This window comes from Taurulus bubalis, assembly GCF_910589615.1.
Source record: "Taurulus bubalis genome assembly, chromosome: 13".
Taxonomy (NCBI): domain Eukaryota; kingdom Metazoa; phylum Chordata; class Actinopteri; order Perciformes; family Cottidae; genus Taurulus; species Taurulus bubalis.
In genome coordinates this window covers 13,132,153-13,193,100 of record NC_136601.1, presented here as the reverse complement: position 1 = coordinate 13,193,100, position 60,948 = coordinate 13,132,153, and the positions used below count along the sequence as shown (strand labels likewise).

At 41.0% G+C, this 60,948-nt stretch overlaps 5 protein-coding genes across 5 annotated transcripts; 4 read left to right on the top strand and 1 right to left on the bottom strand.

Annotated features, from left to right (window-relative positions):
- Positions 1 to 346: 346 nt before the first annotated feature.
- kdm2ab (lysine (K)-specific demethylase 2Ab) lies at positions 347 to 13,276 on the top strand (the record flags this gene model as incomplete). Its single annotated transcript, XM_079229122.1, is given in 24 exon segments — positions 347 to 382; positions 1,757 to 1,895; positions 2,170 to 2,248; positions 2,417 to 2,463; positions 2,932 to 3,110; positions 3,407 to 3,513; positions 3,683 to 3,776; positions 4,044 to 4,197; positions 4,292 to 4,407; positions 5,880 to 6,006; positions 6,102 to 6,373; positions 6,500 to 6,577; positions 7,130 to 7,390; positions 7,787 to 7,915; positions 8,051 to 8,131; positions 8,296 to 8,520; positions 8,970 to 8,999; positions 9,154 to 9,471; positions 9,474 to 9,502; positions 9,504 to 10,232; positions 10,630 to 10,793; positions 11,030 to 11,176; positions 11,337 to 11,552; positions 11,667 to 13,276. Coding segments are annotated over 24 exon segments (3,939 nt in total). The 3' UTR covers positions 11,849 to 13,276.
- A 923-nt stretch (positions 13,277 to 14,199) lies between these two features.
- On the top strand, positions 14,200 to 21,385 carry ankrd13d (ankyrin repeat domain 13 family, member D). Its single transcript, XM_079229216.1, has 16 exons — positions 14,200 to 14,300; positions 14,420 to 14,558; positions 14,659 to 14,783; positions 15,053 to 15,098; positions 15,729 to 15,872; positions 16,035 to 16,224; positions 16,427 to 16,493; positions 16,983 to 17,064; positions 17,369 to 17,430; positions 17,534 to 17,664; positions 17,766 to 17,923; positions 18,257 to 18,370; positions 18,707 to 18,879; positions 18,986 to 19,065; positions 19,682 to 19,921; positions 20,890 to 21,385. The coding sequence occupies exons 1-16, from the start codon at positions 14,217 to 14,219 to the stop codon at positions 20,951 to 20,953; spliced, it is 1,899 nt and encodes a 632-aa protein (XP_079085342.1). The 5' UTR covers positions 14,200 to 14,216; the 3' UTR covers positions 20,954 to 21,385.
- Positions 21,386 to 22,660: 1,275 nt separating this feature from the next.
- On the bottom strand, positions 22,661 to 25,910 carry LOC306745921 (signal-transducing adaptor protein 1-like; the record flags this gene model as incomplete). Its single annotated transcript, XM_079228785.1, has 10 exons — positions 22,661 to 22,815; positions 22,906 to 23,088; positions 23,165 to 23,267; positions 23,344 to 23,413; positions 23,883 to 24,014; positions 24,270 to 24,466; positions 24,773 to 24,829; positions 24,959 to 25,075; positions 25,556 to 25,627; positions 25,809 to 25,910. The coding sequence occupies 10 exons, from the start codon at positions 25,908 to 25,910 to the stop codon at positions 22,661 to 22,663; spliced, it is 1,188 nt and encodes a 395-aa protein (XP_079084911.1).
- Positions 25,911 to 34,768: 8,858 nt separating this feature from the next.
- zcchc7 (zinc finger, CCHC domain containing 7) lies at positions 34,769 to 40,384 on the top strand. The gene is given in 9 exon segments (XM_079229114.1): positions 34,769 to 35,157; positions 36,225 to 36,277; positions 36,632 to 36,730; positions 37,190 to 37,357; positions 38,113 to 38,148; positions 38,357 to 38,461; positions 38,698 to 38,815; positions 39,575 to 39,965; positions 39,967 to 40,384. Coding segments are annotated over 9 exon segments (1,449 nt in total). The 5' UTR covers positions 34,769 to 34,775; the 3' UTR covers positions 40,064 to 40,384.
- A 1,486-nt stretch (positions 40,385 to 41,870) lies between these two features.
- LOC306746212 (E3 ubiquitin-protein ligase RNF38-like) lies at positions 41,871 to 53,731 on the top strand. Its single transcript, XM_079229090.1, has 12 exons — positions 41,871 to 42,269; positions 46,371 to 46,423; positions 46,588 to 46,769; positions 47,122 to 47,614; positions 48,464 to 48,601; positions 48,734 to 48,922; positions 49,638 to 49,799; positions 49,899 to 50,002; positions 51,321 to 51,402; positions 51,530 to 51,651; positions 51,899 to 51,998; positions 52,657 to 53,731. Exons 1-12 carry the CDS (start codon positions 41,981 to 41,983, stop codon positions 52,717 to 52,719), a joined length of 1,977 nt encoding a protein of 658 aa, XP_079085216.1. The 5' UTR covers positions 41,871 to 41,980; the 3' UTR covers positions 52,720 to 53,731.
- The last annotated feature ends 7,217 nt before the right edge of the window (positions 53,732 to 60,948 follow it).

Genomic DNA, 60,948 nt, shown 5'->3' with positions numbered 1-60,948 from the left:
AAGCTAATTCACGTTTGCAGACAACTACAGCCTCTAAATGGACCCGCTGGTCCTAGTAAATTAATTGTTAAAGGTCGTCGCGTCTGTCGGCACTTGTCTTCACTCGGCGACGCAAGTTCGACGTTAACGGTTAAATGTTTTGTGTCGCGTCGCGAACCTCCGGCGTCAATGTTTGCTAACGTTAGCGAGGCTTTCTAGCTAACGGTAGGCTCTACTCTGAGAGAGGTGTGTTTGTGTCCCGACAGAATGTAAAGAAACGCACTACCAGGACGTTTTGACACCGGTCGACTGTTTAATCGGTGTAATTTAACGTCGCTGCCGATACTTTGTTTGTCTTCTAGAGATTATGGAGGACCCTCATACGCGGTACAGCAAGCGCCTGGTGAGTACCGTAACTGGACACAACTGCTCCCCGGAACAGTTGTGTTGTGTTTCACTGTTACCATGTTTTGTGGTGTGTTTGGTGTTTCTCAACCAAGATGTGTGTGTGTGTGTGTGATGTTTAGCCCTTTTTAAATACACGGCGCAGTCCAGTAAATGAAAATCATAGTATAGTTGGTTGGAATGGCCCACTTTTTGTGTGGCACATTGTGTCTCGGCAGTGATGCTTTCTGTTTTCTGTGCCACAATAACACCGGTAAAGAACCTGTCTATGGAGACTCTGGGTTCAAGAGACGGTCAAGTTCACTGTCCAACCTGACAGCATTTGTGCTGTGACCTTGCTTCACCTCCTAACAATCGTATCCCCTGGTTGTTAATTAATGTACTTCATACTTCTCAGTGTGGACTTAAATATTTATGATTAATACTAGTGGTTGGTGCGATTAAAATATGCATTTCTGAATATATATTTAATAAATCCTTGTTGATTTACTTTTGGAAAGCTTGTCTAAGCTTATTTGTGGAAGACACAAAAGCTTAATAAAAGCACCCAATAAAGTGTTGCTTAATTATAATTAATTTATTCCCTTTATCATTTTTATTACTCTTTTTATGAAAACAACCATACAGGGTTCCTTCATAGTATTACATTGATTTCAGTTGTAAAGTAATAGCTCCTGTGCAGTGCTCAGTTATGAAAGTGAGGAGTATCAGAGTTTAGATAATGCCACATTTATTGTATGGGGGTGGGGAGATCTCAGAGCGTGGGTGTTGTGCTTTATCCATCTGTTTAGCCAAGCAGTGCTGCATAGGGTGAATGGTAGGATGGGGGAAAAGGGGGGGCAGATTAACCCCTGCTATTGTAACGCTGTATTGTTTGGTTCTCACGTGAACTTTAGTATTTGGTATCTGGCTGACTGATCTGCTTGGATTGATTTATTGTGATAGGTGAAAGTGTGAATTTTACCACTAATTTAGTCACTTTTTAGCACTGAGATATTAGGGACAACTCCCTTGGGTGTCCACTCATATTTTAGCAATTCATTCCAGTGAGAATATTTGAAAAATACATGAAGCAATGTTGCAAACATTTCTTGTTATTTTGCTTCTCAGTCAGTTTTGAAATGTGCTTGCTTTTTGGTTGTGTAGTTTTTTTTCATGCCATGGGTAGTTTGGTGAAAACATATTGATGTGATACTAGTTCTGCTGCTTCATGGTTTAATTTTAGTATTGCTGTCAGATAGCTTTGTCATGGCACTAAAATATATTTTGTACCATAAGACATCCCATCATTCATCATGATCATCAGCTCACTACAAAACATATTTTGTCATACTTGACGTAGATGTTAAAATAAATCATCTTCTGTCCTCAGCGTACAGGGACGCGACGCCGCTACCAGGACGATGGAATCTCAGATGATGAAATTGAAGGGAAACGGATGTTCGACCTGGACGAGAAGTTGCAGTGTGTCAGGTTTACGTCTGACTTGGTCAAACACATGGAGGGTAAAGGTGAGTGGTTTCAACAACTCCAGGAGATATTTGGAATATAATTTCAATGAAATCATACCTGAACATATCTGATGCCACAAAAAGACAACTAAGGCTAATGGTTTCTTCTACACACTGTATTGTTTGATACTGCGATTTTTTTTTTTAAGACTGTGTTGATTGGATAACCGTGTCTGTGCAAGTTCATAGTGTCTATTATAAGTGTTGTTTTCGTGATGTTATGTTATCTCCCCAATGCAAGTATGTGTTGTTTGACTTTGTGTCGCCTTTCTAGATTTCACATTTGAGTACATCCAGAGGGAAGGACTCAGGGACCCCATTATCTTTGACCGAGCTGACGGCCTTGGCATACAGTCAGTCATATTATTTTACTCTTTTTAATGTAAACATGTACACTAATTGTTTCGATTCTCATATGGAGAGTTATAGCTTAGTTTCGTATCAAATGCTAATAAACTTGTTTTTGTCTGGAGATTAAAAAGAAATGTAAACCTTTACATGGACTTTCCTCTCTCTTACAGAATGCCAGACCCGGATTTCAGTGTGAGTGATGTCAAGTTGTTTGTTGGTAAGTTCCTGTTTTATAACCTTTCTGTGTAAATAGCGGCTTTACTTTTGTACACAAAATGCTAGTCTTATTGTCTTAGAGACAAACCATATTACCTTATTCCAAATAAGTTGGTGAATATTCTGGTTGATAAGTAACAAGAAATAACTTAAAGTAACTGAACTAGGTCTTTCAACTGTACAGTGTCCCGCTCAGTCTGTATCTCCGTATTTCTTTCATTAAAAAAAAGGTGTTGTTTGTTCATGTAAAACAAAATATATATATTTTTTTTTTAAACGGGTGATTATTTTAAAGCCCCCAAATATCAATATCGACCTCCTAAAACTAGTATCGGTCAGGCTATAGTTGCTGGGCATTTTAATTACAATTAATGGGTATTACACACAATGCCAATGAATTTTGAGTATAGTTTAGGACAATTTAATTGCAATGGGCACAGTAGTTGAACCACCTTCAATTCTCTAACAGGTAGTCGACGCATTGTAGACGTGATGGACGTGAACACCCAGAAGGGAATTGAGATGTCGATGGCTCAGTGGCGACGCTACTATGACACGCCACCATCTGAGAGAGAAAAACTTTACAACGTCATCAGCCTGGAGTTCAGCCACACGAGGCTGGAGAATCTGGTCAAACGTCCGGCTTCGGTGAGAATGCAAACAATATTACTTCTCAGGCTTTTACAACCAGTCAGATATGTTATTTTATAACTCTTATTCACACACACGTAAGTCACAAAAAATGGAGTACTCAGAAAATCACACTTTAGGCAGTTTAAGGAAGACAGGGTAGTTATCTGAATAAGACTTTGATGGCTATTGAGTTCTGGCTTGGACCCAGGGAAGTAACTATTTGTCTACTTGCAGAAAGTGTTGACAGTTATCAAAAACTGGGTTTGGAAAGACATTTTGAATGTATGTATTTTCTTCTCCTAATTGTCCAGGTGGACCTTATTGACTGGGTGGACAACATGTGGCCCCGTCATCTCAAGGAGAGACAGAGAGACTCCACTAATGCCATCATAGACATGCATTATCCCAAAGTACAGAAGTGAGTAAACCAGAGCCCTTTGCTATACTATAGAGAAGATGCAATCCTGATCACATCCACATCAGGGATATTCTTAATCCAATTCTATTCAAAGTCGCTTAATGCAGTTATCTTTTTTTAAATCTTAAATATGCTTTGTGTTTTATGTCCTTCCTTCACTTCTCAAAAGGTACTGTCTCATGAGTGTGCAGGGCTGCTTCACAGATTTCCACATTGACTTTGGAGGCACTTCAGTTTGGTACCACATCCTGCGAGGAGGAAAGGTTGGTCTGCGTGTCACGCCAAACGAGAATACTAGTTTTTGAAGTTTGGGCTACCTGTAGTGACCCTGTGGAAACTTTTAGTTTTAATGAGAGATTATTTTCACTCCTCTTAGAATACAACTAAATGTCAATGTTGACTAACACTGCATCTTGCTTTTCAACTTTCTCTTAACGTCCTGCAAATAGACATTTGTGCCATGGATGCATCTTTTAAGTATTTGGTGACCTCAGACCATCAACATGACCTTTCAGCTGTGATCCCTGCAGGTGTTCTGGCTGATTCCACCCACACCACCGAACCTGGAGATGTATGAGAACTGGGTTTTATCAGGAAAACAAGGGGACATCTTCTTGGGGGACAAGTGCTATGATTGTCAGAGGATCGAGCTCAAGCAAGGCAACACCTTCATAATCCCATCAGGTATGTTGCTGTAATAAGGCTGCGACACACAGCCCTTTAAAACTCACACTTGACCTCTCCATACATTCAGCATCCTGTGTTTTTTATGTTGTAGGGTGGATCCATGCCGTATACACACCAGAGGACACGTTGGTGTTTGGGGGAAATTTTCTCCACAGCTTCAACATCCCCATGCAGCTCAACATCTACAGCATTGAGGATCGCACAAGGGTGAGCTTGTTATTATTTAACTGTCCTCCTTACGCACATTGTTGATTGCTTTAGATTTTGTTATTATGCAGAGTCTTATTCTTTGGAAAAAATCATAATTGAAAAACACAGAATCATTTCTCAACAACATGACGTTAATGTGGGAATTAGTTTATTCCCAGTTTATTCCCAAGGGAGAATTAGTTTAACTGATAGTGAAAACACTACATTTCAGAATGACACTCGCATGTAAACTGTTTTTATTGTGGATTGATCATGTCATGGTTTATACTCAGTTAGAATGTAAGGCTGCACCCTTAATTCTGAGTAGTCATATAATGAGGTTTAAGGTATCTCTATACCAGGCATGTCTCCCACTTACATTATGACTTTTTCATATACCGTCGCACCGGTGCATGGCCGTAACAACTGTTCTCGCTTTTCGGCAGGTAGCAAAATATATTATTCACCACTACTCTGAGCTACTTGTCTTACGTGTCATGGTTATAACTTTAGTCATGGTTATAACTTTATAACAACAATTAATAACCCACAACTAACACTCTTTAACAGGTAAAACACCATGACACAACAGTTTGTGACACATAAACAATTTGTAACACTAATAATTGTACATTTATAAAATTACACCGCCGAACTGCATCCTGGGTACAGGGTAACTCCGTCGCTACAGAAAAAAAATGAAAAAGAGCTATGCAGGAGGATTAACGAGAGACTAGAGATGCACCAATACAACTTGGTTAGACACATGCAACGCTGATTACAGTGTGATATTTCTTATACAAGTACGTTGGTACATAGAGGGTGTTAAGAAGCTGAACATGGAGGAAATTAGGACCCAGGGGAATTTAGGTGAAGAAAACAGGAAGAGACCGAACTGAAGACAGCCCTCCACAAACAGCTGTTCACCGCTTGCTGGCCAGTTGTTGCAAGAGAGTTGGCCAGCGAGCGGTAAACAACTGTTCAGTTGGTCGGCGGTACCGTGATATACCATGAAACCGCCAGAATCGTACAAAATACCGTGATATGAATTTTTGGCCATACCGCTCAGCCCTACTCCCACTTCTTTGGTGCAAGGACAGGACACAAAATTCACAAATATCGCAGTCCTTTGGAGGATGACGCAAACATTTCTTCAGAATTTTGCTAAAACACAAGTTGGTTGTTTGATCAAACGCTGTGATTGCTCAGACAATCAGCTGGACAAAGAGAAGCAAACAAGTGTTTCCGGACTCAAGCCACATCATATTTCCCCCAACTTTTCCTAAGCAGAAATGCAAACCACAACAAAGTTATGACAAATGCTTCAGCTGCGTAAGATCAGTTTGAACAAGCAGAAATGATGTATTCATGTATCAATTTACTTGGAGCAACGTAGTATACATTTAATTTTCTCTCTGGTATTTAACAAAACTTAAAGATGCAAAAAATATGAACCAATGTTCTCTATTTTTCCTAATTCTGTCCTCTAGGTGCCAGCAAAGTTCCGCTACCCATTCTACTTTGAGATGTGCTGGTATGTCCTGGAGAGATACCTCTACTGTCAGACCAACATCTCCCACCTCACTCCTGAGTTCCAGAAATACTCTCTTGGCATAGGTAAGGACAAATAAACACAATAAAACATTGCTGTCCTCAATTGTAGTTGTCTCTCCTTTCCACAGACCTATAAATTAATCTGTCACTCTTTTCAGGACTGACACAGGCTGACCATGAAACCAATGATCACACCAAGAATGGCACCTCTAATGGAGTTGAAAGGGACACTGAAATCATGGAGATTGTAATCAAGGAGGAAGAAGTCAAAGAAGAGACAGCTGAAGTTGCCCCACCTCAACAGAAACTGACTCCCTTTGAGCTGGAGGGACTGCGGAACCTCTTAGGGAAGCTAGAGGAGCTGCCAGACCAGAAAAAGTGTGTACCTGAAGGCATCATGAATGCTGCAGCCCTGCTGGAAGACATGAGGGTGGGCCTAAGTTCCTTGTGCATTTCATCTAAATTAACTACTGCTTTTAGGTTTCTGTGCCATGGTTGAAGTCCAGATATGTTATTTTTGCCTTCCTACTTATTTTTCTCTTCTCCACTTGTCTAGACTCTTCTGAAAGAGCATTCTAATGATAACCCCAAGTTGTCCTACACTGGAAAGCCCATTGTCAAGTGGCCCGAAAGGGTGAGTAGAGAACACATTCTTACAGACGTCCAGCAAGCTTGGATATACACTTAACGACATCCATATCCAGGCATGCCATTTTTAATTTGAAAAAGGGGTCACCTGTGTGATTCGTGCAGATCTGACGTGTTGCTTCGGCGCCACCACTGTAGGCTCTGTGAATGGAAACCCATTCAATATGCTAACACATAATCGACAGCATCGCCCAGATCACCGGGATGAGGGAAATACAAACCCTAGACCAACTCCTGCTTTCAAGCAGCCTTTAAACGCAAAAGCAGATCAAGATAAAACAATTACAGAAGTAAATGACATCTACATTTCGTTACACCTCCTGTTCCATGCATCTTTGTCACCGTGTTTACCCCTGATGAGTTTGCAACCCTGTCTGTTTGTTATTAGATATGATGTATTACTGCTTCAGTTAGTTTTAATCTTCTTTACTTTCTGTATAATTATTGTTGAAATACATTGACATCAAACAAGTCCTCATACCGTACACCACTCTAACGGGGCTTTTCTTTAACTTTTCTGCTGATGTCCCTCATACAGCCGTCATGGTACCATCCCCCCACTCCCCCGCCCCCTGTCATTTACCGTCCTCGCGTGGGCCCCACCCTCCACAAGCCTCTGGGTCAGAGGCCCACCAAACGCTCGTCCATCTCTGCCCTGAGGCGCAGGCGGGTGAGGTGTAAGCGCTGTGGCGCCTGCTGCCGGAAGGAGTGCGGCACCTGCCAGTACTGCCACGACATGAGGAAGTTTGGTGGCCCTGGACGAATGAAGAAGGGCTGCCTCATGAGACGGTGTCTAGCGGTGCGTCTCATACCCTTCTTTGTCTTGTATTGTGTGGAAGAATGCTGCCCATCTGTCCTTGTAAGTGTACACTAGGAGAAAGTGTCGAGCCGGTGACTCATAATGTCGAGTCAGATTCTTTTACAGCTCCACAACTCTTCATTCTGAAATGGAGATTGTCAGAGAATAATCAAAAATACCAGTGTAACAATTGTATTGTTTTGCTTCGCCGTCTGCTTGGATATACAAAGAATGTCAAAACTATGGCTTAAAAATGTGCAATACTTAAGTTGCTTCTAGGTGTATATATAGTATATTGCTTTTTATGAATTGTAATTCACAATAATTATCATCATCAGATTAAAATTTACATATTATTTGACCTCTAGTGTAAATAACGTTTATTTCGTCCCCCAGCCTGCCTTACCGAACACAGCGCGATGTGCCATATGTGGAGAAGGGGAATTGGATGAATCAAATCCGAGCACTTACTCACTCATGGAGTGCTCGGTCTGCTCGCAGATTGTCCATCATCAATGCATTAAGGTAATCAAGTTCAGATATAGTGAAAGCTGTACGCTGAAAACATGAACCCATTATTGCATGGTTTGTTTTGTTGCCTTCGGAACTGCATGTGTTTGATAGTTGTTGTTTCAAACTTTTAACTGTTTGCTGTTTCAGGAACCCGGTGAAGGGAAGATCAATAAAGATTTGCCCAGCTGCTGGGAATGTCCGAAATGTTACCAAGGCAAAGACTTGGAGGTACATATCCTCTCACTCTCACTTGCCCCCTGTCTCTCTCTTTGTTCTCAATTCATGCAATCTCTGAAACACTTCTTCAATGACTTCCACCAGTTGCCATATGGTTGATGTTTACATTTAAAATGACACCCTCTCTTCTTCAACCCCATCTCTTCCCACACCAGTCTTCAAGCGATGAGGAAAGTGAGGAGTCGGAGGGCTCAACCTCCTTGCCACCGTCCAAACTCGCCTACCGGGAGGGCATTGGTGTAGGTGAAAGGGTGAGAGGAGGGAGACCTAGTAGATCCCCATCACGATCCACAGCACCACCACCGTCTCAGAAACTTCTACTGCAGCATCAACAGAATCGCAAAAGAGCAAATGCACTGGAGCTCAGACTTAAGAAAAGGGTAAAGGGAATTTAGATGTGTTTGTTGAACTTTCTAATGTATTCATGATCAAAAGCAAGTAGTGACATTTTTTTCTGCAACATGGAGGTGTTTATTTAAAGCATATGGATAATTCAGCATGTCTGCATTTCCAAATAAATATTTAAATGTCTTTGATTAGCGGTAGTCTAGTTCTGAAAGTTTCCTTTTTAGTTTTAGAAGCCTGAAAGTGTGTGATGCCCTTAAAATTCAGCTGGCCCAAGAGTAGGACACATTCAGAGAGCCCTAATTTGTTCTGTTTTGACATCTATTTCTGTCACTGAAGATCTTATAGAATCTAAAAAGATCTTTTCAAAGTGTTTCCATGATGAAACTTGGAGTCACCCTGAAACTGGCTCTGTGTGAGTGCTTGTTTTATTTTTTTATTTGACATGTATCTCATTGCTTCACCCCTTTTCTGTTTATTTCAGATAAAACTAGAGCGCAGCAAAATCCTAACGGTAAGCACTTAGTTCTGTAATGTTCTGTGTTGCATTTAAATACTATAATTCATATGTGGTATTATTCCAGGAGGTAGTTTCCTCCACACAACTTGGTTTGCCAAAGAGGCCTTTAACCACGAGCCATCCTTTTTTGTCCTTTCCCGCCCAACAGAGACAGTCATCTCTCGAGCGTTCTCCCAGGCTGCTGCGCTCCAGGGTGCTGTCCCGGCTGCGCTCTCCAACCAGCAGACTATCTCAGGGCAGAGGCCGGGGCTCCACCTGGGCGAGTGGCTCCTCTTACCACAGCTCTTCAGGAGGCACTGGTTCTTTGCAGCAACAGTCTTCCCTCGGTCTGGTACTTGACCCCAAGGGAGAGTCCCACAGAGGGAGGGGGAGAGGGGTGAGGCTGCGGGGAGGAGGAGCAGGAAGAGGAATCGGAGGTGGTAGAAGACATGAAGAGTTGAATGAGGAGGAGAGCGAGGACAGCAGCAGCAGCAGCAGCAGTACCAACAACAACAGCAGCAGCAGCAGCAGCACCAGCAGCAGCAGCAGCAGCGACGATGACGAGGAAGAGGAGAAAGGGCAGAACATTGGGAGAGGATTGGATAAAGAGAACCAGCCGCAGTCGAGGCGAGGAGGACGGGCAGCCAAAGAGAGAGAAGAGGAAGCGAGCGAGGTGGCCAACCAAAACGGTGCAGAGGAGGACGAGGAGAAGGAGATGGATCAGGACGGTGAATCGAGGAGCAAAGACGGCTCATATCTTAAAGTGACACTCCAAAGGCCAGCCAGAGCCAAACACGACCCTTCAGCCATTGTCCCCAAGTTGGAAGCCATCACCCCTCAAACTGCCACTTCCACAATACACAACCAGACCAGAGTCCTCGTCAGACCCCCCATTAGAAACCGTGCCCCCTGTCCTGATCAACACTCCAGTAGGCACACGCCTCCTTACACTCGTAGTGGACACACAGACACTCGCACCTCCCACCCAGAGAGGCTGGAGGACTCTAAAAAAACAAGGCTCAGCAGACCTGCTAAATTGAGCAATGGCGCCTCCTCTTCTTCAACCTCTGAACTTCCCCATCTCCGCATCCCTCTGTCCGCCCTGCAGGAAGGAGGGAGCGAGGCAGACAGGGAGAACAGTGGCAGTGGACCAGGCTGTGAGAGGGAGGTGTGGGTATCCGTCTTCCGTTACTTAAGTCGAGCTGATCTCTGCGTCTGCATGGCTGTCTGCAAGAACTGGTACAAATGGTAAGATCTTTTTGCGGATATGTTTTGAATAGTCTGTTCCATTTTGCATCTGGTTTCTGGTCCGCAAAATACCCGTATTCGTTAAGCTCTGATGCAAATAAATCCGGTTTTGAGCTTGTGTTTCTGCCTTCACCGTCAACACAGATTGACTAGACATCTTTATAATGCATATGTGGTATTATTCTTTTAGATAAAGGAGTTACTTTTGCCTTTTGGTTTCTTGCAGATGTTGAAAGGGATTCAAAAGGATTTACATTTTCTAAAACACAATTAAACTCCATCCCTAATTTTTCTATTGCAAACTAAATAGTGACGTGGGGTCAGTAGGTCATATCACTCTGCAAATAGATAAAACTTTGAATGGATGTGTCCTTCATCAATATGTGCTTGTTCGCAGGTGTTTAGACAAGCGGCTTTGGGCTCGGATTGACCTGAGCATTAAACGCACCGTTACTCCTCAGGCCCTAACAGGCATCATAAAGAGACAGCCGGTCACGCTGGATCTGTCATGGACCAACATCTCTAAAAAACAGCTCAACTGGCTTGTTGGCCGCCTGCCAGGTACAAAAACACACACTCACTCACTCTCTTCACTCAATTATTTATATATATATGTATGCAATTAAAAGTATGGATTTAGTTATTTCCATATACATTTTTTCTAATGTTTAATTTTAGAGTTTTATACATCCCAGGGTTTACAAATGAATTCTGAAAAAGTCATGTATCCACCAAACCGTTGTATGCTCTACCTACCGACATACATTAAACACTCAATTTAAATCTCTTTTTTGCAGGGCTCAAGGATCTGATGGTTGCAGGTTGTTCCTGGTTAACTATTTCAGCTCTCTGCTCCTCTGGTTGCCCTCTCCTCCGTTCTCTGGACCTGCGGTATGCAGATGGCGTCAAAGATGCTCAGATCAGGGATCTAGTCACCCCTCCAGGTGAGGAAAGAACAACCTCAGGATCTTATGTTTCCCTACTTTATAACCCCCGACTTTCTTGTCATTATACTCCCCTTTTGCCCGTTTCCTCATCAAACTCTTGCAAAAACTCAGCTTTTTTTTCTTCTTGTCTTCCTCCCAAATAACTCCTCTGTTCCAGGTTGTGACAATCGGAGTCATTTTCGGACCATGCAGTGTTTGCGACTAGCAGGCCTGGACATCAGCGACTCCACTCTGCGCCTGGTGATCCGCCACATGCCCCATTTAACAAAACTGGACCTCTCCCACTGCAACAGCCTCACCGACAACTCCATCAACCTGCTCACTGCAGTGGGCTCGTCCACACGAAACACGCTCACAGAACTCAATCTGGGAGGTGAGAGATTGATGGAGATCGCAAATTTTTTGAGAAGAATGGACATGCACACATGTTTCATTAGTTTAATGTCACTAATATTTATGGGTCTGTGTGTTTTGGTTTCTTTCCTAGGTTGCAGTAAACTGACGGACGCTAGTCTTAAGTATCTCCGCCGCCTCTCTTGCATCTCACTGCTCGACCTGCGAGGCTGTAAAGGTGTCTCCCGCGAGGCCTGTGAGGCCTTCATCTCTGAGCTGTCAGTCAACACACTCTACTGCCTGTCGGATGAAAAACTGATCCAGAGGATTTCCTAAGCATCTGCCTCTTCTGACTGCAGAGGGGATTTGAGGTGCAAAGGCAACAGTGAACTTGTGTCACACAAAGGACACAGGCAGTAAGGGAAGTTCACATGCACCCGTGTCACGTTAAAGGAGGGGTGGGGTCTAAACTGGGAGCGCTTACTCGCTTAGCTGGTGTTGGTGAAAGGGGTTGTCACAGCTGAAACAATATATATTTTTTAACATTATGTACATTTCTCCGTGTACCGTAAAATGACTCATTCTTCTTTTTCAGTTCTTTTGGGAAATAATGTGGAGTGGGAAAAGCAAAGTGTCTTTTATTTTTTTCCCAGGAGTTTGAGGTACATGGGCAATCAATTATCTGTATTAGACTGCACGTCCTTTGGATAACCAAGTGCTCAACTCTTTGACGTGACACCAATCTTGACCCATCACAAACTCCTGCCTTGAGCTAGACTTTTGAGTTTCATCTTTGGGGTGTAACTGCATTGTTATGTTTGGCTGATTCCCATAAAGTCTTATTTATCTTGTGATTTATCATTTTAACTCCTTTTAATATCAGCTACTTGTGGGTGCTCTGAATAGATGGTTATATTTTGTCAGATTCAAGAGAGCACACGTCTAGAAGTTCGACGTCTGCTTTATGCACAACAACTATGCGCTGAGATTTATTTTTTTGAAGACGACTAAAAGGTGACAGATCTTTGACATCATTGCTTAAAAAGTGAGGGTATGGAATGGCCTGTTTACCAGTTGTATGTTCAGCTTAATAAGGCATTTGGATGCAACAGTAGTCAAGTGGTATACCTGATAAGTGTACATGGACATTGGGTAGATGTGGTTATATAAAAGGGTAGAAAGACGGTGTGAGAAGGCAATCGGCAAAGCAACGCCTCAAACCAACAAAGGGCAGGTTGTATGAATTGTTCGGTGTAGGCCAAGGGTCAGGTGTCAGGTAAATGGTGCATTTTCAAACAACAGTTAGACTTCAGGTGCTATTATTTCCAAACTCTTATTGCTTTGGTTTTGTACAGAGACAACATTTAGAGCCAAAATGTTAATATTCTAGATGAAATTGCTCCCCACCCCTCTTTGTTACACTTTCTTCTTTTCATGGATGAAACATGTGAGTATCTACTTTTCACTGAATTCCATGACCTTGTCCAATTCGATGTAGAGATGTTCAATTTTGTTTAGGGGTAGGGGTAATTTCTTTGTTCCCTTAAAGTGTAGTAGTTCTGTATCAACGGTCTCCTTCCCCACTGCCCTCCTGGCCATATACCTTCAAATGAATATAAGTATATAAATATATACTTTTGTGTAAATGTGTTTTCCTCTTTTCGATTATCAAAACGGGAGTCCTGTAGCATTGTAATTATTTTCAAAAGCATTTTTCACTTTATGTTATTTGTGTTATTTTTCAAGAAAAATAAAAAAAAGATAAACAAAGATTAATTGTCGTATTGTCACCGAAAGTGGGAGAGATGCATAAAGTACATGTAAATTGCACTGTATGCTCAGATCAAATATCGGCTCCACCAAGCTTTTCTCCATAACCTGGAAATAAAGAGACACGTAAATCAATAAACGACACACAGCAGCTGTACATGCGCTCATCGTTTTGCACAGGGACAGGACCGACTTAGACAGATGTGGTCCGGTGTGAGGATCATTAGCCGGGCAGAGCGATCTGTCACCTCCAAACATCTTGGATGCGCTCAGCTCGAGTGACCTGGATGTGAAACTGGAATAAAGGCCGATCTCCCTTTTTTATTTATACCGCAACAACCGTGCGATACAAACGGGGGCGGCTGCAGTCACAGCGGGGTGGCTATAGCTAACTTTATCAGCTGGCGATTTCACCCATTGTTTTATTTATTTTTTAACTTAAGGACCTAATCCATCGTTTGAGAAAATGAACGGACTTGGGAGGTGCATTTCTGGCCAGATGAAATAGTTGTTTTTGACTTCGTGAATGATGGAAAACGGGAGCCAAGAGGGGCAGGAAACACTGTTGTTATTAGCCAGTTAGCTAACGTTAGCTCCGCTAGCTGTTAGTTAACTACATCAAATTAGTGGGCTGAGTTAGTTCGAGCTAACTCAGCCCACTAATTTAAATAGGAATAGACATTATTATACTTTGTTTGCTGACCAACGTGAGCTTATGTTTGCTTAGCGACAGGAGTTTTCCAGGGAGACACATTCAACGTTTACCCATTTTTCTGCAGTTAACTAGAGAAGCTAGCTCGTCAGCTAAACAGTTGTGCCGATCAGCTGAACTCGTTGCCTCAGTCCGCTCTAGTGTCACTACAATCTGTTGGCTACACAAGTCATCCTGCAAACATAGCTTTACTACCGTGAAACCGCCAAGCTGACGACAGCCATGGCCCAAGAAGCGTTTCCTCTGCATGTTCTGGTGTGGAACAACCAGTACCTGGAGCTCGAGCTCGAGCTGCAGAATGAGGAGGTGAGGAAACGAGGTTCATTTTTTTTTTTTTTTTGCAGCTGGCGTTTGGATGTGTTTCACAGATCTCATATGTCAGGTCCCACTGCATTGCGCCGATGCTCCTTGTGCGTTTGCTTCAGCAGCAGGATGTGGAGCGCCTCGATCCGAGAGGACGCACCCCGCTGGAGCTGGCTGTGTGTCTGGGCCACCTGGAGTCCACCCGGGTGCTGCTCCGGCACTCTGCAGACCCGACACACAACAACGCGCAGGGCTGGACCAGTAAGTGCTCTGCTGTGGGGCTCCCGGTTTTAATGCCCTCAAGGCTGCGGAGGGGAATAAGAAGCACTTGCTGTCATTTCATTGTGGATGTGTGTTTCAGTCTTGCAGGAGGCGGTGAGCACCGGGGACCCTGAGCTGGTGCAGCTGGTGCTTCAGTACAGAGACTATAAACGAGCCACTGAGAGATTGGCAGGCATCCCAGAGCTGCTCAGCAAACTAAGACAGGTATATTTGCTTCACAGAAAATATATGCAAGCCTCCAGGACTCAATTTGTTGCACAAGGCAACACATCAACCACGCCTTAAAGCTGTTGATAAAATATTTTTTGAAAGTTATTTTAGTAGTTCATGCAGAATGCTGCGTTAGTGCATCTTTTTTTTTTAATTTTTATTATGGTCACTGTTTGTTCCCAACAAGTTTCAAGCTTGACTGCACCCAGGTGAGACAAATGTAAAATGACATGTACAAAAACAGTTTTGTTGTACTCCTGCAGGCGCAGGACTTCTATGTGGAGATGAAGTGGGAGTTCACCAGTTGGGGTGAGTGTGTTTCTTTAATGTGTTTTCACAGAGGTCAGTTTCAGCACCACAGTGGTTGGACAGCTCTCACCGCAGTAGCTGTTGCTCAGTCAGTTTGAAACAGGATGAGGCAGGTTCTTTTCAAACTGTAACCTGCTACAAATGACTGATCGCCTTCCAAAAGTGTTATCTGTAATGTATTTAACAGGACTACTCATGTAACATGGTCTGTTGTGTTTAATCTGCAGAAGATGATCATACAAACAATTAATTATATTTAGCCTCTTAATACTTTAATATCATTATCCTTTGTTGTCGTACTTCGAGATCGATCTTTTTGAAACCACTTTTTTAAGGTCTTGTTTTCATCTTGGAATCAACAGCATTTATACTAGATGTTACTCAGAATACACACAGCACAATTTAAAATTTGTGACTTTCATTCATCTGTTGACCTTTTTTTTAAAAAGTGTATAATCACTGACAGCATTATGTAACAATCCAGATTTAGAACATTTTCAGAAAACATTGCAACCTACCATGTAAAGCTGCTTTTCTTAACTCTACTTCGCTCGCTCCCTGTTTGGTTTCCTCCTTCTTTTTGCCTCTTGTTTCTAAACTGCTTCTCGTCTTCGTCGGTCCCCGTCTCAGTGCCTTTGGTGTCAAAGGTGTGTCCCAGTGACGTCTACAGGGTGTGGAAGAGTGGCTCGTGCCTCCGTGTGGACACCACCCTCCTGGGCTTCGAACACATGACCTGGCTTAAAGGACGACGCAGCTATATCTTCAAGGGTGGAGGTATGTGTGCTCCTTTAACAGCATTACATACTTCCAAATAAGTGAACAGCTGAGGTTGATGGATGGAGGGAGAGAGGATTTTGTCATGACAACTAGATTCAGCCCACCCTGGAATACTAGAAAAAACTCTGCTAAATGTGTCTTTTGTGTGCTCCTCTTTAGATGAAGGTGCTGTGGTGATGGAGGTGGACCATGAGAAGCAGGTGGTGTACACTGAGCCACTGGTGTTGTCTCCCCGGGACGCGCCCTCCCTCCTGGCAGCCATGCAGCCATCGCAGGAGAACACAGCCCAGAGACTCACATCGCCCATCGTCTCTACGCACCTCAACACACGCAACATTGCCTTTGAACGGTAATAAGCGCATGCTGCGTACAGATTCACAAACTAGAAGCATTTCATTAAGGTCCTGCTTGATTTGTTAATGTCGTGCGGATATCTGGAGTTCAGTTTATTATGTGCACGTATGCATGCATTTCGTTTCCACAATTAACACTAAACAAATCCTGATATCCTCTGTGCCGTGAGCCCTTACTATATCTCTTTCCTTGTTTAGGAACAAGTCGGGAATCTGGGGCTGGCGTTCTGAGAAGAGTGAAGTGGTCAGCGGGTACGAAGCAAAGGTAAGTGGTCGTTGAGCCAACCTACTGTACTACGGCTGAAACGCAGAGTTCAGACCATTTGGAAGTGAATTTAGTACAATTTTTGGGCCACATATGTATGCAGAGTAACAAATACTCTTTAATTGGACCATACCAATAATTTGTAAATAAGAAACTGGTTAAATATTTTTTATTTTAAATGCTTGTTTACACAAGAAAGAATGTCTGGATAAAAAAAGAGGTGCATAAAACATCATTTGGGTGTTTTTGAGCATACAGGTTTAGTTTTTAGTGAAGATTTTATCTCCGAGATAAAAAAATTGTTTAACAAGGGAGACACGGATAAGAAAATAGTGTGAAAAGATGCAGACAAAACAGTAACAATATGCATTTTACTCTGTCAAAGATAGACCAGGAGAGACTCTTAATCTATACACAACCCTAACCCAAACACTTTGGTTGACAGGAGCTTTACTTGAACAAGTGTATTTTTTCTATTTGTGCGTCCAGGTTTACAGTGCCACCAATGTGGAACTGGTGACTCGGTCAAGGACAGAGCATCTATCGGACCAGGATAAGTCGAGGAGCAAAGGTAATTACACACACAAACTACATCCACACAGTAAGTCCTTGTGCTCTTACAAGTGTAGAAATGGGGAAGGAACGTCATGTCAAAATTAGTGTTATTGGGCAAGAGAATAACCGCAGAGAAATCTAAGCCTAAATTTAAAAGATTAAGTTGTGAAAAACTATCAATTGCTGACTAGGTGGCACAAAGTTATTTTCTTGTGAATGTATTATGATGCTACTTTTGCTCCAGGTGTGTCCCTTTCCTTCTTTGTGGAGCAAAACATAGAGCAGATTGATGATCATCTCCCTACATTATTCTCACTCAGACTCAAAAACTCCTCTGCAGTCCTTTCTGGGGATTGCTGAACAACATACAGCTCCCAATGGGGTAAGAGTCTCCACACCTGTGCATCACATCCACACCACCCACACCACCTGCTGCTTTCTTTGATGAACACAGTCACTTACAACTCTCTCTGGGTTTCTCTCAGAGTAATGTGTCCCAGTGTGCCAGTCCTCACAACCCCACAGCCATCACAGCTGACGAGTACTTCAACCCAGAGTTCAACCTGAACAGCCGGGACATCGGACGTCCCGGTGAGCTTACCAGCAAAGTCCAGAGGTATGATGGAAACATTCAAGTTCATCACCAAAAGCAGCAGCAGCAGCAGCAGAGCTTTTATTGTGGACCAGTTTGCTCAGAAAGTTCCGTCTCCTCTCCAGGTTTAAAGCGACACTGTGGTTGAGTGAGAGTCACCCTCTGTCCTTGGCCGAGCAGGTGACGCCCATCATCGACCTCATGGCCATCTCCAACGCGCACTTTGCCAAGCTGCGTGACTTCATCACCCTGCGCCTGCCGCCAGGCTTCCCTGTCAAGATAGGTGGGTACGAGAGGTCACACTGTGTGGGTCACTTCCTGTGTGGAGCTAGATGGGTGTCTTGATTTTATTAAACCTTGGGACAAGCCGACACATCGATTTTCTACCACCGCTCTGGACATTAGCTGTAGCTCAATATAGTGACATGTTAGAACTAAAATAATAAAAACTAAAAGCTTTATTCTGGAGTCATTTCTATTCGTGTGGTTCGGGCTTTTTATTTTTTTTTACCATCACCCAACTCGACATTCATGATTCTTACTGTGCATTTTCATTCCCACTGCCGACTGGTTTTACTGGAATAATCGGGCATTGAAATCTCTTTCACTCCCCCAGAGATTCCCCTGTTTCACGTCTTGAATGCCAGAGTGACTTTCAGTAACCTGTGTGGCTGTGACGAGCCGGTCAGCTCTGTGACGGTTCACACACCAGAGGGCTCTGAAGAAACTGGTAAATATAAGCAACGTATGCTTTAATTCATTAATACCTAATATACTGTATTTCAGAAACATAGAATTAAAAGTATGAGCTTGTTCTGAAAGTCAAATCTTTTTTTTACAAGAGAGCAAGAGTTGCCTCGCAAATTATCAATCATAATGCAGATTAATGTAATTATATTATAGTATATCATACATTTTTTTTAATAAAAGAAATTGCACCTTTTTAAAATGTAAGGCGTGTTGTTTCCAGCACAGATCACATGCTTGAGTCATCATAAAAAAATTAAAAAAAAGATCTTTTACTTGCATGTACATTACAGTAATGTTGTGACTCGTCTTCACCCAGGTCAAGCTCCACCTCCCTTCCACTGTGAGGTGGACCCCTCGGTGTTTGAGCCCCCCGCAGACTACGCCACCCTCGGTCCAGGCCGCAGCGAGCCAATGAGGGACGAGGATGACAACTTACTGCAGTTCGCCATCCAGCAGAGCCTGCTGGATGCCGGCACAGAGAGTGACCAAGTCAGAGTCAAAGAACTCCTAATTAATCTCAGAGTTACGCTTCAGTTGTGATAATTGATGCTTTTTACATATAAAGCCAGTGGTTTAACACCTGTGTGGTTTTTAGGTGACCATCTGGGAGGCCCTGACCAACACCCGCCCTGTGCCCCCGTCTCCGTTGTTCGAGGAAGACTCTCAGCTTGAGAGGTGAGTTGAACTGGTGCGAATGCTCTGTGAACTCTCCCGTTAACAGAGTGTATCAGTTATCAGTTATTTTTTAAGCATTGAGTAATATAGCATCCATGAATTTATTAAGTCAATGTCAAGTACAAGAAACAGATGTACATATATATTTTTTTTTTATAAATGTTTTTTTGTGATATTTCTTGGATTCCCCCGCCCCCTAGATTTTGTACTTTATAAACTAAGATTATCAAAAATAAGGATGAAAAATCAACTACATTTAGCAGAGTTTGAGGCTGTCATCCAGGCAGCCTACTTTATCAACTCTATTCAGTTCACCCCAGATGGAAGTTGTGGGTTTGTCCTAAATTAGGACATTTGTAGTTACTGTAGAACTATCATGTAGGTTTACTTGTGTCTATTCATAAGTCCTTATTCAGGGAAACCTCTGGCTTGTGAAGTAATTTAATTAAACGTCTCTAAATAGAGTTCAGTGATTGGCTTTTTCTTCCCACCTTCTCTTGGGAGCAGCAACTCCCAGACATCCTGTAATTGAGCCCAGCAGTGAAACTTCCCTTGTTAAGATATCTCTTTGTTTAATAACACTTCAGTCTCAATCTTAATTTATTTCTTTTCTCAGGGCAATCCAGGAGTCTTTGACCATCTCATTGGCCAGCCGAGAGGGAGAGGACACTGCCGTCCCCAACCAGTCTGCTGTGGTCTCCCCACCTGATCCCACCCCCACCGCCAACTCCCCGCTCTTTTACAGCACAGTGTCCAATCCGCGGTTGTCGGGACACTTCGGCATGGCGTCAAACTTCGACGAGCAGCTGCGTATCGCCATGGAGATGTCGTGCCTGGAGCAGGAGGAGACGGACAGGTGAGGCGGGGGAATACAAAGAGATGGTTGGGAACAATCTGGCCCGCTTTAGCTTACCTAAAACAAAATAAACCCTACACAACTTCACCCAGGACAGCCTGGGGATAATACAGATGTTGACAGATGGCCATTCACAAACTGACCTGCATGTCTTTGGACTGTGGGAGGACGTCGGCGCACCCAGATGAAGGATGCCCACACACCCGCATCACCTGCTGCCTGGCTTTAGTAATGGAAACCCTTTCAACAGAGGGTGCCCACATAGGGAGTACCACAGTCAGCACTTTCATTTCAAACAGTTTTTGGCACAGTGGGTGTTAGAATAGGTTAATTTCTGCTGTTCCATGTTGTTAGTTGTGCACTTTAATACCAAGATGGTACAATAAATACATAGTTCAGATAGTTCAGGATGGTTGAAAATTCAACTATCCTTGAATTACAGTAGGCTAGGTTTTGCCCGTTTTGCCCCTTTTATGAGATTACAGTATCTACAGGGAACTCTCCCTCAAATATACTCTATGTATGTACCTGCTGTAACCCAGGATATTTAGCACGTTTGTTCTTGTGCGTCTGTTTAATAAAGCCTATATTATGCACAGAATTTTGCTTTTCCAAATGAATGCTGCCATGCTACCATCTAAAATAAATACTAAATCTGACATAATTACAGTAATATAACCTGTTAGCTGCAGTGTTATAATTTTGTCTTTAGAATAGGCATCAAGAAACTTGCAAATAAAAACTCCTTCAAATTTGGGAAAACATTGTTTTTACAAAAAGAAAATATCACATGAACTAACAAATATTAAAGAATAAAATCAGAAAATTGTAATAAACATAATCTGAAATTACATTTAACGAAGTGTGTGGGTGGATGTGAGAAACTAGTGAAAACATAGTAATTATTTTAAAGTTATAGGGCTGTCATTGTTCTGATTGAAGAGCTTTATTTCCTATTCTTGTCACAGGAAGCAGAAGGAGGAAGAGGATGAGCTGGAGAGGATCCTGCAGCTGTCACTCACTGAAAAGTAATGTCACAACAACAACAATGGAGGTGTGTCTTCATTGGGGAACAATCTTCTTAATTTATTCTGTTTTTATTTTTTTAAATCCTGATATGTTAAGTTATTACAGATATTTTATTTGTCTTTCTCACACAAAGGCTGCTACAACAGATTGTAAAGGACCAGAATATAAGTGGGAGGGATAACTAAGAAGAGGTACTCTGAAACTCACGACAGTGACAGGAGGACACAAAATAGAGGGAGTCTTTGTTTTTCTTTTTTATTGACTATTTTTCACAGTCTTGCTGTCTTTATTGAGTGACGAATGATCCTTAAACTTGCTAATCATATAACCTGTTCCATCATAATTATAAAAAATAAGAAGATACAATCTTAATGGAATAACTTCTGAAAATAATATGATTATAACGTTTGAAACATTTATGTTGGCTTACTGTGTGAAAAATAAAGAATAATGATCATCCTGGATCCTATTTTTTGTATTCAGTGCTTTTGAAGAAAGAAGCAGACATAAGATGATGTGTATGTGTCGTTTAGAATTTTACAGGTGCATCATTCTTTCATATAAAAAGAAGAACAATCTATAAAATCAATGGAATTTTGACAGGATTTCCATGTTTACACTTTTAAACTACAATAGAGTAAAACTAAAAGCATCCATATCTCATGTAATTGATACATTTTGTTTGTCATTAATAGTGAATATGTAAATAATCGTTAGGCCACGTTAAAGCTTATTCTATTCAAATCGGGATCACACAGTTGTCTGTATTATGCGGTTATATCTCGACATTTATACACAAACGATACTTTACTACATCATTTAACAATCACAGTGCTTTGTAAATATTCCATCAAGAAAATAATAATATACGGTACCTTTTTTAATATGCTTAACATACTGCAGAGTGGATATTCAAATGGAAGGGGTCTCAAAGTAATGGCTCGGGGTTCAGATTCAGGAGGTCACCCATGTGTTTATCTTATTGGAAAATTTGTCTGGCCAATACAGTCAATATTTATTTTATTATTTACTAACTATAAGCTAAACTAATGACATTTCGATCATTTGTGTTTAGTGCCAATTATCAAATATTAGCATGCCAACCAAGAGATGAACAGAAGATGGAGCAATCCAGATTATTATTATTATTATTATCCTCCGCCAGCAGGATGTCTACGGTTAATCTCTCTTTCTGCTGCAGCAAACTGCATAATATTTTGGGGCCCCAGGCATGGCTGCATGCTCAAAACGCATTTTAGTGCCTGTTTAATACTGCCATTGACTGCCCGCTGACTCCTCACTCTTAACAGACTTCTGGCCGGTAGGGGACGTTGGTGATGACACAGCTGAAGGCATCTCAGACCCCCATCTGACCCCGAGTTAAATTTAGTTTTTGGCAAGATTGTACTTAGTCTCTTATACGGCAGCTTTGAGCCGATTGTCTGCATACATCAGCGCTTTTTGTTTGTTTTGAAGTGTGTTTTATGACATGTTGCAGCTCATTGGTTGTGAGTTGTGTTCATTCAATCAATTCAATTCAGTTCATTTTAAATAGCCCAACATCACAAATACAAATTTGCCTCAGAGTCACACAGTAAAGCACTGTGTGTTGCATACCCGTTTGATCTGCACTCTACTGATTGCACCTACCTAGTTTGAGTTTGAGGCCCCTGCTTTAAGAGATTGAGAACTTTTTTATTTCATTTGAATTTAACTTTCACTCTCTGTGATCCATTGTGCTGTGCCTGAGTGAGATTTTTCCGTGGTTTCATTCTTCCCTGTGGTGGCTTCCACCGTGTCATTTTCAGTGTACACGTTTTCCCTCCGTAGCTTTAACACAGGATGAAGTTCTCCATCCGACTCAACTAATTGGGAGAAAAACATTCATTCAGACTAACTTTACTCGCTTTATTGTATGCACACTTTTTATAGCAGTTGTATTCTCTCCTACTCACCTAGCTTTAGATTGTGAACATCAGGACACTGATCCTCAGGAACCACATATGCACTCTCCTTTTGTTTGGTTGGAGGCGGCAGAAGCTCTTCTTTGGTCTGTGAACGCAGCATAGGTGCCACTTGTGCCTTGGGTAGTGTTTTAGGTGGGGCCATGTTGACATACTTTGGAGCCGGTGACACATCTATTGAACACACACAGAGACATTATTAGGAGTTGTGCACTTGCCGCTGAGACTGTAACGGCAGCGTTCTTCTCACCGATGCAAGTGTCGTAAGGCTGGGATGCCACGTAGGGATGAAGACGGTACTCTGTCTTTTCAAGGACATATTTCAGTACGTCATTCAAGGATGAGACCGTCACCTACAGGGAGGAAGACGCATGAAGACAAGCAAAGAGCAAGAAGATGAATATAGTTGTATAACGCTGAGGGGCTTACTGCTGTGTCCAGTTCGATGACAAACCCAGAGTTTGTGGAGGTCACTCTGTAGTTCTTCATGACTGGCCCACTGAAACACAAACAAGAGGAGGATTGTTTGCCTACTACTGATGACACACTATTTATATATTATTGGTATTATTTGTATGTTGTTTTTTTTTTTTAATATGAAATGTAAATAAAATCAAACAACATCATCCTTTACATGTGTTCATCCACCAGCTGTAGAATCTCATGAATTACATTACACTGGCATGCAAATTATCCATATGCTAGTGAGGGACTTTGTTAATATGACACTTTTCAACTGTACTGTAACACTTGTTATTTGTGTACTTGTTTGGGTTAAGAAAATTTGAAATTTTTTTTGTTATATTTAAACTTATCTCACAAAACAACGTATCATTGGAAATAATAGTTAATTCTTTACTTGTGGCCGCTTTTAGTACATGCATTTGTCAGAGGAAAAAACCTGATATTTAACTTAAAGTGTAACCTAAATAAATATATTCCCGCATTGTGGTACATTTCAGACAGACCTGGATATCAGTTGTCTGAGGGTTACGGCGTAATTGTTGGCCAGAGTGGAAGGGCGCAGGATAATGCTCCCGCACTCGGGGTTTGCCTCCAACATTCGCTCAGCCTCCTGCCGACTCACACTTAAGAAACACCTGCGGGAACCAAAGAAAAACACTAAGCACTTCCTCCTTGCTAGTGCAGGTAATAAAGTTGCATGTGTGTAGTTTCAGAGGGCAAGGGACGAGAACATATAAATCAATTTAGGATAACGAGAAAAGATTAACCCTCAGTGAAGTAAAAAAAAAAAATCCCCATCCACGTTTTGTTTTCCTGTAGTGTTAAATGTCTGTTTAACGTCTTAAACGTGACTATTTGTTTCTGGACACGGACACAAACTCTTAACTTACGCAGGAAACTCGGGGGCACATTGGTCAAGCTTGTCTTCAGGCGTTGTAAGGGAGGGGGAGGCTGAGAGGAGGAAGGATGGTCGGGGTGGGAGGGGTGGACCTTCCTTAGGGGTGCTTCGTCGTCTCTCCTGATCCAGAGCATCTTGCAGCAGCAACATCTGGCCAGGCAGCAGCTGTATCTTACTGGGAATCTCTTTCTGCGGGGGAACGGAGCTTGTCAGCTTGTTTTACTCATTGTTATTACTAATATAAACTACTAATCTTCATTTTCAGATTTGTAACCAGTTAGAAAATACAGGGGTTTTTTGTCTGTTGATCTTGGCTTTGTGTATGAAATATGTACAGTATTACACACAGAAAATAATTATTTTCAAAAGAGTGCAAAAAGAAAAACATAGTGATAGAAGCTGTGCTGTTGCATCTCAGAGTTGTGTGTAGTTAATTACTCGTCCACAGAGCACGTTCGCACTTGGACATTTTGGGTTGGTTGGGTGTGTTCTTACTTTGACCATAGTCAGGATGTAACCCCGCCACTCTTCTCCTGTGTCAGAGTTGTCCATCTGTATCACACAAGCAGCAGACATGTTGGTATGCCACATTCCATATAATATATATTTAAATTCCAGTCAGTTTTTTGTTGTTGTATGGGCCCTAGACTGATCATCTTGAAAAAGAGAGAAGCATCTCACCTTTAGCTGCACCTCCGCTGTGTGCAGAGTAAGGGTGAAGATAGTTGGTGCCTTCTTTTGATACGGAGACTCTAACTCCATGGACTTCAGCTGCTCCAGGTCCAGCTTCTCTGTGTACTGACAGAGTTAACGAACAAAAATGATTACTTTCTCTCAGAAAACATGCTCAATCAATAAAACGTGTATTCATTTATCTAAAATAGGAGTGACTTAGAATGTAGTTATAAGAAAAACAAATCTCTGTTTATGCAACTTTTAATCAGCTACTTTCTTATAGCCCTTCAGCAGTGTTGTTGTTTACAAGGCTTGACACTGATTGATTGATTGATTGATTGATTGATTTATTTGTTATTTAGTAAATCCCAATGCTGCCGTTGGAATCAGAAACGGTTCATTGCCAGGTATATTTGCAGATACAAGTATTTGGACTTGGTGCATATCAATAAACACAATGAAATTTAAAGGCATAATTCAAAATGAGAATATTAGGAATTACTATGAAATATGAAAAACAAATGTATAGGAATACGTTGAAAAGTGTCTGTAGTGTTACTTGTAAAGCTTAAGATAGAAGAGCAAAGTAAACTGTTTGCTTACCGTGTCTTGTGTGTCATCGTTGTACAGAAAGAGTGTGGCTCCACGGAGCTCTCCATAGTACTTTATAAAATCCTAAAAATCACAAATTGCCATTTTGGATGTCTGTGTTTGACACAACATTCCCAAATCAAACAGAATTTAAGTCATAGAACCTCATATTGAAATTGCAAAGACCATCATTTATTACCCGTGCAGTCCTCTTATTGTTTTAATACACATGTGTCAGCATGACTTTTTCCATCTTCACCCTCACCTTCTCTTTGGTGAGTTTCTTCAGCAGGTGTCCAGAGTAGTAGAGAGGCAGATCTGTGATGGTGGCCCTCCTCTTGTGAACAACTCTGGCTGGCAGAGACATCGTCCTGACAAATCAAAGTGCTTCGACTGGCTTTGCTTGTTTCAGCTTTGGCTTAGTTATCTTCTGTTTTCAATAGCGTTGAGTAAACGGTGTAGTTGGGTCCTGAGAAAGTTGTGTTCCTTGTTGATTCCTTGTGAAGCTCTTAATGCAGTGTTGACTCTTATATCTGAGATGATTACTGCTCTATAAACCTGCACTGATAAGCTCCTCCAGCCCCCTTCCTTCAGTCCTAGTGAGGTTTTAAATGAACGAGGAAACACTGCAGAGATTTATGAAGGAGGAAGTAGATGGAATAAGATTTCCCAAATAAAATTCACTTTTGGACTTTCAACCCAGGCTTCACACCAGTCTCAGAGGCAATGAAGCATGTCTGCGTGCGCATGCACACCCACAGATTACGAGTTGAAACTCAGTGTCAACGGTCAAACCAGATTAATTATTTCCATTTCATCACATACTGGGAGGGAGCTCAATATTGGCTTGGCATCGATGCATTCTGGGAGATTTCTTCCATGAGAATGGTCAATATTTATTCTCAATTTAGACTTTTAATTTGCTTCAGTTTATATCATTAAATGAAAAGAAAGAAACACACACACACACACACACATACAGTGAGGGTTAGCTGTAACACACACACACACACACACACACACACACACACACACACACACACACACACACACACACACACACACACACACAAACAGTGTGGGTTAGCTGTAACACACACACACACACACTGGACCAGCTAGGGGCTACATTTCACTGAATGTATATATTATTTATATATATATATATATATATATATATATGTCTTATCCATTTCACATGTGAGATTGTATCTTGGACTTTCACCTGGTGTAAATAAGCAGTGAAATGCAAACACAGATAAACATGCCATAAACGTACACATGACTGGTGGTTGCGAAAAACACAGCATTACATGTATAATTTAGCAGCAGCATAACGCAGGTCAGAAGAAACGATGCACAGCAACACAGAGGGGATGCAGAAATAGAGATGAACCATAGCAAGAGTTTGATCAACCAGAGGAACATCTGGAGGAGACGCAGCAGCAACCAAACCGTCCAGAACAGCAGACATCCCAACAACCACAAAGCTTTGGATGGAAGAAAGACATCAGCATCCTAAAAGAAAGAGAGACTATTTTTTGTCTGGTCTTGTTGTAAATGAGTGTTTGAGTTAATGTGGGCTTACATAGTCTTGTCCATCAATGTCCTCTTTGCCAACTGTTCCCACTTTAGAAAGAAAGAGACAAAACAATCTCTGTCACTGGGATCGAGAGAAAACACTGGAGGCATATACTGTAACTATTCATTCCTAAATGTGATAAAAGGCCACTTTGATGAAAGGCATATTGAGCGCTTCTATAAGTGGTTGTACGTTAAGAGAATTAATCTGTGAACTGCTTTCATTCAGTGCATTCATGATCAACAGGTTGTCACTTACTGAGGATAGTGAATGCCAAGAGAAAAAATATCACACAGGTCATCCATGGCCATTTCACTCTTCGTCTGTTCCTTCGCTGTGCTTCAACCTATATTGTATTCATAGCAAAAGAAATGTTAATTTTCATTTGTATTTTTACTGTAAGCTAAACAACAACCAAGTGTAATAAAAGTAATGGCAACATAATTCATTTTGTAAAACAGATAGCTTCTGTATGACGTCCTAATTATGACCCAAAACAAAGAATATAAATTAAATAATATTAGTATACATTGTGTATAACTATAAAGAGCCTTTGGGTGCAGGGGTGTAAATAAAACATTCAGTGTTTTTTCTTAGCCTGTCTCTTTAACATGTTTTGGGACACGTTCATCACACATGCAATTCTTTTTTCTTTCTTTCTTTTTTTATATAAATACTTGTCTTGTAAATATTATAGTGCTATTGTGGATATATGTATATATTTTTTTTACTGTTTACTTATATTTGTTACTTGTTTCTTATTTTACGACTATCTCTTGCTGCTGTAATCCTGCAATTCCCCCACTGCGAGACTAATATAGGATTATTTTAATTTATTTTAAGCCAAACTAACTACTGGCACTGATTTTACAACCCAATATAACTTTTAGAAACCAACCAAAACATTATAAATGAGATTCTCAGATATATTTAGAAGAAACGTATGCTTATTATCATCAATATTATTATCATCGTCAATATCCATGAAAAGGTCTGTTCCCTCAGTTGAGCTGTATAGTCTATTAGTTGCAACAGCATCAGCAAAAGCTAATGGTTAAATAGATATAATAGCAGCAGCAGTAGAAGGACATTTGTCATCATACCTGTGAGAATGAATCGCCTACTGCTCCCTGCTCATACGTCCTGCAGATGCTCATGATATGAGCCAGAGAGCGATAGTCTTTGAACACACAACAGCTGCTGAGTGATGGACACTGTGGACAATTATCATCATCATAACCATGGTCGAAGCTCCTCAGGTCGCTGAGACAGCGGCTGCACATTGTTTCTGCTGTGGACCATCCAGTAGGGACTGGAGGACTGCAAGTTACTGTGTGTGTGTGTGTGTGTGTGTGTGTGTGTGTGTGTGTGTGTGTGTGTGTGTGTGTGTGTGTGCGCGTGTGTGCGCGTGTGCGTGTGTGTGTGTGTGTGTGTGTGTGCGTGTGTGCGTGTGTGCGTGCCAACAGGGTGTGTCAGTGAAACCTGCTGGGGCAAACTCAGCACTCCACATAATGCTGTTGACTGTCATATACGGTATTTATATATATATATATATATATATATATATATATATATATATATATATATATATTTCCAACTTTATTTCATTGGTGTCCAAAAGGTTTAATGTTCAACTGATGCATCGTTTTACATCTCTTTTAGATGTCGTGAGTAAAAACTGAATTTGTGTGTCCTCTTCATTCGCACCTTTGTGGAGGAATCATCATCAGCTCGATAAACATTTACTCGCACGCAATAATGATGCTGAAAGCCGGTCCGTCTGCATTCCTCACCCTTTGTATTGTAGCCTTCAATGTCCATATTGTCAGCCAGCAAGGAAGAATTATTTTGGTTCACATCAAATACTTTCTGGTGCCGCTGTAAAAGTAAACTAACATATTAGCATTAGGTTTATCATTTATTCATTTGTAGAAACTCTTTTTATAATGCAAAATGAATAATATTGTATTATTTTACTCGATGCTTTTGCAATACTATTTGACTGTAATTCACTCTTTACTGAAGAATCCTTGGAGTCACAACTTGATGTGCGTGTGTGTGTGTGTGTGTGTGTGTGTGTGTGTGTGTGTGTGTGTGTGTGTGTGTGTGTGTGTGTGTGTGGCACTGTATGTCAACCTTAGTGACGGGATGTGAACGCAGGGTCAGGGAGAGTGTTAGTATCATCCATATTTTAGACTAATGCATGCACTGTATATAAGTATCACAAGCGACAGTATAGAACATTATATATGATTACAGATATAGAGGAGAAAAGCAGTTGTGACCTGTTGACCAGTCTTCGTGTATAAGTGTCACTGAAGTTAATCATGAGATTTCTTTGTCCACAGAGTACGATAGAAATTTATTGAACACAACTTTATGTTGAGACACTCCTTAATGTGGTTTGTGTTCACAATATGATTGTTTTACTTTAAACCCATCTGTGTGTTGTTTATTATTTTATCTGTGTTTGAGTACCCTTGTAGGCACTCAAACACAGATTCCACGACATCAGTTAAAACAAATATACACTGGCTAATTAAAAAACTTCAGCTGCTTTTGACTGTCTATGCATATACACAGAGTAATTTTGGTAGGACATTACCAGGCCTGGCTCATGTTGTATCACAGCCTGAGGTCTTTGGTCAGGTCCCTCTTGGTTTTGTTGTCTGAAACAAAAATAACCGCCTCTGGGTAGCCTGTGCACTTGTGTCACTGTTCTCCTGGCAACTGTGGCTTACCTCATAATGCTCGCTGGAGAATTGTCTGAATGCTTAAAAACAGCTCATTACTGGGAGACTGCCGGAGGTTGAACATTCAGTTTGGTTTGGTTGTTTGTAAGAATTAGTTTCTTATCTTGTGTAACAAGCTGCAGCTTAAAAGTGTCTGCTCTGTGAAAACTTGTTGATATTTTTGCTTATAACAAAGCAAATCAGTCAACTACTGCCCTCTGCTGATAACATATTATACTAGATTTGTTGCTGTAATGACGGCTCTGTTTAATTTAGAATGTTGTATGTTCAGACTGTAAAGAGTAAAAAAACATGATTTGGGTCTTCAGAGGTTAATTTGACTTGACTTTTGTGTGATGTCTGAAGTTCTCACACTGTGAAAGGATGTGGAATAAGTTTTTACTTACTCCTTTAAATTTCAAACCTATATGCACACATATTTTGGCAAACTGCAGAAGTTTGAACATCTATAACAAAACCCTCACATACAAATATGTAGATGTACACAAAACATTTGGCACTGTATGTCTGCTCTCTACATGCCTCCTATAGACTGATGCCCATTGCTGGCCACAGATTTCTTTCTCAGCGGTGTTCTTTGACCCCACGGGTCCCTCTGGCATCTCTCATCTCCTTTAATCCCTCATGCTGGAGGGGAAGCCAGGGAGACACACACGAAGGAGAGAAAACAGTCATTGTTCTTCATCACGGGGCCCCTAATGATGCTCCCCTCAACCACTGGCTGAGGAGGAAATGGCCACATGGGTGGCAGGGATGGGGGATAATATGTTGGCCTGATGAAGCTCTGTTAAGCCTGAAACAACAGCATGCGTATTATTCTTTGACTCCAAATTATGTAAATAAAACACAACAGCTGAAGTATATCATCTCAGTTTTATTTCAACATATTTGTAATTGTGATTTGTGTTTCTAAATTGATGTCAGGCATGTTTTAATAATCAGGAGGTGTTTTGCAGCCCCGTTCAGCTGTAATGACACAGACACCCTAAACAAGAGAACAGATGAGAGAAACATATGAAGGTTCAACTCTTATCATACATAAGTGATCACTCTTTGATGCAGACTGACCTAAGAGGTCTGGATTAGGATTAGCTGGCAGACCAGGGTAAAAGGTCAGGCTGGAAATAGAGGTCAGGCAGGGGCTGTACCATCTCCAGGCTTCATTACAGGAACATGGCTTGTGGAAGACACAGCAGGAGAGATCCCCTCCTGGAAAACAAAACAGCTTCTGGATCACTTTCATTTCTCTCCCTACCTCCATCCCTCTCCTGCAATCCTCCCTAGCTCTAATTAGTACATTGACAAAAGGCATGCACACGCGTGTTCCTAGCTGTAAGGATGCATATCAATCTCCTATTCTAATGGCTGCAGTGATGGAGGAGTGGAGGTGGAAGGCCTGTAATGAGAGGCTGAGGTGAGGGGGAGAAAGGGAGAAGCAGAGAGCCCGCTGGATGAGAGGACAGAAGCCTAGGGCAATGAGGTGGATCTCCTGCTGCGGAGGTTGTCTCAGCCAGAGTGATGTGAACACAGGACCACCGGCTTTACTCATCGGCCTGCTGTGTGGTCTGTTGTGTCTGTTCTGCAAATACATCCATCTACACAACATGTATAGTGTGAAGACAGACATTCAAAACAACTTGTTTCAGAGATGGCCTTGCATGATTTATTTCATTGTTTAAGAACATGCACTTGATGACAAAAATGGGGAGCTGCTGACAGCTGGAAAAATGCAGGCTGACCAAATTGTGGACGATGCGAAATACAGCTTGGAAAACAGATTAAAACTAAGTTTTAAATCTCTGGAAAACCGAAAAACATCTAGATTTCTATTTGTCAAGTTTTCAATTTTGAAACAAATAGAGGTGGTAAAGTTGCAGTTAGACTGTCATCCATTATCCATCTTTTATCATTCCAATTAAAACAATAGAAACAAATATACACATATGCATTCACATTCAAACACACACAAATACATTGATAATAATAATTATATTAATCATAATAATCATATTTACCTTCCTTGTGTTTGCTGCATTTCCTGATTCCCAAAATTCCACTGATGGAATAGGTCGACTCAGAGGAATAGGTGGTTCCCACGGCAACAGATGATGCAGATGATACTGCAGGGTCAGAGGTCAGTGTCAGCAAACATTAGAAATACGCAGACGGGTCAAGAGAGAGTAGAAGGGACAGAAAAAACATACCAACTTCACAAGACTCGGACTGTACCTTGTTTCTGATGATCCTGTAAAGACAGAGGGACCTCAGTTCATTTTAAGGATCTGTGTTGTCAAGCAAACTCACATGCGTGAGCTCATCTACCTGTTGATGGAGCTGATGCTGGGCACGCCGTCATGGTTACACACTCGCTCTAGCAGCAGCCTGTCTCGGATCTCCCAGGCAAACATGGTGGGATTAGTGTGTTTCAGATGCAGGATCATCTGCACAACACTGGGAGTGGCCACTTTGGGTTTAGAGCCTCCGATCACCCCCGGTCTGATGCTTCCTGTGTCATTGTACCTGAATTCACAATATTGATGTATGTCAGCAGGTTACCCGCGGAGAAAGTTTGACAGTTTCACATCAGCATCAATATAGATGCTGATGTGAATCATGTGTCTATATATATATATATATATATATATATATATATATATATATATATATATATATATATATATATATATATATGTATATATATGTATATATATATGTATATATATGTATATATGTATATATATATATATGTATATATGTATATATATGTATATATATATATATATATATATATATATATATATATATATATATATATATATATATATATATATATATATATGTGGATTCAAAGAACAGGTGGTATCACATTTTTTCTAATTTCTGAATAATGCATTCATGGATGACCACACATAGCATATTTTGGATGGTCCAACATAAGGCTCCAAATATTATGCATTTAAAAATGAAAGGTATTTATATACATTTTTACAAAGTTTTACAAAGATTATAATTATTACAGGCAATACTATTGTTAAAATCTGCTTCATCACTGTCTATGAAGCAATGAGTAAAATATGAATAAATAGGCAAAATAAACCTAAAAAAGGTAATTTAATCTTACCTGGCCAGTAGCTTGCTGACACAGCCGTGACTGACGCGCAGGTGGCGGGAGATCTCGCAGGGACGCACACCCCGATGCGCGAGCTCCACGATGCTCTGCCTCATCACGTGCGGTAACGGGCGCCCGTTAATGAAGACACCGCCGAGCTGGTTCACGCCGCCGTACCCTGAGGACCGGAGCGGATCAACATGATTCCGTGATGGAGTCGGCTGTAACTTAGGATACTCTACGAAGGCTGAGGCGGCACCTCATAACTTTATTTAAACAGCGTTACTTACTGTGCGTAACGGTGAGCGGCACCTGTCCAAAGCGCGCGTCCATCACAGACTAAGTCTCTAAGTCTCTAAGTCTCTCTGTGATACTAAGTATCACAGACAAAGTCTCTAATTCTACTTAACTTCTCGTTGTTTGGTATAAAGTTGAGCCTATCCGGTTTCAAACAGGAAAAAGAGGCTTTAAGAGAGCACTATTCAGAGTTTGTCCCTATATTTTTGTTTGTGGTGCGGAGTGACAGCAGTGTGCCCTCAGCACCTGAGCGGTGGAGCTGCACGAGCCTTTGATTGGGCGCATGCACGGGTGCACGCGCTGAAACATCTTTAAGGCGCTGATCAGAGATGTAGCCAGAATTGTGGAAATACAGAAGTCATACGCAGCCCACGAGTCTAAACAATTATAGCATATTATAATTTCATTTTTCGTTCAGTTCAATAGCCAACATGTTTCTAACACGATGGTCTATTCAGTTACCACGAGGACATGGACGAAACCTTGGGCTAAAAATTGCATTTATTTCTATTACACAAGGATACATTTCAGAATTAAACACACTACCTTTTACTCAAGTACATTCCTCCATATACTGTAATATATATATATATATATATATATATATATATATATATATATATATATATATATATATATATATATATATGAATATATATATATATGAATATATATATATATATATATATATATATATATATATATATATATATATATATGAAAATATACTTTAAATGTATCTGACAGACAGGCATTACATTATTTGCCTACTAATTTATTTGCAGCCTGATTGAAAGTCGTTGCGATGGAGCAACAACAAAAGACAACCTTAACAAATAAAGATTGAGTTATATGTAATAAGACTACGCTAAAGATGTTGACAAAATCAATACAATTATTTACTAAATCAACTTCAGGGGTTTCAGGAGTGAACGTGTTGTCTAACTTCACGTTTTCAAACGCTGGGGGCAGTTTTGGTTGCCCAACATTTTAACTCCCGGAAACGCCGGTAAAGTTCTTCAAGCTTCCGCTGTAAACATAACAGTGGAAGTCACAGCGCTTTCAGTTGTGTGGATGAAATATTAGTAATGTGCATTGTGTGCAGTTGCAACAGATATATAATGAACAAAACACGGTAAGCACTCATAAAGTGCCATTATAGACTTAATTTCACTTGGTTTTGTTCGCTTATTTAGCCAAGCTATATTAGCTAGCTAACCTACGTTAGTTAACGTTAGCATAGCACCGTCGGTTGGCCTGATGTTATCCCACGCGTCAATATATTTTAACTGTCTACATATAGACCTCATAATTACATGTTTAAAGAAAAAAAGACACAACCAGACGATTTTATTCCACCGTGCGAACAACTTAAAAGTTGTAGTATCTTGAATTAGCCAACCGTTAACCGTTGGTTGATAGTAATGCAGTGAGCCTCCGCTGTGTGGTGCTGTTCAGCTGCTGTTTTGAGGTTGTAATATGGATCTTAACATGGAAAATGAAGATGGTGAGCAAGGTAGCAAGGACGACGTCTTCTTTGTTGAGGACTTAAATATTTCAGAAGGTGAAGACGAGATCAAGTTTAGTCCCCAGAAACTGCACAGCAGCTGTAAACGGGCGGCACGACTCATCAGGGAAAGCTCTCCTCCGCTCCTCCTGGCATTCAACATCACCTCTGGACGGGCGCTGCAGCTCAGCAGCCCGAGTCCTACTTCCAGTTTAGACTTAAATGAGGAGGAGGAGGAGGAGGAGGACAGTGACCAGCCCATTGAGGAGTGGATGCTCCTTGGAGGAGATGAACAGGTGGGAGACTCAAGCATCCAGCTCAACCTGAGCTACAGGGACGGCAGTAAGGATGACTCTGGAGATGAGGGTTAGTCTGTACTTGATCTCACTCTGTGAAAAAAAAATCTGTTGCCATCTAATAACTTGTTTCAAAGCCTGACTACTAGTGAGAGAAAACGTTTTTATCATAGTTAAATTTTACATTTGGGGATTCTGAAGGAAAAACAATTAAAACTGTACAAGTAAAAGCGATATGTCCAAGAGTGTCCACCTACGTAAGCTGAATGATTTATATGTGATGATTATAAAAATAACTATACAAGATTCAAACATTAAGCAATCAAATTCCAGTCTGTCTGTAACCGGTATTTAGGCTCAGCCACGTGGGTTGGCGTACATATGCTACGACTGTATGGCTTCACCTCTGAAATTGATTTAGGGTTTGTAAATGGTAATTGGACTTGTACTTGTTTAGTGCTTTTCTAGTCTTCCGACCACTCAAAGTGCTTTAACACTAAATGTCATCATTCATCCTTTCACACCCATTCATAGCACTGATGACAAGGGATGCAAGGTGCCACCTGCCCATCAGGACTAACTATTAGTCACAGCCATTCACAAACTGGTAGCACAGCCTGCAGGACTAATTCTGGGCTAAGCTTTTTTGCCCAAGGACACATCGACATGAACTAGTGGAGCTGGGGAACGAGCCGCCAAAGGGCGACCCGCTCTACCGCTGATCCACAGTCGCCTATGTGTGGGTTGTATAATAACAACCCACACTCCTGACCTGTAAGGTTTAAGCTACATTTACATACTATTGTGATTTATCACATTCGCACACACGGTGCTGGTTAGATTTGCTTGTCAGTATATGGCAAGCTCTTATTCTGTAATTGAATTCTATTTGTGATTTATTTTATTTTTTTGAATGGGAAAAACACAGCTTTAAATTGTGCCTTAGTTTTCTGACATGTTATTGTTGAAGTAAAACAATTAACATATTGTTTTCACTCAATCTACAATCTTTTCTTTTGTTTGAATTATGTTTCAAGAGGTATTCTGCCTGAGAACAACATAAATATAACTTTAATTGTTGAATACATTTAGCTCTACAAAACCTACTTTTCTCCTTGTTTATTGTCGCCATCATAGATCAGACGGTGAAATCGGTGAATGATACCTGGGCTGTATCTGAGAAAGACAAGGTAGTGTCTGATTCATTTTCTATTAATTTTCAGAAATACTACAGCAGAGCTAATTTATTCAAGGAAATGTATCTACTATTTTCATTGTTAATATTATGTTTCTGTTAAGGGGAACATTCTCATTCAATTCAAAAGTAAATATTGTTGAAGCAAATTTAAATGTATGAGTGCATAAAAAATACATTTGAAAAATACATGCAAATGCCAAACATGAAATGAAAACAAGGATATCAATAACGAAGAACATTTTGGCTGGCTGTCGTCTGATTTTGCAGTATGTTCGCAGTATTATAAACTTACAATACTCCCTTTTAAATAATGTCCGTCATGTCTTTGTCCCCTCACATTATCTAGCGTGGTGCTGATCAGTCTCTGCCCAGGCGCTATTTTTCTCTGATCTGTAACATTTGCAAAAAGACGGGACACATTGCCAAAAGCTGCAACAACCCTAAGGTAAAGGAACACACACATCTACCCCTTTTCTTTTACTTTAACATACTTTCACACTGTCATTAAGTAGGTATAAAGCCGATATCAAGGTCTTGTCGAAGAAATAACCATTGCGGGAGTTTAGTACAGTTGTTGATTTAATAACCCTGATTCAGGTTGAAATACTTACACAGCTGGTGAGATTTCTGTCTAAAATTACTTTCACGGGGCTTCCCGGTGTCCCATTGATCTCTTGTTGGAGTTCAGCTGATATCCCCCCGTCCTTCGCTGTGTTTCCTGCAGCCATACAGCTATACTTTAAGCTATTAAATAATTGCAAAATGCTGAAATGCACATTTTTTGTTTGTGCTCTCTTTTGAATATATTGCTGTGCTGTTATGAAGTTTATGCTGTCAAATTGAGAGTGAAAAATAGATGACAAAACACTAATGTTAACAAGATTTTTTTTGTCTCTGTCAGCAGAAATGTCCCACCTGTGTTCTTTGTGGGATACAGGGCCACATCCAGAGAAACTGTCCGGGCCGGCCCTGTCCCAGCTGTGGACTGTCACATGGCCTCAGCTCCTGTGAAAGGCCCGAGGTGTGGAACCAACACTGTCAGCGCTGTGGGATGTCAGGGCACCTCTCTGATGTGAGTCGATGTTGTATGTTGGGATTCTGTGTTGAAGGAAACTTTGAAAGGATTTGTCAGTTGTGTGTTGACATATTCTGTAGCCTCAGGGATGTGCGGGCCTTTTTTATGAAGTGTTAGGGGCCGTTCACACCAGACGCGACTTTTAAAAGTGCAGCCGCTTCAAAAACGCCTTGGCAAAAACGCACCAGCCAAAAAACAGCCCGGTGCGCCTATGGAGCGGGTCTGCGTGCGCAACCGGGCGATAACTAACTGCCGGGCGGTAGCCGGGAGATTTTTGCCCGGTTACCGCCCGGATCTTTCTGCCGGGCGGTAGCCGGGCGATCTTTAACTGCCAGGCGGTAGTTAAAGATCGCTAATATTAATGCCTAGTCGGAGTTCATACCACACAAAAACAGGAAGGAAGTGGTGAAGTAATAAAGCCCGCCTCTTGCTTCATCTGATTGGCTGCCCTGGCCGAGTGTGACATTGATGAGCTGTGCGACTCCAAGCAAGGCGCTTAAAGTTGAGAATATTTCAACTTTTAAGCGCGCCGAAAAAACGCTAGAAAAACGCGTCGCGCGGCATTTAAAAAGCGTGCATGAAAGGCGTACCATAGGGAAACAATGGTTTTGCTAGCGACGCGTTTTTGAGAGTCGTGTCTGGTGTGAACGGTCCCTTATTCTACCTTGACAGTTCCTCATCTGCACAATGCTCTTTACTGTAGTCCTCCTCAAAAGAGTAATTTTCTCCTTTGTGTTCTGGGTTTTCCTCAGACCTGCCCTGATACGTGGAGACAATACCACTTCACAGTAAGTTGGTGTTTTTACTTTACTGGAACTTTTTTTATTGCACCTTCTTTACTAACGCAAGATGCATAACGCTTCGAGATCTTAAAAGGCCTTTCTGGCTGTATTAACACCACCGATCAAAATTAGAGGATATAAATAATCAGATGATAAAAAGGACCATCTTAATTTAGCTTGTTGACCTTTTTTCCTTTTTTAACCTTTTTTCCAGATACGGTTAGAGCTTCCAGTCAGGCCACCGACAGTCCACGTCTTCAAAGAAAATAAATGCCCCTCTCATTGTTGCAACTGCTCTCAGAGGGGACATCATGGCTATGTAAGTGGCCAATGAAAGGAATCCTTTAAAAAAAAAAAAAAAAAAAACTGACTTGAACTTTTCCTTACCTAATGTGTTAGGTCTACACTGTCTCAGGTCTCTCACTACTTTCCTCCTCTGTATACTTCTGTACAACATACTCTCCCTCTTTTTCTGTATCTTCTTTCGGATTGGACTTGACCGTAGTTGTCTTCTTGCTCACTCACTTTCAATTTAATCTACTCTGTCGTTATTAGGAGTGCACTCAAAGGAGGATGATCAGTGGGACTTTTCCCTTAAGGCCATACGTTTGCCACTATGACACCATCGAGGACGTCCTCCAATGTCGCCCCAGGAAGCAGAAAAAAGCCAAAGGTGACAAAATGTATATTCTATTATATACAGTTATATTATACATATAATTATGCAAACATTTGCACAAAATAGTGTTTTTTCTATTAACGTTTTGCTTTATGTAAATGTTTTTAATTGATATAAATTATGTGGACAAAATAATAAACAACAGAATTCATTTCAACAGCACCACGAATTACAGCCCCCAAAAGCCCTGTATAATGGAGTCAACACCGCTCTAAAACCTTTTTAACTTTATTATTATAAATTTCATGAAGGCAGGATTTTTTTTGCAAGACTTGTATTGGACCGTCCTAGTTTTATCTTGGCGTACCTAGTAAACTGGTAACCGTCCACTGTGTCTTGTCTGGCTGTTAAACTATCATTATGTTCACCAGCTGGTCACTAAATTTTGCTGTTTGGTGATGGGCAGATAGCATATTTGGTTTTATCAGATTTTTTTTTTACTGGAAACAGCTGCCTGCTGCGGCAAAAAACAAACAGATTTAATGAGAGCAGCGAGATTGAATCAAAATAGCAACGTTTTGGGCCGTAAAACCAACGCATTAGGCTGAAAGGCGCTCCGTGGAGCTGCAGAGAACTGTAGAGTTGGTTGATAATTCGCTCTGGCAGCCCCTTTCACTCGACATTGACCTTTTTTGTTTATATAAAATTATGAATTAGTGCAGCTGTAATGAACAACTGCCTTCAACTTATTGTTCAGCTATACAGGCTTACTAATTATTGAGGACATTTTCTCCATCCATTCTGTGTATTCAGAGTTTTTGAGTTCTAGATTCCTGCCTCTGTCAGACCAGCAGCACTTGTCTGAAGCAACAGACGAGAGTGGTGAGGAGAATCAGCCAGTCCAGGGGAGACGCAGGACGAAACAGGAAACATGCGGCCAGGCTGGCAAGAGGAAGAAGTGGCCAGAGAGGCGCAAAGAGAGACAAGAGGTGAAGAGACTTAGGAAAGATGCTCAAGCCAAACGAGGAGGACTAAAACGATCCTGGAGCTACTTTGTTCAAGAAGTTTGCCCTGCAGACCTCCACGGTCACAAGCAGTACACGCCCCCTCCACAGAAGAGGAAGGATGGGGCAGGTGGCAAAAGCAGGAACAACAAAAAGGCTGAGAGATCGAAGTCGAAGAAGAGAGGCGGGATAAAACGTGGGAATTTATGGTGACGTAGACATCGGTAGTGAAAGCCTTCTTTCCCCAAAACAAAAAGCACGCCACAGACAAATAGAATTGTTTTTCTTTTCTTTTTAAGGAGCATCAAATGTAACTGGATGATTTAAATATTTTGTGTTTTTGAGATTGATTAATTTATTTACTGTCGAATAAAAAATCTGTAGAATATCATACATCTTCAGTGTAGCTCATATAAATGTGCTTTTTTTTTACTTTAACCTTGTTCTGCAAGCTTGTTTTATGCAGGTACAGTTTTCAACATACAGTATTTTGGAATATGTTTGTACACACTGCCTTGCTTTTTTGACGGAAGTAGGGTGTTGAAAGTGTGGTTTATTATTCCCTCCCCCCCCCCCCCCAAAAAATAATGGCAGTTTATAGTCATTGAAATAGGGTCAAACAGAACCGTGAATGGGCTTTGTATGTTCATATTGTAAAGACAATAAACATGGATTCCGGATAGCCTCGTGTATAATTTATACTCAAAGGTTAGAGGATTTTTGTGTGACTCGTATGTTTAAGCGTATAATTATCGAGGTTTAGGTTTATATACTATATCGGAGAAAGCTTTAAGCAACGGCATATTTTTTCTACCTGAAAAGCTGTATAACGCAAGTGGCTTTCGACTTTCAAAGCGTTGTCTTATAGTATTTCTGGTTTGAAGCTGCTGAATAATTAATGACCTGAGCAGCTGCCTGCGGTTGGCCAGACTAAAGTAGTCAACTCCGATAATGAGTGGCTACCTAAAAATCGACTTTGACTGTTGCTAATTTAAAAAAAAATCACTTTGATAGCTGTCGTAAGAGTGTTACCACCTCCTAGTTTGTGCTATTTACCAACGAGCACCTCGCGGGTGAGGCTTGTGACGAGCTATGTGTTTCTCTGTGATCGTTTGGTAGTGACTTGGTAGAGATGTGAAACTCCCATTGATTGATCTCCACACACTCCCCGCTGACCAGAGAAAACACTCGATAGCGAATGCGAGAGGGGATTTAAATGTGACAAATATCGCCCTGGTTACTTGGAAAAGGTAGCTGTCTATTTCCCCGTGTTGTCCGAGGTAACCTGCTCCTCCCGTTGTTTAACGACCAGCATAACGTCGTCGTTAGCGAGCTTGTAATGTCGGCACTGTTGGACTTGTTTTCCCCTCCAGACCCCGCTTCCTGTTAGCTTTGGGCTAGCTGGAAAAATCGAAATTATGCAAATGACCGAGCAGGTATAGTTAGCCAACGCGAAGGGGTGTAACTTTACTATATATAATAGACTACCCATCGTCATTTAGTTGGAGTTTATTCATAAATACATGCTGTTAAGTTAGTTTCTCAGTCGGCTATGAATGCTGCTGGTTTCTTTTTAGTTTGCTAACCAACGACAGCAAGCCATCTTGCTTGTGTTGAGGGATTTAAGTATTTAACTTCACAAGCTCTCGGTGGCAGCGAGCGAGCGATATTAACTTCAGTTGCACGTTATTATGTGCGTCGGCAGTGGGCTCATCCCGACAGGAATAATTACTTAAACATACTTTATTTCCCTGTGGAAAGCCTGCCAGGGTTCCTCTGTGAAAAGACAATAGAGAGCCCGAGACTTGCTCAGCTGCTGTTATGGTAACGACGAAAACTTCCGAAAAAATTGTCTTTTGATTAATCTTTCTCTATCTTATCAGGGCAGTATTTTGTTATTAAATACTTATGTACGTCCGTAAGCGGTAAGATAACGTAACCGTGAAGTGGACAGCTGATGGTGCAGATGGTGCTTGTGCGACATGTGACGGCTGCGCTTCCCTGAACGCGCTGTTTTCAGGTGTCTCCTCTCATTATATTACTAAAACAACAGCTTTAAATGCCTCAGAAAACACTCGCAGCAGCCGGTCGTCATCAGGGGTAACTCGGTGGACGGAGAGACGACGCGTAGAAGCGGCCGAATAGGGAGGCTCCTGCCCGCTTCTCTCCTCCAGCGCACCTTCATCACGTCCATCCTCCGCCGCCCTCCACGGCCATGGACCCACCGAGGACTCGGTCTCGGTCTCGGTCCGGCTTCTATCATTTCGGCATGAGCGGCAACGTTGGAAGCAACGGCAGCGGCAACGCGGTCGGCAACGGGAGCATGATGACCGCCAGCGGAGGAGGGGTGAGCTACGCGCAGCAGAGCAACGCCGGCTGGGCGCCGCACCACGGTGGTCGCAGCTACCCGGAGAGCCAGCAGCAGCAGCACACCCAGGGGAGCTACCTGTCCGCAGGGGCGCAGCGCCACCCTCCACACGGAGCTCACAGGCACCCCGGGGCCGGTAAGCAAGCGTCAGTAAACAGGGCCTGCAGCCCGGCTAGATGCATCATGAAACACGCAGGATACACCCCCTGGGGGATGCAGGCAGACCAGTAGCAGCTTAACAGGCTTTGAGACATTTAACTGGAAGGCTTGGTGCCTTCACTGCCAGCTGTTGCTTGAAAAGTCGGCTATACAGTATGTCATGCCAGGGGTTGTAGTAGCGGCTCTGCTGAAGACGTTTGAGTAGCATTTACTCATGTGAGGAGGGTAAACCACCTGAACTTTGTCCTGTATGTTGCACTTTAATTATTTCAGCACATTCGATGAAGTTGATGTACTCACTCAAGTTCTTGCAATATTTGAGTTGTACTTATTGGAGGTAGTTTTTCATAAAATAGTCAGCTAAATAAATATAATGTATGTCATTGCCTGGTTCAGTGAAACATCTACTGGACCTCCAGTAGGAATTTAACACTGCAGAATTGCCCTAGTTCTGGCATAATGATGCTGAAGGCCTGCAGGTCATATAATGGTACCCCCTGTTGTCAAGATACGAGGAAAAAAACACTATTTAATCATTTATGTAATGCATTAATACACTTATTAGAATTACAATGACATGTTGAGATCTATTCTATAAGAAAATGTAAAACCAATCTGGTTGGTCAGTGGAAATCTTGTGCATTCAAACTGCAATATTGATGGATGGATGTTTTCACATATCAGATCAGTGACGTATGCACTTGCCCAGCGGTTTAGACAGCCTACATACTCTACTTTTGTCGTCACACAATCTTCAGCATGTATGAGAGGAGTCTACTTTAATAAAAAACAATGTTTAGAGCCTTGAAATAGTTTGAAATTAAATCTCTTTCTTGATGGTGATTTTATGTTGTGATGCAGGTGGGCATAGAACACCCTTCTATTTCGCAACTATCCCTTTCATTCATAAGCCGTAATACTATTCATCTTATATGCCTCTGCAAAGCTGTATATTGTCCCAAAATAGTCCAACAGATCTCTTTATCTAAAGCTGCAAGGGTACATTAAAGATTGTTAAGGTGTAATAGTTTCAAAGAACTGTCCAAACACAAAAACAATAGAGTTGTGTTAGCTTGTTGTTGGTTTATCCACTATGTGAAGTATAATTTATTGACATTGCCCGGTATCACTTAAACTGTTATTCAATAGGCTTTTCATGCCCACAACAGTAATGGCTCCTTATCCAACTCAAACTCACTAGGAGAAAAAGAAAAACTCCCTAAAACCTTAGAGAAACAAACAAATAAAATTGCGAGAGAGGAAATTCAAAGTGTGTGTGTGTGTGTGTGTGTGTGTGTGTGTGTGTGTGTGTGTGTGTGTGTGTGTGTGTGTGTGTGTGTGTGTGGCTCAGAATAAGAGTGTGTATGTTTTAAGTGCATAATACAGATTTTCTGTTTGTGCCCATTTGTTTTTGTACATGTTGCTGTGATATGCCTTGAAGGCATCACTTTATGTATAATGTGTCAGGGTTTTATTTGGGGGTTTTAAAAATGTGCCCCTCTGCCTTATCTCTGTTTTTCACTTCTTTCTCTCCCCCAGTGTCAAGCTTTTTATCCCCCAGTGTGGCTTTAACAGCGAGTGTTGTAACCCACAACCTGCCAGTATCACAACTTAAAAGCAACCAGTGTTTACAGATCTTCATTAATACTAATAATGCATCACCTAGTATTTCTGAAGATTATGTGGGTTGTATAGAGTGTCTCTCTATTTTTGGCATGTTGCTTCTCAATAATGGTTCAAGTCTTTGTCAAAGAACAGGAGCAAATTGCTACTTGATGACAGCTGATACTCTTAAGTTCACTATCTTGCCTGCCTGACTTGATGGTCTGTCGTAAAATAAATGGTGTCATTCTTCCCCAGCAGCCATGCTCGGAGGAAACAAGGTCGTGTCTGCTCGCCAACAGAACCCGTCTATTCTGGCTCACCAGCCACTCTCCTATGGCCTTCGGGGTGAATCAGCATTACCAGACCTAGTTCTCCTAAAAACACATGGGTGGCTGAGGCCCAGGACTCCTTAGTCCTGGGCCTCAGCCACCCATGTGTTTATCGGGTCTTTAAGCTATTGGCCGAAATAAACCAGTACCAAGTAGTATCAAAACTTCCTCCAGTCAAACAATTCTGTATGGTTTTGCTCACAGACAATCACCTCAAGCGTTCTTCAAGTTAATGCGTGAAGTATTCCAAACGATACCCAGCCCTACCCAGGACCTTATGAGGTCTAAATAAAAGGGCATGGCAGATAAATAAAGATGTAAGCCAGCGTTTTGGCCCTACTGTTGGCTAGTCCGTCAACTGACTGGCCCTCTGTTCTCCGCCACCACTAGCAGGGCGTCTTTGAGCTGTCACTATCGGCAGCCTTCACATGGCTCTGGAGTGGCATCGCAAAGACAAGAAAAGGGTGGGGGGTTGCTTTCAGATCTGTTGTCTCTGGGGAGACAGAAGGGGCTGTTTGTGTGAGGGAGGCATCGAGGAAGAAATATAAAGAGATGAGGGGAGGATTTTTTTTCTTTTTTTTTTTCTTCCCCCTCTTTGTGGTGATCAAAGGTTTTTGGGGGACTGCTTAGAGGAAACTCTTGTCAGCTGAGTTCAAGGACATCCTTCTTAAGCTGCTGAAATGACTGTGTGCACATGCTGCATCCAGATTGCACATGTGGACTGTCGGATAAACAGCTGGAAGAACATTTTCTTCTTCTGAGATTATGTTTATGGGATCACTGCTTCATTCAGTTTGGAAGCATAATGCATTCACTTGATGAAAAAATATTTACTCTGTTCTTATGAATTAACAACATATTTATCTCGGAAATTCTCAGTAAAATTTTCATGGGAGAATAAATTCCCTGAATTTCATGGTATAACTCAATATCTAAAGAGAAGCTCTCATTTACTTGAGTTTGATTTAATGGAAGAAAACATGTCCTGCCTGCTTAGTTTAATGCAGTTTTATTTAGATTTGAGACATTGGGGGACATCCTTGTGTCTTTAATATAGATGGTGGTGGTGTTAGTTTGTCGACTTTGCACAGACACCTCAGGAGTTTGTAGGCAGTTGTTCAGACGTGAAGCCAATTCTGATGGGATGGACATCGCAGTGTTTCTCCAGGATCAGTTGACCTGATATAGCACGCTTCAAGGTAGTAGGAGATGCATCTGAATCTGATTTCAGAGATAATTATCTTGTTAGACCAGAGACACAATATATTGTTTTTTTTCTCAGAATTCCAGATCTGATAATCATGTTAAGTCATACAAAAATTGATTGTTGTTGTTATGCATCTGTAATTCCATAATGTGATCCATAGGGACTACACTACAATGTCATTCCAGTTTATCAAAAGGGATTGATCAATAAAACATCATAAAACACAATCTAAAAAAAAAATGCCACCGAGATCTTGTCTTGGTGGCACCAACAATCCAAAAGAAAAATGCATAGTTATAAAAAGGGGAGAAGCAGCAAATCACATTTGAGAAGCTAAAACCGCCAGGTAATTGGTGGGCATCTTTGCTTTATTAATATAATACATTTTCTATCTATCGACTAATCAATTTGATAACCTTTTGATAGTACACTATAGTAACTTGGATAAAAGTGATAGTGAAGGTGAGCCGTCATTCAGAGGGTCCTGTACATGTGTGAAAGCCACAGGACGCTCTGTTGTGTTGAACACAATCTGTGAGTCTGCACTGACTTACCATGGTGGATCAGAGGGAGTGATTTGTCTGTGAGAACCAGAGAGGATGAGCCCAGTGTGACATCTTCCAGAGATGGCTTCCTCCTTTGTCTGCTTGTTTTAAACAGGGAACTCAAAAGGCTGTTAGGCAGACAGACCCTCGATGAGGACTGTAACTTTGTCTGTGAAGCAAGATGTGGAATTTTGTAGTATAAGTCTGCAGATCTGTTTAAGCAAACTATTCAGGCTTCATGACGATCCATGGAAAGTCAAATCAAAGGCAACCAGCTGCCTGTGTGTTGTATTTCTGTTTGCTTCGCAAGCATATGTCCGTGTGTCTTGTGATGTTGATGGTTTTCTCAGACCGGTCTTATCTGATTCTGTTTTTTTCCCTGTGGCCTGCAGGAGCAGTGCTACATTTTCATCCAGATAATTTGTGCAGCGAGGATCGGGACAAAGTGAGTATGAAACATGAGCTTTGCCTGTTGCCTCTTCTTTGAATAGGATTTGTATGTCATTGTTTTCGTTTCTTATTCATTCTCCCCTTTTGTCTGTCCTTGTTTTTGTTTCTCCCTGACCACCCATCCCCATGGTCGCCCCCCTCCTTTACCTCTGTGTGCAGATGGAAGACAGCCCAAGCCCGAAAAGGCAGCGTCTTTCCCAGCAGGCCATGTTGGATCTAAACTCCGCCCCTCCTTCTACTCCTTCCTCTCCCATTCGCCCGTGGGAGTTGCCTCCCAGTCGCAGACCACACCCCCACTACATGCCAGAGAGATGCCACACGCCTGTTCGCAACCGACGCAGGTAAATGTGTGTGTGTAACTTAATTCTCTGCTCAGGTTTTTTTTTATTTTTTTTTTTACCTTTTTATTTATACAGGTAAATACAATTTCATTGAGACAAGAGGTCTAATTCTCAAGAGAAGAGGCAGCTAATACCACGATATCTTTACAGATCAAATAGCTGTTTGCTGCTATATTAATACCCCAAATATCAAATTCAGGACCTTTTTTAATTGTTGGAGTAAGTTAAGTTACTTGCAGGAGGTGACCACACTAGTAATGTATTCATAATGATACAAACAACAACTCAGTTCCTTTGGCATTTTTCTTATGTTTTCCCCTCTTTTTTTCCCCTCTTTTTTTCCCCACCTCAGCCCTCCAATGAGACGCCAGCGTGGCCGGAGAGACCGTCTGACCCGCCACCACCACGCCCACGCCCACAACAACCACCACCACTACAACAACAACAACAACAACCACCATCACCACCACCATCACCACCCCAACGCCCACCAGCAGCAGCAGCAGCAGCAGCAGCAACAGCAGCAGCAGCAGCAGCAGCAGCAGCATCATCATCACCACCACCACCTGCACTCCCACCACGGCCCGTCGCCAGGCCACCAGGATGAGAACTACCGCCACCCGGCTCCCCCTCAGGGCTACCCACCTTTCAGCCAGCAACCTCCCCGTGGGCTGGGGCCTGGGCTTGAAGACCGCTCGGGTCACCATCCCCTAAATCCCTCACCGAGGCCCCTCCACCAATCACCGAACCTGTCTCCCAGGCTGCTGCACCCTGTGGCCCATCCACAGCACCCACATGCCCACCCATCCCAGCAGAGCAGCATGGTGCTGGACCTCCATGAGCAGGTGACTTCTTGAAATAATGTTTATGGGGTGAATTTATGAGTGTATTACTGTGGTCTGTTTTGATCTTGAAAGCAGTAACTACATCTTCTGTAACCATGTAGTTGAAAGATTCAGTTGGTTAATGTTGGCGTGTCTATGTCTGGCTTGTGTGCCTGTTTTTCCATCAGAGTATGATCTTTTCAGAAAGATACAAGCAGGAAATATTTGTACTTTTTCTTATTTTTTAAACGTCTTATCCAATATTTAACTATGTTTATAACAATCACTAATTGCTGGTGTTACAATGTGCACTTTTATGCCGTCTCTAGAAATACAGTGAAACACAAGACTAGTAATTGGATCTGAAGGGAATAGTTTGCATTACTAGATCACGTGACCGACTTAACAGTATGTTAAGTCGGTCACGTGATTTATTTGCAAGTCTTTTGCAGGTGAAAGAGTAAGTTGAGATGTTTGACTTCAGTCATTTAAAAATAATTTATATAGTAGTTCACATCAGAATTCATATCCACAAATAAATGCCAGTAACAACATGGAGAGGCTTGTCGTCAAAATACCCCTGTAACTGCAAGACATCCTCTCATAAGTATTAGTATACCATCACAATTCCAAATAGGTCCGTTAATCATGAAATTTGAATTTCATCGTCTCAGAACAGGCCTGTAAAAACCCTGCTTGACTTGTGCTCAACACCAAAGATAAATCTGTGGTGTCAGCACTGATTCATGAGGTTTTTCTTTATTAGCTACCTGCATCATGTGGACAAAATCTAGTAACTCTAGCTGCTCAACGTTAAATCACAGTCTGTGTTGGTCGAGTTGAACTTTACCCGTTGATCTCCATATTTAGGGTTCAGCTCCAGTATCGTATCCCGTGTCTCCTCCGGGAGCGCCACCAGGCCTGCCGCCTCGCTCCACTCAGCAGATCCCAGCATGCTCGGTTGTGTTCAATGGACAGCACTATCCCGTATGCAGTGTTCCTCCTCCGGTGAGTCTGTTTGTTTCTTTATATTACAGTTGCACATTTTCAGTTACTGATGAATTTATTATTTGATATTTTTTAAATATGGTTTTGCTCATTAAATGAAATACTGCTGTCATTTTTCTTCGTCTCTGCCAGGTCCTTCAGACTTGCTCTGTGCAGCACTTACCCATGCCCTACCCGTTCCCATCATTGCTGTCCAGTGACCCAGCCTTCCTGCTTCCACCTCATCACCTCTCCCACCCCCCAGCACACCTTTCCCACCACCCACCTCACCTGCCACAGCCTGGACAGTTTGGACCCTATCCGACGCAGCAGGCCCGATCGGTGAGTAGCAATTATTTTGTTATGCTTTTTTTAACCTCTGATTTGGTATCAGAAGCAGCTTTTGTGAAAATTGTAAAATATGGTATATAATTGAGGAGCTAGTGTGACTGTCAGCATCTTTGAGCGAAGCTTTAAATATTTTTGCCTGCTATATAAAAAGAAAATGCAGCAGCGAAGGTGTTTTATAATTAAAGCAGAATGGATGATACATGTTTTATACATTTGAGTTGAAGCAATTTGTGCTGCTCTCTGGAAATAGCGCAGTGTTTTGTAATAAATCAGGATGTGTACTGAAATGGGGTGTTTTTAGCATCTATCACAGTGGTATTGCAGTTTAAGAAGAAATGTCTGTCGGTCTGGGCTAAAATTTACAACCATGTTAAATTAATCAGTGTTTCAATGTTTACAAAGCCGAAAAAAGATCCTTATTTAATAGCTGGATGCTCGGTGAGATTCTCTTAATCACATTAGTAGAAAAACAGAAGTATAAAGGTTACGTTGATCCATGCAAACGACTGTGGCCACTTATATTTTTCGATAATACGTCTTAACCCCCGACTCATTTGCAGTATTTGTTAAGGTTGATGCTCCTCCTCCACCTCCCAACTTTATCTGTTATTTAATGTTTGAATATTTTATAATTGTTTGTGTTGCTGTGATCACATAAAGCTATCTCAGATGGTAACCGTGTGTATTTTCTTCTCGACGCTGCCAGCCGTTACAGAGGATAGAGAATGATGTGGAGCTTCTTGGAGAACACCTGTCTCTGGGTGCTGGGCTCCACTATCCTCCTGCCACCCACCCGGCCCTCACACCTCACTCCACCCAGCTTCACTTTCTCTCCCATGATCCCCTGCCACAAGAATTCTTCGGAGTGGTGAGCACTACGAATAGTACAAAGACATTTGTTTTCGTTTGCAGAAAATCCATGTCAATGATTTCTCATGTATGTGATGTGTCGTCAATTGCTCCTCAGTCCTATCCAAACTTTATTCCTCGGCGTCTCCCGGGGCGACGGTACCGATCACAACAGCCACTGCCACCTTCGCCTTACCACCCCAGTCTCCTGCCTTACTTCCTGTAAGTAGATCCGTACATTAACTTCCTTTCTTTTCATCGTTTTATTTTCACTTTATACAGGTTACAAACTCAATGTTGCTTTCAAAAAGAATGGTACGTAACACAAATACTAGACCCAACAGTGGCTAACCAATCAAACAATTAGACTCACGGACGAGGAAACATCACAAACAGAAAGCATCAGCCTCCATATTATATCTACAATGGCGAGGAAATGTTAATAATCAAGTGAACTTAACCCTTTAGTGGACACTTTTATCTCAAAGCTGCAAAACATTTTATTATGATTTCAGCACTGTAATACAATCTAAAACCGGAATACAATCTAAAACCGGCCTCCAAAGACTAATTTCTCCTTTGAAAAGTTGGATAACATTATAACGCCAACTTGAAACAGATTGTTTGACATCGTCTGGACTCTAGCCAGGGCTGTAAGAGTGTTAACCGTGCACAGTACCATAGAATACTAAGATGCTCTGACATCTGTTTAATTCAGGTGAGGCAGCATGGAAGCGTAAGTTATATTGTCGAGGATTAAGATCACCAGAACAACTTATTATGAACCGTTACCAGTTTAACTTAAGATGTATGAATGTCTGGACAGAGCCACATTAAATTCACATATGTGCCTCCATGCTGCACCTTTCACATACATTAATTTCCTGAGATGCGACCAATAAAAGGGCAAAGAAAAGGTTCAATGTTTTATTTGTATTGGCAAAATATAAAGTATTAATTTGATGAAATATGCAACCAATTGCAGGGCGTCGATTATTATGTTAGGTGACTTAAATTACTGCAGACAGAAAATTAAATTCTTATAGAAATGTATAAATATTGGGATAAGATTGACCTAGTACATGCCATTTTGAATAGTTATGCCTTAGGAGGGCCATTACAACTGATTATTTAACGATCATTTTTAGTTCTATACTGAGTAGAAAGTGTGGTCATATCATTTTATTTTGTTGAACTACAATGAGGTTTTTATTTTCTCCCAAGATTAGAGATTGAGATGTTTTACTAATTCGTGAGATCGCAAACTTATGTCTACAAAAGAGCAGAATCGTGAGATAAAGGGGAAAAGGTGAATCATATCTTGAGTCTTCAACATAGAAATCACTCAAATAATATTGAAATACAAAATATACAGACAAATGTAGGGTAAGATTTCCATATTTTCAATGAAATGGCAAATAAAATAAGATATAATAAATAGAAAATAATACAAATAGATATATTTGTTGGGGGCTATTAACTATTCAACTTAGTTGCTTAATTTGCTTCTTTGATGAATTTAATTTACCTCCTTCTGTAGTTCAATGCTGCCAGTCCAGCCCACAGGACCTGCGATCAGTCTAGAGCTGGATGTCGACGATGGAGAAGTGGAAAATTATGAGGTTAGTCTTTATCTGCCATTTTTTTAAAAATTTATTTTTACTTTTTTTATTTTTTTTATTCTTTTGTGTGCATGTTTGCTGGATGCAGACTCTTATTATTCAGTTGTTGCTGATTTCTTCCCCACAGGCCCTCCTGAACCTCGCTGAACGTCTGGGAGAGGCCAAACTCCGAGGACTGACGAAAGGAGACATCGAACAGCTTCCTTCCTATCGGTTCAATCCAAATAACCATCAGTCTGAACAAACACTGTGAGTGCTGCCCTTTTACACCAGGTCGTCGCAGGTTGATTTGGTGAATTATTCATCATGTTTTACCTAATTGTTTTAGGTTAATTTTTATCAGTTGCAGAGTTTGTAAGAAAAATCAGTGTCTTGTGGTCTAACCTTATAACCAATTGACCTAAATCTGCCTTAATGTCCAGTGTGTCATGTAAAAAGTGTTGAACAGGTTTTTTGTGTTGCCGTACTTCACATGTCGATACCCATTGTGTTGCAGGTGTGTGGTGTGTATGAGTGATTTTGAGTCCCGCCAACTGCTGCGAGTCCTGCCCTGCAGCCACGAGTTCCACGGGAAATGTGTCGACAAGTGGCTCAGGGTAAGTACCACCCCGTGGAGCCTGCTCACTCACACTGAGTACATATACATATCTGAGTTCATCTAAGGCTAATCACATGGTTTTGTATTAGTAAGGAAGTCTCTATGCGTCATTGTCACCTAATAGCTCACCGGTAACTTACTGAGAGAAAACATTTTCTTTTGTTGAAAGACACAATCACACTCTGTCCAAGTACACATTATGTGAACTTAATTATAGAAGTGTGGCGAGAATCTCACTCTGCAAAATAACTTTTACGTAACAGGAAACCAACGTCAGGCTTGTGTCTACATGTTCCTAAACTCGGTTGACTGTGGTTTGACTCAGAAGAGTCAAACCACACTAAAACCCAGGACTGAAATGTCTGAAGAAGAAGCTGAACACATACTTGATTTCCAACCAAAAAAAAGGCTCTTGAACACTAAGTTCTTGTGTTAGTCATAACACAGTCTTATGTTTTAGAGGCATGATGGCATTTGTCCAAAGCCTCAGTGTGAATTGGATTACAAATCGATACAAAACAGATAATAAAAATGGGGAATTGTCGTGGTAAGTTTAGCTACTGTCCAAATTTGCAGTTTTTAGGAACGGGCATGTTGTGTGATCAATAACAGTATGGAAGTTAAAATCTAAGTGGATAATTTTTGTTTCCTCTCAGGCCAACAGGACGTGTCCCATTTGTCGGGCTGACGCCTCAGAGGTCCAGAGAGACTCGGAGTGACCACACGAGGGAGCCAGATTCTCCTAATAGTCTGTCAAAGACGTTCAGCACTACCTGCTCCTGATATATTGATACACATGTACGTGCTTACACACACACACACGCCACTTCCTTGTGTTTTTGTGCAGCACTTTATGCTAGTTTGTTATCCTTTCAATCTTTGTCCTTTCTCCCTTATTTTTGATCTGATTCCCTCTTCAGCAGTTATTTTACTGTCTGTTCACATTAATGCAATCTGTCACATCTTTTTAGTGAATTTCACCCTGCCTGACCACTGTGTGTGTGTGTGTATATACGTACACATGCATGCACCACAACTGTGCAAGCGTTGTTTGGTCAGCCCTAATGCTGGGCTGTGGTACATGTGTGTGTGTGTGTGTGTGTGTGTGTGTGTGTGTGTGTGTGTGTGTGTGTGTGTGTGTGTGTGTGTGTGTGTCTCTAAGAGAGAGAGAGAGAGAGAGGAGAGAGAGGGAGAGAGAGATTTTTAGATGTCCTGGAGCATGCCTGAGTTTCTGTTGTGTATCAGACAAGGGTAACGATATGGGAGTGTTTTTGCTCTCATGCGTGACTGACTTTACTTCCTGTTTGTACGTTTATGCACTGTCTGTCTGTATGCATACTCTGTGTGTATGTATGTTATAGACTTAAATCCTTTTTTTCTAGTTTGACACTAAGGGTCCATGCTGCCACTATATTTCTCGGTTGCCTATTTGATCCATTTGTTCCAGTAGATGGTTGTTGTTGTTGTTGTTGTCATTATTATTATTATTATTATTATTACTCAACCATTATAAGTGATTGTTTTCCTGCCAGGCAGTTACCTCATCATTCCGGTTTTGATCATCTTTCATTACAAATGCTTCACAGTACTACTTTGAAATTAAGCACATTATATATTTTTCTTTTCCTTTCTTTTCTTGGTAAAAATAATTTTGTCTGTGAATTTGCAGTGGCACATGTGTTACATATATACATATATCTATATATACTGTATAAATCTATGAATATCTGTATACCAAATAAAATGCTTGATATGAACTTTTTAAACTTAGCATTTTGTATATATTTTTTATTTTAAAGCTGCATATTAGGAGCTAGAGAAATAAGTTGGGTATGGTATTGTGCAAAATTTCTCTGTGTTAGCGTTGAAGTGGTGGTACTATTAAAAAATGACACTAACTGCAGATTGCTGCCCTGGGTGACTCCATCTTTTCAGATTTTGGTCTGGAGGTACAGTGACTTCAAGCTGCCACTAGGCAGTGTTACTGTTCTTCTAATCTGGACTACCATCACTCTACATCTGCCCAGGTTGTGTGCCCTTGTGTTATGTTTTGGTGCCCCTGATACATACTGTTTGGTTTGCAGGTTGACAGTATATTATATCACATTAACTGGATATTGTTTTGCATGTTAAACAGAACATGCACATAAGAGACTCCTTTGAATCAATGCCAATATGGCAAGACAATAAACACTCCCAACATCCCGCTCTCAGGGTTCCCATCATACTTACTCTACAGCCAAATATATTTGTTATCGTCCTGTAAATGCCGTATTACTGGAGTCACGATTTAATGATTAAACAATGTAGTGGTACTATAATACATACCTTAGTGGACAGTCTATAAGCTTAAAGTATATAATCAGTGAACATTAAAGCTAAAATGCCATCTAACTGACAGTTGGTGCACAGACAGGCTCCCCTCGCAGCGCTCCACCTCCCCATTGTCGACGTACACGTCTGTTTCCTTGACTACACACAGCTGTCTCCCTAGCAGCATGCACCTCTTTGTATGTTGCCTTCTGTTACTTTACATACTTTATACAGTATCTACAGTTGAAGACCCAAAGGCAAACGCCAACTATCGGCTTTTCCGGATAAATGGTCACATTTCTGCGAGCAACTCGCTTGAGAGGCAGGCGACACAAATGTCATTTTTTTTTTTTCCACTGGAGACCATTTATACAGCTGACAAATAATGTGAGGGAGATGCCGCAAGGACCTGGGAACAGTTTTCATATTCTTTACGATACTATTATGAAATAATTTAATCGAGACGCCTGTCCAAAGATAGTGTTGTGGTTCTAGAAGTAAGAGCTTATGTCCAATCTTGATTCACTGTGTTTGAGGGAGACAAAATGGACTAAGATGATAGAACAATCTTGAACGTGCTAAACCTATAGTTACTTTATTCTCTCTTTTTATTGTTTTTTTCCTTCTCATCCTGTATGTTTAAAAACAATTCTCTTATCAGTCTTTTTTTGACACCAATAAGTAACTAAAGTATGCTCTTCACATGAAACTGCATGTTTGTGGTTTGGTGGATGGGTTGATTGGATAGATGGACCAGTGGCAATATACCAAGTAAGGATAAACCGTTTGAAAGAGACACTGCAAACTCACTTAAAACACATTTTGATTGTGTCTGCGCAGGTTACAGAGTTAAAAGATCAAAAACCTTACACTTTGTAAAATGCCGTTACACCAATCAAAACTCTAAGAAAACCACAACCACCCCAAAACAAAAAAAACACAAGAACAATACTAAAATTATACTTGGGTGCATTAACAAGAGATGATTCATCAGTACAAGACATTTCCAGACGCTCAGTACCAATGTTGGCCACATTCAGTGTCCTTGAACCAAGTTTTCAAAAAACTGCACTCTGATACTATTTTGTATCACCTTCACTTCATCTGTGTTACAGTGTTGTTGTGGTTGTAAACTGAAAAACAGCAGTCAAACCACATAAGGTGACACGGGTTCATGTTATCTACATCGACAACTATAAATAGTTGTCAGATTTCATGTTTAATTCAACGAGAAACCTCTTGGTGGAGGCTGGTGACTCACTGTCCTCCCATCCTTGTCTTTCACTCTGTCCATCTGCTTGCTTCTGTTCATTTTTTTTTGTTCTTCATTCTATGCTTCAGCCCTCTTTTCTGTTAAGCACCTCTCAGTTCCCCTATCATCTCTCTTTTTTGCTCTTTTCCCTTTCGTCTTCTACGACTTCTGTCCGTTCCTTCAGATTTTGCTCCCCTTCTTCCTATTGCCCTCCTCCCCTGCCTCACCACTCTGTTCTTCCTCTCTTCCTGTCTTTTTACTTATGCATCTTCTATCACCCCCTCTCTAGCTCTCCCTCTTTCCCTCTGCTGTGATCACCACCCACTCCTTTAACCCGCTTCCGCTGCAGATTCGTGAAGTGGAAGTGATGGGGAAGTTCTGCCTAAAACTCTCGGCCCAGTTACTTAGCTGAAATTGGAACAAATTGTATTTATCTCGTCTTGCTTTTTCATCCCCCCCCCTCTCACCCATCTTCACTTTCATAACCAGGGTTATACGGGGCCACAAGTAGGCCAGGTTTTTTTAAGGCCATTTAATTTATCCATAAACTCGAGTATTTTCTCAGTATTATTGTCGTTGCTCAAGAAGAGTTCCAGTGGTAAAACATGTTTGCTTGAATGTCTTCCTCTTTGGCCGGTTAGCTGCACTCCGGTCACTCATGTGTGACAGGCTGTCCCGTCTTCAGGCTGTGCCCGGACTGGTGACATCTTTTAGGCTGCTTTGTCCTCCAGAGTGACTGTGAAGAAGAGGAACTTTAAGTCCGTCAGTTGCAGGTCAAAGAGAGGGGAGAAAGAAAACAACTTGCAAGAAGATAAAGAATGATCTCCATATTTGATATTTTCTACATGTTGCCTACACTGTAAACTGTATATATTTGTGTGATCATTTTGTCTTTCCACATAAACTGGTATCAAGCACTTCAGAGTTGTAAATGTGAAGGTTCCACATGTATTTCATTTTCCGGAATGTATTAAGTTCCAGAGTCAATGAGCTACATATGTAGCTGTGCTTTGCTAGTTTATGGCCCATTATGTCTGTTTACAATACATGCTTGCATGTGAGTGCGCATTTGGGACTTAATTATATTTCAAGCATTAGAGTTTGATGTGAAGGAGATGTGACTCTGTACGAAACAGTGTAAACTCAGAGCCGTGACATCCCCTGTGACCTCAGAGCGAGCCTGAATTACTTTCTGCTTGGGTATGTGTTGGTCCTTGCAAACATTAAGCAAAACACAAATTTAAAAGCCAAATACAGATTAATTAACAGCGACTATATATGTTGTAACAATGGAAGGAGGAATGCAACAAATGTGATGTGTGTAAAGGGCGTCTAGCTGAAGATATTTCGTAGCCGCGGATGTTTCAAGTTTTGAGGAACTGAGTTCAGAGGGAACACTCTGTAACAACACAGATTTTGTAATTGTGTTTTAAGATATGGGATTGCATTAGATTGTGGTTAGGAAAAGGGTTAATAGAGCTAAACATCAACTATGTGTGTGTGTGTGTGTGTGTGTGTGTGTGTGTGTGTGTGTTTGAGCGCAACTTTACCAGCAGCAATATACAGGTCCAGGATCAAAGTGTACAATGTTCGATTGATATTGTTTTACAAAATGACAAACCCTGATTAGGCACCTTTCTGCCATTTTATTTATTAAAAATAAAGGTTTTTGTTTTTTATTTTCATTCTGACGCCTGAACAAAGAGAAGAAGGCTTTTACACTGCTGTGATTTCCACCGCTCTCCTCCATGGCATCCCACACTTTCAATGTGCAAATGCAAGTGTGTGTGCGTGTGTGTTGTGCAGACTGTCCCAAGCTGACAGGGTACATAGATTCTCCATTCTGCTTGTATATAAAAAGAAAGCGAGGGCACCAAGCTCTGCCTGCTTCACTTATATTCACACTTTGCACACACGCACGCACGCACTGTCTTTCTTTCTCCCATTTTGTCTCTTGTGTATCTTTCACTCTCCTCAGAGGACGCAGCAGCGGTTAAATGTGGACGCATCAGCAGGGCTGGTTTCCTGACCATCTCTCTGAGTGAAGTGTGTGTGTGTGTGTGTGTGTGTGTGTGTGTGTGTGTGTGTGTGTGTGTGTGTGTGTGTGTCTGATATTTATTTCATAGGGATTTCCCTCTCTCAGCATGCTGGATGGCATCCTGCCATGTCGTCATGTTCTGAGCTGTCAGCTGCCACCATCGCTGTCGATCGAGAGACAGAGAAAGGGGAAAGGGACGAGACCATGGATGTATTGACAAGACAGAAAGAGGGAGCCAGACAGGAAGGTGTGTGTGTGTGTGTGTGTGTGTGTGGTTGGGTGGTTGGGTGTGGATAGGTTCAGTGGAAATAGTGCTATACTGGTGGCTCATTGGGAGGATCAGGATCAGGACTAATGCTTTCTACTTGACACATTTAGTCGGTGAGGACAGGCTTGCTTGGTGTGCGTGTGCACGTGCGTGCGACTGTGTGTGTGTGTGTGTGTGTGTGTGTGTCTTCTGTCCGAACAGGACCCTCAGGTCGTCTTCTTAATCTGGTGTATGATTCCCTCTCCAGAGAGCTGTGGTTAGCAAAGTTCATGAAGTCGCCTACAGTATGAATGTTTCATTATTGTCAGTTGGCTTAAATGTTTTACAAAATATACTGTTATATAATATAACAAGAGTTTCAGTCCAAAACAAAAAAAATTGCAGAGAAAAGAATAATAATCATTTGGAATTTAGTAATTAGGAGGAACTGTATTAAACAATTACAATGTGGGTTATCTATTTTTCCCCTAAAAAGGGTTTATGAAAGCCAACAGTTCTCGTGTTGCTGTTTTGCCACATAACCGTATACATACTGATGCAAAGGGCTTTAGTTTTTCAGTTACCCCTAACCGAGGTAAAACAAACTATAAATTCATAATTTTGATAATGATAGTCGCAAAATAAATGTACACAAAAAATAGTGATGACATTTATCAATATATTAACTCAGCCCATAGGTGAAAAAGTACAGCAAGTAATTTTTCACCTCTTGCTTGGATTTAGTTAAAAGTTGCATTAACAAAACCTTTCCAATTCTTAACCTCTTGTATTAAATTATAGGATATGGTCAGTAATAGACGTTGAGACTTCCTTTGGTGTGATTCAACATCCCAAAGATATCTCTGATGACCAGAACGTCAGAAAACCTGAAGCTAAATTTACAGCCCATTTGTCTTTTTTTTTTTTTTGGTTCTGAGAAAAAAGACAAAGTGTTGGGTGAGGAGCATCAAGGCGAGGAGAGGTAAACAAACTGTCTGCACACAAAAATCAAATGGCTGATAATGTTTTTTATATTTCAATGAATGTGTGTCTGTTTTCGTCTCCATCCTCCACTAAATGCTGAGGGAGCAGTTTGAGAACCACAGGGTGGCTCATCAGAAGCAGCTCAGCCTCAACCGAGACAAGATCTGAGACAAGCAGAGAATGCTCTGAATGAGAGAACACCAGTGAATACAAATATTATCTTAATACTAATAGTATTTGATTATGGTTTCAGTAAGTATTCTATGCTATAACATACTATGCCATAAAATATCATTGCAAATTGTCATAGAAAATGTCATCCCAGTTTCTCATGAAAATGTCATATGCGATAGAAAAAAACATAAGTGTGTTCTCAAAAAGTTATAGTTTAGTATGCGTTGAAATTAATGTCTAAAAGGTCATACAAAATAAAAATGTAATTGCATAGTATTGTGTCCATAAAGAAGTGATAGTATTAAACTATTATTACTATTAACTGACTATTAATTGACTATTATTATAGTCATTAAACAATGTCATAGACTTTCTAATATACAAAGTATCTCATAAATAAGTAATACAAATGTCATAGACAAAATTCCGATAAAATATGCCAGAAAAACTTTGAAAATGTCATATTTTAGTATGGAATAAAAAAAGTAATAAACTTGTGTCATAAAATAATACACGTTCTCACACAAATGTCATCAAAAAGTAATAGTATGAATGCCATTAAAACAAAATTCATAATATAGTGTCGTAAAAACTGTAATAGTTTATAGTATGCCATGAAATAAAGATTGTCATAAAACATTCATACTATAGTATGAATGTTTATGTGTGCCATAAAGACATAGCATGTCAATAAAAGTGTCATAGCAGAGTTTGTCATAAAAAAGTCATAAAAATAGGCCAGATCATACTATGTCATACAAGGTCATACAAAAAGTCATAGTATTATCTATTATCTATACTATTACATAGTATAGTAAATATAGTAGTATAGTCATAGTATAGTAAGTCATCTAAACATAGTATATGAATGTCGTAAAAAGAAAGTCATAGTATAGTATGTTCTAAAATGTAATTGTACAGTGTGTCATAAAAAAATTACATTAAATTGCCATTGTATAGTATGCCATGCAAGGTCTTACAGGTTTCACTAATTGTGTAAATTGGTGAATTTAATTTAATTTGATTGAATCTGTGTTTTCACTGATTTCTCCAGTACTGTACATCAATCCTGACGAGGAACTTTTTTATTTAGGAGGAATAATAAGAATCACCTTACTCTACAAAACTGTCCTGGCTCCAAAAGTAAAAATAAAAAAGGTTTTATTCGATATTTTTGATAGATATAAATGAATATATATGAGAAATGGAAGTGCATACATATAAAGCCCATGCTGCAGTGAATATGACTGATGTTCTAATAGTAGAATGATTTTCCGATAGAAACAATCAGCCGTATTTGCCATCTATATGTCTGGTTGATCCCTTCTCCATTGGCTTTCTCCATTGATGTGATATTATTGAAGACATGGAACAGCACATTTGATGCCAGCCGCTCTGGGAGGTTATTCTCAGGTTTAATGTCGGCCCATGCCAGGATGGCAGGTCAGGCCATAGAAATACAATTTATAGCTATATTTGTGCTTGTTCCAAGGTGACATGTTGTAACAATGAAAATGGAAAAGTACTGGCTTCTGTATCCAAGAAGGGTTGTCCAACAGGTCAGAGGAGTAAATGGGCCAATACGAGTCACATAAGTCACCTTCTGACAGTGATGTGCCATAACTCAACTGTTTTTGTATTTTTGTATTGTCTGGTGCAGGAGACAGACACAATGCACATCCACAATTTCAGGGTGAGATGTGGGTCATGGCAAGCAGACAAGTAGACCCAACTTATTCAATATCCTTGTGAACAAATGCATTGATAAAAAAGAAATGACAAAAGGTCTAAAACAAAACAAACAAAAAAACTTCTTTATTAGATGATTTGGGTTTTCTAGTAACTTCGATTGCAAGTAAAACCAAATAGTTATGACTGACAGATGTCTTCAACAAGAGCTCAAGCCATCATTTGATAGACCTCACAAAGAGTGTTTAGTA

What these genes read in the sequence shown, in the direction of transcription:
- LOC306746212 (XM_079229090.1), top strand. Translation starts at nt 41,981, where the DNA reads ATGGACCCACCGAGGACTCGGTCTCGGTCTCGGTCCGGCTTCTATCAT. An exon ending in GCAGCGAGGATCGGGACAAA is followed by an intron (nt 46,424 to 46,587) that starts GTGAGTATGAAA and finishes CTCTGTGTGCAG; the next exon opens with ATGGAAGACAGCCCAAGCCC. An exon ending in CACAAGAATTCTTCGGAGTG is followed by an intron (nt 49,800 to 49,898) that starts GTGAGCACTACG and finishes ATTGCTCCTCAG; the next exon opens with TCCTATCCAAACTTTATTCC.
- ankrd13d (XM_079229216.1), top strand. Translation starts at nt 14,217, where the DNA reads ATGGCCCAAGAAGCGTTTCCTCTGCATGTTCTGGTGTGGAACAACCAG. An exon ending in AACATACAGCTCCCAATGGG is followed by an intron (nt 17,431 to 17,533) that starts GTAAGAGTCTCC and finishes GGTTTCTCTCAG; the next exon opens with AGTAATGTGTCCCAGTGTGC. An exon ending in GAAGACTCTCAGCTTGAGAG is followed by an intron (nt 19,066 to 19,681) that starts GTGAGTTGAACT and finishes TTCTTTTCTCAG; the next exon opens with GGCAATCCAGGAGTCTTTGA.